This window comes from Talpa europaea (genome assembly GCF_964194135.1).
Source record: "Talpa europaea genome assembly, chromosome: 9".
Lineage (NCBI taxonomy): Eukaryota > Metazoa > Chordata > Mammalia > Eulipotyphla > Talpidae > Talpa > Talpa europaea.
Window position 1 is genome coordinate 17,656,481 of NC_140076.1, and position 70,955 is coordinate 17,727,435.

Below are 70,955 nucleotides of genomic sequence, written 5' to 3' on the forward strand. Positions count from 1 at the left end.
AAAGAGCCCTGATTGGGGAGGCAGAGATTGCAGGGTGCAAATCACAGTCCCACCATGACTGGTTATGTGATATTTTGTATCTGGCAGCCTCAGTTTCCCCATTTGTGAAGCAAACCTATAAGCACCACTGAGAAATTCTAGTTAGCGGTTGTGTATCTCCTTGCACCTATTGATTAATCAAAAAATGACAGCTCAACAGATGAGCTAAATCTGATTCTGACCCCGAATACTCAAAGTTTGCTGTGTGCCCATGAGCAGAACGTTCCCCTCCCATGTCAGCAAGATACCTGATGCCAAGTGAGCCCCAGGGCGAACCTTGTGGCCACCAGACAGCTCTGAGAGGCAGCGGACACATCTGGGGAAACAGGACACCTGGAGCAGCTCCTGGCTCCCCCGTACTAAATGCATTTGCATCTGGAATAGATGGGGGGCTGCAGGACAGGGCTGTGAGATATTCCAGGGACAGCTGTTAGCCCCTCAGCTCTCACCCCCCACCCTGGGGCAGGGCCTGGACCCTAAGCCTGCTGCTTGGTGTCTCCATCTGATTTGACTTCATAAAAGACACATGGACACGTTTCCATCTTTGAGCACATACCACGTGCCTGTCTTCAGACTTCTGGTCTATGCCTGTTTCTGGATCATCACCCCACTTAATAGATGAGGAAGTCAGGCCCTTGGAAATGAGATGGCTCACACAGCCAGAAATAAAGTTAAGGCTGGTGTGTCAGCCCATGAACATGGGGAATTTGGCCTGGTTTTGCTCTCTGCTCTATCCCTCATACCTAGAAGAGGGCCTAGCATGGGCACAGCACAAACATTTGTTGCATGACTGAATGCTGAAGGCAGCCAGAGGTTTGCAGGCACACCCCACCAGCCACACCCCATCATCCACACCTTGCCTCCCTGAGCCCAGGCACACTCAAGCTGGTGCTGCTGAGGCAGAGGCGAGGCTGTGCTATCTTTGCTTGTGGTGGAGCCGGAGGGTGGTGCCACATCCCGGCTGAGCGCCATGGTATACACTTGGGGGTCATCTCCCAGCAGGTAACAGGTGTCCCAGGTGGCTCAGCCACAGAGGCCAGGTGGCCACAGTAGCTCGGGGGACACCAGCACCAGAGGGGAGCAAGGAAGATACTGAGAAACTGACAGGTGTGGATATGTCCAGGAGACCAGGACACCCCCCTCAAGATGGCGGCGGGGCTGCCAACTCCACTCTGAATACAAAGCGTGGGTGGCCCCTATGCAGTGCTCCTCATTTATTTCCTCATTTGCACCCTGCAGCCCCCGGGCAGGGGTGGGTGCTGTATTGCTTTTCCATGCACGGGGACTGTGGGACACACGGGTGCTGGGGGATGATGCTGGAACCCAGGATGGTCAGGTCACTTCCCAGAACTGAAGGAACAGAACCGAGACACAGAGGCCGCCACGTGGGCAGAAAGGAATGGAGGAGAGCTATGTGAGGCGCTCACCTCCCTTGAGAACAGAAACTCCAGGGTCAAGTTGACCCTGCTCAGTTTCCTGAGCACCATAAATACCCATCACCCGCCACCCTCAACAGAACCCTCCTGCTCCCCAAGGAGCCACGCAGCCACCACCCCCTTCAGCACTTAAGTTAAATCATATTTAATTGTTTTTCAAAAGGGAATTCGGGACATCAGAAAAGAGATTCACAGTACTTGCAGTCAAGAAAGGGTTAACTAAAAAAAACAGGAATATATTAAGCTTTTGATAAAAAAATGCAAACACAGTCCCTCTCACACTCACCTCTGCGTTCCCACTCACCACACGCATTCCTACACCCAGACACCCCCTCAGGCACACACATGTGCTCCAAATGCACACACACGTGCACACACACAGGCACACATGTGCACACGCACACAGGCTCACGGGGCAGAGGTAGGGGGTGGCCTGGTGGCTTCCAGGACCCCTCCCCGCCCCCTCATTAAATGGCAACATTACACTACACGGAGCTCAGGGGACACACGAGGATGCTGACTGCACTGGGGAAGGGACAGGGAGGCTGCAGCGGGGCAGGTGACGTCAGACGATCGTGTTCTCCAGGACGGCCAGCCGCTTGCTCACAGCTTCCAGTGGACGCAGAGTTAAGGAGTGAGGCGGCGGAGCAGAGCGGGGCAGTGGCGGGTGCTGCACCCTAACTCAGGAGCCCACTTCCTGTTCCCCCAGCATGGCCCACTTCCAGGGCTTTCTCACTTCCCTGTGTGTCTTCTCCCCAGTGTCAAGACTTACCCATCTACCCTCTCAATGGTGCCTTCTCCCAAAATAATCCGTTACTGTGGGCCCTGCATGCCCTGCCCTACCCAGTGGCAGGCCTAGGCCTGCTGGGACCCACCCTCCTGCTCCTGACTGAGTCAGGGGAGGTCTTCGGGGTCTAGCCTCATCTGAGTGATGGCTGGTGGGGTTCATGTTGCCAAGGGCCTGAGAAACCCGGAGTCCACTGGGCCGCATGTTTTCTTGAACACGACTAGGATTCTGTGTGCGTCCAGTCTCTACAGCTTGGGTTATGCCTCAGTTTCTGTTTTCCCTCTAGGAGCCTCTGCTTGTGCAAAGTTGGTGCCAGCCTACCTGGCCAGAACCCAGTCCAGGCAGGGGGAGCCTGCATGACCCACCACAAGAGGGGGTATAGCCCTCCCCCACCCATCTCTCCTCACACTGCCCAGCCCCCTGCATCCTGCCCAGCAGTGGCCTCTGGGAAAGGATATGCTTCCTGGTCAGGGCGTGCAGCAGCCCCTCCACTTTGGCCTGGAATTTCACGATGGACTCACAGGCACACGGGTCTTCCTCTGCAGCGGACGGGAAGTAGGGAGAGAAAAGGGGATGGTGAGAGTCCGCCTGGCAGGGAGGTGGGGGAGTCACTGCGCATGGCCAGGGCTCAGGTGTCGGGGAAGTGTGGAGCCTAGGAGATCTGAGAGGGCAGAGAGACCAGGAGTTCTCGAGAGAGAGGCCCCAGGAGTAATGGAGGGGTCACCCCAAATATCATCCCTGTTCCCCAGATCCCTGATAAAGAACTGTGATGACAGCATCCTGGGCCGAGCACTCACAGAGCACAGGACACTGTTTTAGGGGCCTCCATGTCACTTTGGTGGCTGCTCACCCCAATTCTAAGTCATTAGTCCCATTTTACAAATGAGGAAGTAAAACTACTTGTCCACAGCCAGCAGCTAGTTAGCTTCAGAGCAAAGAGGCAAACCCAGGCAAGTCTGATGCTGCTGTCCACACTCTTCACATGGGAACAAGAGAAGATCAGGACGAGCTGCAAGGTTCAAATCCTGGCACCCCAGGTGTCAACAATTGCTCTCCCTTTATGACCTTGGCTTTCCTGTCTGTAAAATGGGGATGATAATATTCCTACCAAATAGGATTGAGTGATTTAAAACCTGGACAGCACCCGGTTCTGTGCTAGTCACATAATGAACATCGAATATATGTCAGTTAGCACTAAGTCATGCTGCCCAGCCTACCTCCTGCTCCTGCCAACTCTGGGTGCCACCCAACTCCTGCTTTTCCCCACCCATGTCCAGCTCCAGGATGGCTCCGCCCCCTTCCCAACCCTCCCATCCAACCTCATGCCAAGTCCATGCCAACTCCAACCTCACTCACCCACACAGATCTTCTTCTGCAACTTCTTGCCAATCTGGTTGATGGTCCTGAAGTCAGCTGTGTAGAAGTAGTGCTCTGCCACAGGCTCTGAGGCAATTTCCCTCAGCTCATCCTCCACAGCATTGCCCACACCCACAGCAAACATCTTAAAGCCTGACAAGGGGAACAAGACGAGTACAGTGACCATGGGGACAGGCGATCATTCAGAGCCTCCAGAAGAAATGCCCAGGCAATCAACACCAGACACCCCCTGGTGGGAGATGCTGGAATTGCAGGCACAGTGCCTGGGACAAAGTCATGGAAGACATCAACTTTCATTGAGGTTCTACTATACATCAGACCTGTACTGATTTCTAGTATGGGAGCTTGAGAATATCATTTAACCATCCATCTGGGGGTTACCTTCCAAAAGTTAGTAGCTTCTTGGGAACACTCAACTGGAAAAGTTCCAAGGCCCACCTACAAAAGGACCATCAAAGCAAGTCACTTACTTTTCTGAGTCTTCAGTATCAGAAAGAGTTGGACACACCAACCCCTCCTCATTCAAGTTGTACCTGGATGGAGGGCACTAACAGGCTAAAATAACCTGCAGTTGGGCCATGCTGTGTGTGGCCATGCAGGCAGCACCTACCAAGGTCCTTGGCCTTCTTGGCAGCATCATTAATGTAGTCCTGGCTCCGGCCATCAGTGAAGACAATGCCCACCTTCTGGGCACCAGGTCTTGCCCCGCTGGACACAGTGAAGGAATTGTCAATGAGGTACTTGAGGGCAGCCCCAGTCATGGTGCCCTTCTCCATGTAGGACATGCTCCGCACAGCGGCCTTGATGTCCTTCTTGGTGTGGAAGCGGCCCAGTGGGAACTCCTGGCGCACTGAGCTGGAGTACTGCACCAGCCCCACCTGGGCCAGCTTGTCTGACACATCCAGTGTGTCCACAATCTGGTTGATGAACTTCTTCACCAACTCAAAGTTCTCGGGTCTCACACTCTTGGATCCATCGATGAGGAAGACCAGGTCAGTGGCCGAACTGCCACCACCGCCGCTGCAGACTGGGCAGGTGGGAAAATGAGGAGGTGACATTTAAGGACGCAGAAATCCACCAGCTGGGTGCCCACCTTGCACCAAGCTCCATGCTGGGTCTCATCTCATTTTGTCCTCAAAATTCCCTCTATTAAGTCAAAGTTACTAGACCTATTTTATAGCATTAAAAACTGAAGCTCCAAAAGCTGCCAAATCACAGGACTTAGAAGTGGGGACATCAAGATGTGGCCTCCTTCTCCCACCTTAAACACACCAACCGTTGTGACAAAAGAGGGACAGAAGTCAGAGAAAAACCTTCTGCAGACAGGGAAATCTCCAGGGCACCTATCAACTTTGCAGGGAGTTCCAGAGGCAAAGTGCAAAGAGGCTGGGATGGGCTTCCTGGGAAGAAGTCCAGGCCCACCCCTCTCTTCCCTGCCCTCCCCAGGTCCCACCTGTGTCCAGCCCACTGACCATTGCAGGTCTTGTCATCACTGTTCAAGGTGAAGCCTTCTCGGCAGGCGCAGGTGTAGGAGCCAGGAGAACTGATGCACACCTGCTCGCAGTCGTGGTCCCCCGTGGCACACAGGTCTGACACCACTGTGGGGACAAGAGGACACTGCACCTCACAGCCATAGGGCCTTGGACAGCCCAGCCAGGCTGGTCTCCCGCATACTCAGGGAAACTGAGGTCCCCAACAGGGTGGGGTTCCGAGCCCAGGTCCTCAGCTGAATCACTGCAAGAGGGTTGACCCTCACGGTGATGATATAATAGAACTAAAACTTCTCCACTGCTGCATCCCAAGCATCTAGAATCAGACACGCAGCAGTGGGCACAGCCCAAGAATAAATACTCGACACTGAGCATTATTTTGTTGAATCCTCACAGTGAGGTACATGCTCTTTTCAGACTCGTTTTGCAGACAGAAGTCCTGCTCTGGCCCCACCTCTGCCCTGCTGGAGACCCCGCCCCTTCTGACTGGTCCCACCAAAGACGCAGCCCCACACACAGGTCCACCTCCCTTCCGTGAAGGACCCTGAAACTTTTCCTGTCCAATGCCCTTCAACCCTGCCCACATCACGGAAGACTTTGGCATGCAAATTCCCCAACAAACAAATACCACTAGGTCTTTTAGGCCCTTCTTGGTGCCTGCCAGGAGCCTGCCAGGTAAAAGTGACCTTAGCATCACCTCTTTCCAAGCTCCTTAGCCCCATGCCAGGAACCGGCACGATCACACCCAGCTCCTGCCCTGATCCCACCTCCATCTGACCCTGGTTCCACCTCAAATCTGCCCCAATATGCTCAGGGCCCATGCCACCCTGGCCCTTCCCGGCGCACCGCAGAAGGCCTCCTGGAACTTCTTGGACAGCTTCTCGATGACACTGTAGCTCTCCACATAGTCCACATGCTCGTCCTGCGGCTCGCTGGCGATCTGCCTCAGGGTGGCCTTGTCCACACGGCCCACACCGATGGCGAACAGCTCCACGCCACTGGCCTGGGCCCGGGCAGACACGTCCCGTACGCTGTCCTGGGGCCTCCCGTCAGTCACCACTATGACCACCTGCAACATGCAGGGGCGCGTGTGACCACCAAGTCCCTCCCCACACTGGGCTAGGTCGCTTGGCCCTGCAGGAAGCCCCTGGATCTCCTTGGCAGGTAGGGGGACAACCCAGGAAACAGTGGCTGGCGAGGTCACACAGCTACTCGGTTTCAGGTGGATCCGATTCACCTGCCAGGGCTCTGTGCCAGGAGAGAGCGCCTGGCTTGCAGAAGAGGTTTCCTAGGGTGATGTCCTTTGACTAGGGCCTCGGGATGTCCATGCAGTTCTGACTTTTGACCACCAGGGGGAGGCAGAGGCTAACGATCGTTGGGCTGCCTGGGCTCTGGCGGTCTGAGCGCCCTGGCATGGAGCCACACCCACCATGCCCCTCCCGTGGAAGGAAGAAGCAGCCCTTTCTCCCTCTGTTCCCCGGGCTCTACATGCCCTTTCCATAAAGAAAAAGACTATCTGCCTCCCTTTCTCCCCTACAAGGCTTCTATGTTCTGTACCCTGGGAAGGGTGAGTAGCCACCCGGCGCTGAACCTGGCCGTCATGCGCCCCTGCCCCAGCCTGGCCCAGCCTGCCCTGAAACAACACCCCACGACTTTGCTGCTCCTTTGGCTGCTCCCGGCCTCTGGACCTAGCCTGCCTCGAGGCCCTGAGCCCCAGCCTCGGCTGTGCTGCCAGACCCCCGTCTTAGGGAACTGGACGACAGGGTGAGCCGGCCTGGGTAAGAAATGAAGCTCAAGTTATACCCACCCCACTCAGCCTCCATCTCTTTATCTGAAAATGGGGTTGTAGGGGCTCCCTGGGAGATGACTATGTTCAGAAGCCAGGCAGGGACGCTGTTGTTTTAGTACCTTTGCCCTGGTCTCTGGGAGAGTGATGCCCCACAGTCCCTCCTCTCCAGAGACCCCCTCCTGGCAGAAAGCCCAGCTGTGCCTCAGTGTGCCCTTGAGTCCCCAATGTCCCCCTCCAACCTTTGGGACTTTCCATTCACCTTGGAGAACCTCTCCCCACTCACTACCTCAGCCCCCCCCCCCACAGTGGATCCACGGCGAAATGTCCAGTGTCCACAGCTGCAGATGTCACCACCATCCTCTTCTCCCCCTCTCCACATTAGGATCACCGGGGGCCACCATGACCATCAACCTCACGTCAGAACTTGTAAGTGACCCCCACGAAATAACGCCAATGGGCTGCCTGCTGTGCTATTGTTTGAGGACTGTAATAGCTGGGCCTGTCTGAGCACAACCACCACTTACTAGCTGGCTGAGTTGCTTAAGCTCCCCATGCCTCAGTTTCCTCATCTGCAAAGGTGGGGACAGCTCCTGGGGGCAGAGCGGTATTCCTTGAGCTCTCGTGTGTCAGGGCCCGCTGTGGCCTGGAGTGAAGAGCTGCACGGGGCGTCAGGAGCCTCCTGCAGGAGGACCCCAGAGGGCGAGGACGCCGGCCGGCCTCACAGAGCAGTCACGGCACAGGGACAAGCTCTGAAACACTCAGCCCCCCCAGCAGGAGCCCTTGCTGGTGCTGAGACTTGGGGGATGTCCTTTCATTTTTCTGAGTCCCTACCCTCAAAAGTTTATTAAAAATAAAATGACCACCGCTTCCGTGGGGCTGACCGGTGCCAGGCGCTATTCCAAGCACGGCATGCACATGAACTCATTCGCTCTGCTCCCTCCTGCCTGCCCTTTGAGACAGTGTTCTGCCCCTCCCATTCATAGGGAGGGACACAGGGAAACTGAGGCACAGTGACATAAGCAGGGAAACTGAGGCACAGTGAGAGGAAGTAGCTGCTCAGGGTCCCTTGTGGTGGAGTGGGGGGCTTGAGCCCAGACAGCAGGAGGCAGTGTCCACTCCCTTTCCCACCACCACGAAAGCATGTGACCCATCTCCCTGCCTGCAAGAGCTCAGACTGTCTGGGAGGCGAGGTCTGCTAGGCCCGGATCATCAACAGCTTCTAGGGCTCAGATGGTGGGGAAAGATGGGCTCCAATCCCAGCTCTGCCACTTAAGGGGGTCTGCTCCCCAACAGAAATGACCACCTCTTAGGAATGTTTCAGTAATCGCCGCGAATGCAGAGGTGAGCTCTCATCACACAGGGGGCCAGCAGGGGCTGGGCCACGCACCTTGCTGATGTCAGGGGACCTGGCACGACCGCCCTCGGCATCGCTGAAGGCCCTGGTGATGGCGAACTGGATGGCCAGGCCCGTCATGGTGCCAGTGGACAGCGGCTGGATGCGGCGCACGGCCTGCAGCAGCGCGGCCTTGGAGCCGTGGGCCCGCAGCGGGAACTCCTGCTTCACCGTGCTGGCGTAGTTGACCACGCCCACCCGTGTGGCATTGGGCCCCACATCCAGCGACTCGATGACCTGGGACAGGAACACCTTCACCTTCTCGAACTCCACAGGCCGCACGCTGCGCGAACTGTCCACCACAAACACCAGGTCCGTGGGCCGGGTCCGGCAGAGGTGCCCTGGGAGGGGGCAAAGGTCAGGACCGAAGACACAGGAGGACAAGAGGCAGCCTCCAGGCCTCAGCAGAGTAACAGACAATGGTCCAGGTGGCTGGGCCTGCGAGTGGACTCTCAGACAAGCAACTCGACTCCCTGAGCCTCGGTCTCCTCATCTGGTGACCCCTTCCTCACAGCATCCTTCCAGGACCTGCAGCTCCTGGGGACTGGGCAGCAGGGGTGCAGGTCTCAGCCCAGAGTGGCTGCTATAAACAGGGAGCCACTGTTTCTCCCAGGGACCCAGCCAGGGGCAGACATGGTCTCCAGGGCTGATGCGGTGCCCACCAACATGGTCACTTTCATGCGAGCATCAAAGCGAAGGCCCTGGGTAGACCATTTCCCTCAGCTGGTGTCCACAGGCAGAGAAAGGGGAGCAATTTCTGGTGGCCACCTTGGCAGTCTGACCAGTGGGCCCTCAGCACACCCCCCACCCCCAAGGAGTGATGTCTTTCCAGACATCACTGCACCTGGGAGGCAGTTCCATGTGCCAAGATGTACGTACAGTTGGAGACAGACCAGGGTTCAAATCCCAGCTTGGCCATTTTAGCCCACCTGTGGAAGCTTGTTTGTCTCATCTGTCCAGTAAGGAGAATAAGCCCCCCAGAGCACAGTGCCTTAGACCCAGGCATCAGAATTCCTAAGGAGACCTTAGAAGCATCTTGCTGCCAGCTCCCCCCGGCCCACTAGCCGAGACTGCAAGTGGATACAATGAGCTGCAGAGGAGAGAGGGGATCAGCCTCACCACAGACCAGCAGATCAAGAGCCAGCAGGCCCGGGGCTGTCTCACTGTGTGGTCTGAGGTCCCCTCCACCCCCCCACCCAGCCTCGATTTCCCCATCTATATAAGAAGTGTTGGGCATTCTAGGATTCAGTGCCCAAGACTGACACTGGGGCTGGTAGAACCCACAGAAACCCAATCCGGTATATGCTGGAGGGCATAAGGATGAAGGGGGGCCTCTTGGCACCCCAATCTACATTCCTCAGAGAACCATAGCTTGGTGCAGTTACAGACAGCAGCCGGCTCTCTGGGAATCTGCCCTCTGACCCAAAGTCTGAGATCCCTGCAGCAGTCTTGGGCTCCTCCTCAGACCCAGGAAAGGCTCTGGGGCCCCAGAGAGAGGCCCACTTTTGTCCCCCAACAGGGAAGATCACAAGACACCCCACCCAGCCCTCATGCAGGTCACCACCTCTGACAGCTCCCAAGCCAGCCTGCTGGCCACTCATGCTCCTGCTCCTCTCCCATCCTGACCCCTTTAAGCCTCTGCCCATTCTGTGCCCAGCCTCCCAGGTTACTGGTCAGGGGCCACTCGCCCAGAGTCCCCCATCTCATGTGGACCCCCTCACCTCTGGATTGGGGAGTGAGGCCACGGGTGTGTGGGGCCTGGAGCAGCAGCAGCAGCAGGCCACAGAGCACGAGGCCGGTGCCAGAGGTGACCCTCATGGTTCTGGCAGCAAAGGCAGCAGCGGCACAGTTGTGGGGGCCTGCAGGGTCCAGGTCTTATCAACCTTGCTGCCTGCCCAGCCTCCAGGCCCGGCAGCCCCCCACTGACAGGGGGACAACCCGCTCTGGCCCCCAGCCCCCCAGGGGCGGGGCCCAGGCTTGAATGGAGGTGTGTGTGCTGGAGAGGGAGGGAGCCGCCTGGCCTGTGCTCAAGAGGCCCCTCCAACCACAAGGGCTCCTTTGCCTGCAGAAGCAACCAGAGCTGCAGCTGGAATTCAGGAAATCTCAGGTGGGTGGGGGTGCCTCCACCAGGGCGGGAGCCTGCACTGACTCGCAGCTGCCACTCCAAGCCAGGGAAACCTGAGTCCCACGGCCTCACACCCACCCTGCCCTGCACACTGACCCCTGCCCCAATCCTCTCCCACCTGCAATTCCAACCCCTATTTCCTCCTTGAACACAGTTCCCCTTCTCCAGTCTCAGCTGTCCCCTGCCTCTCCATGTGCACCCCATTCTCCAGCTGCACCTGAATTCTGCGGGGTGCTCCTCCAGACTTCTCCAGGCTCCCCAGGCTCCTGCAGAGCCACCTGCCAAAAATGCAGGTCCCCTGCTAACTCTCTGCTAACAGAATCTCTCAAGATTGTAATTGGGGCAACGTGTACATTAGCACTTGGCATGTGCGAGGCAGTAGGGACGATGGTTAAGAGCATAGGCTTGGAAGCCACATAACCTGGTTTGCTCTATCCTGCCTGTGTGCCCACAGGCAAATACTTCACTTCTCTGTGCCTTGGAAACTGGGAGTGCCAACAGGGTCTACCTCCGAGGGTAGATTGGAGGAGCAGAGTTATATGAGCTGACTCATTTAATACTCTTGATGCCGTTGTGAGCAGCCACTATTATCACTCCCTTTTTCCACACAAGAAGCTGAAAAACAGAATGGTGAAGTGACTTGTCTAAAGCCACATAGCTAAGAATGATCACTGCCAAGGAAAGGCCCCCGACAGGTGCTCAGAGGAGGCAGGAATAAAAGCTTATAGGTAAAAGAATAGAACCAGGAGTGGTCCCGACGTTGCCTCTGGCCCAGTAGTCAATGGGGTAGAGTGGAAAGAGGATGGGCTTGGCCACCTGAGACCAGGGTTCAAATCCACTTCCACTGCTGACCCGCTGTGTGACCTGGAGCTGGTGATTTGACCTCTCTGAGCCTCTGCTTATCCTCATGCACTGGGAATGGCAGCACGTGGCTACCCAGCTCAGCGAGAACATGAGAGGAGGCAATGATAGGGCCAAGTGGAGGTGGGGATCACAGGATTACCATCTTTCCAGTGGGCAGAATTGTTCATTCTTAGGACATGCACACTTCACTCTATGTAAATTTTACCTCCATACAAGGAAATGGACAGACATATTTTAAAACGCGGTGGCTGGGCACAGCTGCAACCTACGTTCTCCCAGTTTCAACAATAATGATATTGCAGTGCCTTCTCCACCTGACATGGCAGCCAACCCGCTCCTCTGTCTCCTTCGTTCACCCGACAAACCTGTGAGGTCAGCAGATCTCAGTACATGAGCCCATTTGTCAGATGAGATCACAGCCCAGAGAGGTTCGTGCTGGAGCCACCCAGCTGGGGTAGGAACAAGAGCCTGGGAGCTGGAACCAGACCTTCCCCTTCGCCCCAGTTCTGGAGAACAAGGAAGTTAAAAGCGTTGCCCCCAACTTTTCACACGTTGGTTTCATTTCCCCCTAATTCATCACCTTCCCAATTCCAAAAGCCAATCGAAGCTGCTAGTTTCTCTGCTCTTGACAACCTTCAAGTCTGACTCCGGTCTCCAGAGAAGACCCTCCGCAGGACATGGTCACGGCAGTGCCCAGCGTTGTGAACGCGTTACCTGCCTCCCCCGGAGGAGGTCAGCTCCCTCCCGGCAAGGGTCTTGCCTGGGTTAGTCACCCCAGGACCCAGGCGGTGCCTGGCCCGGGGCATCTGATGAGCAAGTGAAGAAATGAAATCAGAGAAGGAATTAATGGGGAACCGGTTGGATCCATGTAAACCAACAAAAGTCAGAGAAGCCAGACTGGGGTCAGCACTGGGGTCCGAGCCGCGGGGCCCCACAGAGGTGGACGAGGAGAACGTGAGGGGCGTCTCCTGGCCCCACCGCCGCCCTCACACCGGTGGACAGGGCTGTGTCCGGAGCTCAGCACAAAGCCCTCTTGGCCAGGCTGCAGCTGGCCCATGAAGCGGCTCTTTCAGCTCCGTCTCTGAATGGCAGTTCTATGGGCTCTGCAGAGAAACACAGCCGCCTTCTCTGTCACCTCTGCTCATTAGCAGGGCCACAGAAATATGCCACAGGTAAGTTTTCAAGAAGAGAGACGGTTTCCCCCAAAGAGGCAGCTTTGGCATTCCTTAGCAGGAGCAAGGGGCTGGGGCGGGGGGAGGCCTGGAGTTGAGCATATACATTGAGGAAAGAAAATAATATTTGTGTTTCTAAAATGTGAAGCATTTCCCCCCAGGAATCAAAATCAGGAACAGCGTGTCCGGTATTGGCCAGAGGGAAAAAATGCATGGAGGGGCCTTCCAGGCTGCTCCCAAGTCAGACAGGCGGCCGTGAAGGGCTCCTGCTGTTCCCTCTCCTTGTTTTCACACACCTCAGGTTTCCAGAAACTTAAAGCCTTTAGTGTTTTATCCAAGAGAGAGCGTTCATGATCAAGTGAGAGGCCCTGGGCAGAATGTGGGTTCAGAGAGAAGTGCAGGGCACCCCCCCCCTCCCTAGCCCCATGCTGCCCTTTACCAAAAGCACAAACGCATGACCTTGACCAAGGGCAAGTCCCCTTCATCTGATTCTGATTCACCTGCCAGCCGTGGAGCTTCTGGTGAATCCCTTCATCCTAGTTTCGCTGTCTCCCTGTGTACCTTAACTGTGATTTATTTAATCTTTCTTTTTCATTAACCCTAAACCAACTCATTTTCAGAAAAAAATTCTCCTCCTCCTATGAAATAATAGCCATGAAATCACTGGTTTGGCGCACAGTTTAAATATTTATTCAAATATACATTCCAATTAATTCAAAACTAATTAAATTTCACTTTTTCATCCACACATCCCTGAAAGTTCTCTTGTGTTTTGCTGGTAGCCAGCAGGCCAGACTTTGAGGAGTCACGTGAAGTGAAGAAATCTGGACATCAGACAGAACTGAGCTGGACGCCTCAGATTTGATTTACCTGCCAGCTGTGGAGACTTCCAGGGAATCCTTCCCTTTTCTGCAATTCTGGTTTGTGTCTGTAAATTTGGGCTCTTGTTGCCAGTGTCACCAGGTGGTGAGACACCACATATTTGTTGTTTTTCTAACGCTGTCTTGTATTACTCAGGATAGGTTAGGCAAGTTGCAGTAACAAGCAAGTCATCAGGGTCTCCCCTGGTGGCGCAGCGGTTGAGCGCTGGGCTTCAAAGCTGCCCGCAGCCTCTGCAGTGCCCATTCGATCCCCTCCTGCCGCGCCCCCTGCTCCCCTCGGCAGTGTATTTCGTCAGTCTGCCTGTTCTGCTCCCCGCTCTAGCTCTGGTGAATTCTCTCACCCTCCCACACTTCTGACTATACCCAGTGCTTCTATAAATAAATAAACAAATCTTTAAAAACAAAAACAAAACAAGCAAGTCATCAAACCACCAGGGTTATTCATATCTGGTGAAACAGCCCCACGCAAGACAGGCCACCCCTGTCCTGCTTCCTCCCTCTTGTTTCCCCACCATATGCAAGTCCTTTGTCTCCAGCCACATGGAGAGGAGCAGGAGGAGAGAGAGAGAGAGAGAAAGACTCTCTTCACAGCTCAGAGAAGGATCACACATCACCTGACCTTACCATCACCCTACAGTTAGGACACAGGTATTCAGTGAGCAGTGACCCTCGGTCACCCCCCTCCCAACCAAAAGAAAGCTTCTGTTGGTCCTATGTCACCTCTGGTTGAAAATTCAAACTAAGCTGGGCATTTCTGGCTCTTTGTCATCTGTTTCTTGCCACCTTTTCCACACCGCTGCCCATCCCTCCAACACATCCCTCCCTCCTCCATCTTCTCCTAAGATATATTTTCCTTCACTGCAGGAGGTTCTATTTAGGACCGTACTCAGCAGTTTTCATGACTTTTGCTCCATGAGACCATGCCAGGCTGGAGGGCAGAGACTCTGGCTTGTGCACTGGCACGAATCAGAGCCTGTGCTCACTAAAAGGTGACTCACTTAATCTGGGGGGAAATACACAGCCTTGACTCTCAGGCTGTGAAGGTAACCCCAAGGTCATTGAGAGCAGCCTCTCCAGCCTGGCTACCCAACACATGCACCCCAAGGGTCTGTCCATATTGGTTGCCTTCCTGGAGCCAGAGGATCAACTTGCAGCTGTCAGAGGCTTCCGTGGGGAATGCCAGCAGTCAGCCATGGAAGAGGAGGAAGAAATGGGCTGGGAGAAGAAATGAGTCCTTGGAGCCCCTGCAGGAGAGGACTTATCATACAGCAGAGCGAGCTGATGCTCCCCACGGTCCTTTAGCCCACCTATGGACTCACAAACTGGGGTTCCCACAAACACATAAGTGAGCAAGATGGCATGGGGGTGGGGGTTAACATCCTGGGACAACCCCCAACCAAGAGGGATAGAAGCGGTGGATAAATAACCCAGCCCCCTACCCCCCATGCTCAGTTCTGACTGCTTCACAGTTCCTCAGAGGATTCCCTACAGGATTGAGCCCCAATTGCCCACAGAAGTGACCTGCATATTCATGCCCATTATTAGTGGTTTTTTTTTTTTTTCACTTCTCTGCCACACACTGTATTTTCTGGAATCACCTCCTAAGTAAGCTACCTGTGTCTAAGTCCTTGCTTTAGTATTTAATTTGGGGAGAACCCAAAAGAAGCTAAGACAAATCCTTCTCTGTGGGAGTCCAAGACAAGGACGTGTTTGGTGCCCACCTGAGGGTGGGGAGAACCTCCCTGATGAGTGAGCAGGTGAGGGGAAGGATAGGATGCCTATACAGAGACATGAGGGACTTCAAGCAGGATCCTCATTTCAATGAATTTACAAGTGATTCTTTGTTTTATACTTCCTTCTGTTACCCAACTGTCGATAAGGTTTTTCCAAAGAAAAATACAAACTCCCAGGCACTATCCCAAACTTAGTGAATCTGTTTTTTCTAAGCCCTCCAGATGGTTCTGAGGGAGCTAAAGCACCGATCTTATCCAAACTCCCACATGAAACATAAATTCTCTGCCTCTGGAAAGCTTTTGTCCAGCTTATGAAGGAATACCTCCTGCAGTGGGAGCTCATGGTCTCCCCAAGTTTTCCATCCAGCTCTGAAAGTGAGCTAACCTGGTGTACCATGTTCAGTGACATGAAGACCATGGTCATGCCCCCACTGAGTTGATTCTTCTCTCGTGAAAACATCCTTGTTTGCCACAATTATCCTCTACAACATGTGGATTCACCCCCTTCCTCAACCTGGTGCCAGCTCCCAGTGACACTTCAATTTGTCTCTTTCCCTTATAAGCTCTGTTTCCCCCTCAGCCTCTGAGGGAAACAAAACCTCTGAGGTCATGAGGAGAGCACATGAAGATATGGAAAGAGTGGTCAGCTGGTATTTCATCTTTCAGTTCCAAAACTCAGGGGATACACTAAGACCTGACATGTTGTTGCCACATAGCAGTTTAAGGGAGGAAAAATAAAAACTTCCTCCGAATTGGAAAGGGGTCATGTATTCATTTTCAGTTGCTATGTGACAAATTATCACAAACTTAGTGGCTTAAAATAGTGCAACTGTATAACCTCAGAGTTTCTGTAAGTCAGAAGTCTGGGCACCACTAACCCAGGTTCTCTGGTCAGTGAAATTGAGGCTGAAACTGAGGCAGCAGCTGAACTGTGTTCCTTCCTGGAACTCAGAATCCTCTTTCAGGCTTACTTGGTGGTGGGCAGAATTCAGTTGCTTGTGGTTGTTGTACACAAACTCCCCACCCAACCACCATCCTCTTGCTGGCTTCAGCCAAGAGCCACTCTCAGCTCCTAGAGGCAGACCCTTGTCACGTGGCCCCCTCTCAGGCCCTCTCTGCTTCAAATCTCTTTCAGGCCAAGTGCCCCTTCTCAGGAAATCCCAGAGACCATCTGATTAGGTCAGGCTAATCTGAGACAATTTCCTTTTCTTAAAATCAACTGCATTGTGTAATATAACCCAACCACAGTGGGGACTATCCCATCAGATTCACAGACTCCACCCACTCCTAAGGGTGGAGAATTATACAAGGTTGGAGGTCATTGGAGGTCATCTTGAATGCCACCTCCCTCAGGGGCTTATGTGAGTATAGGACATCACAAGGAGAGAGGCAGGTGGTTAACAAGGAAATGCCTTATTTTCAGGGTCATCATGGGAAGGACTAGATACTAAACCCAAACCTGGGAACTAACCTTGACATTCCCCCTTCCTCATACCTACATCCAAACCCTGAGGGTCCTGTTCCCCACCTGCCTCTCCACTTTCTATACCATCACTGCTGCCCCTTCTATTCTATCTCCAGGCTCCTTCAGGCCTCCCACCCTCCTCCCTGGAATTCCAAGCGCTTCTCCTCCTTCATCCACTTACTCCCATTCAACTCAGGAATCTCCTCTTCCAGGATATCTGCCCTGCCTCTGCAGCTGGGATGCAACAGCATCCCCACCTGGACTCCCGTCCCTCCACTCTCCCAACTCCCCCATCTGGCTGTGATCACTTTCTTTCTGGATTGCTATTGCTCCTGTCTCTTTCCTTTGCCAGACTGGAGTCCCAAGATGACAGGTACAGACAAAGCCGTGTTCATCCTCATGTCCTGGCATGCCCAGACCCAGGAGGCTGCTCAGGGTGGGCCTCTGGGAATATTCTGCAATAAGTGAATGGACATATGAATATATGAAGACCCTGATGCAGTTCCTAAAATCTCACATCACTAAAAACTGAAGACATTGGGGGCACAAGTAGGACAGAGAGGGTGTTCTGTGTAGGAGCATGCTCAGGCTTAGGATGCCACATTCTCACCCTCAGGAGGCTTCCATGGGGCCCAGGGGTAGGTGTTCCCTTTGGACCCTTTAGAAGTCAGGAGTTAAGACCAGAAGGCAAGAGCCTATTTTTTTTTTAAAGACCTCGGTTCAACAAGGGGAGTACAGGTAAATGCTGGAGATATCCAAGGCCAGAAGATATCTTTGACTTTGAAAGGGAGGTGATCCCTGGCGGGGGGGGGGGGGGGGGCAGTGCGCAAAACCAACAGGAGGCTGCACTTGGAATAATGGGGTCTAGCGGGTGCCACCTCTGACCAGCTCCAGTGGCCCGTAACACCCAGAAGCTTCCCCCTGTCCCCAGAGCCTCCAGAGAGAGCTCAGAGACTGATCTCAAGTAAACTGAGGGGCTCATGGGGGGATAAGGTGGGCCAGACAGGGCCAGCAGACACACTCAGGCTCAGTCAGGCCCACTGAAGCCGAACCCCAGCTCTTCCCCTCAACCAAGGTGTAACTGGGAGGCCCTTCCCTGGACCTCAGGAATCATCACCACCCAGCACCTGCCACATGGGTGGGTGGGGAGCCACAGAGAAAAAGCACTAAAAAGCCCACGCAGGCCCATGGACCACTCCTGCCTCCATCCCAGCCTGAGACACTGAGGCCCTCCCGGGGCACCCTTCTGCCTATTCTCCTTCTCTCCAGGAGACGCCCAGCCCAAGGCCCTCACCTGCCCACCCTGTGACAGCCCCCTCTTTCCTGGGGCCAGCTCCTTTCCAGGCATCTAGGTAAACAGCCCTCTCAGTGGGTCCAAACCGCCCAGCCCTGTCAAAAGACCCCTGTATGAGCCTCAAACGGGGCATTGATAGGGCCCTGGTGACAGCTGCCCACCGATCTCGAGCTGGCTTGGCTGACCCCGGCCATGCGACTTCCCCAAACCCAGCTATTTCCTGTTCCTCGCGCTGGCCCTCCCAGACGCCTGGCCACAGGGCACAATCCCACTATACAGCTCAGCCTGTTCTCGATGAGCCGAGCTGGGGTGGGGGAGGGTGGTCCTCAGGATGTACAGCATGGCTCTTTGGTCCCCTCTTGGCAAGGAGGCAAGGCTGGAGACAGCCAATCTGCTCCTCTCTTGCCTGCTGCCTCCAGTCCCCACCTGGTGGGGGCTTTGGGGGACCACCTCTCATGGATGCTTATAAGAAGCAAACACTCAGGGGCCTCCCTGAGGGGTTAAGCACAGCACTATGAAGTGTCCGCAGCCTCTGCAGCACAAGTTCAATCCCGGGCCGGCCAGGGAGCAACCCACATGGCGCTGCAGACCTCTCCCGTCTCGCCCACTGCTCCCCTCAGCAGTGTATTTCAGTCAGTCTGCCTGTTCTGTTCCCTGCTATGTCTCTGGTGAATCCTCTCACCCCCCTGCATCTCTGGCCTGTACCCCAGCTCTTGCATAAATAAATAAATCTTAAAAAAAAATAAAAAGAAGAAGAAGCAAACACTCACACAGACTGGGGTCCCAGTTCCCTCAACAGCCTCTACTTGGAGAAGAAGAAAACACACTTGGGTCAATCCCTGACCCCTGTGTGACCTCAGGAGAGCTACTTGATGTCTCTGGGCCTCTGTTCCCTCACATGTGAGTGAGAGCTTGCCGTCAGTCTCTAGACAGCCTCATTTTACCAGCTTCCTGATAAAGGGCAGACAGAATCCATGACAAAATCTACTCTCCCCCCAAAAAAGTGGCAACCCCAGAAAGTTGAGAGCACCCCTTATATCTAGCCCATCTCTGCTTCCCCACAGGACAACTTCACCTGCCTTCTTGTGAGGCCCTGCTTTTGTTCCCTCCCTTCCCAAAACCCCAAGCTAATCTGTAACACCCCTGCCCAGTCTCCTCACACACTCCGCCCCCGCCCCCGGGCAGTCATGCTTCTCGCCCCCGGGGCAGTCATGCTTCTCCACCAGACACTTGAGGCCCTGACAGTTCCCCATGGACAGAAGCCCTCCAGTTGCCAGGCTTTCTGTTGACTTTGCTCTGGCGCACCCCTGGGTGGCTCAGCAACCACAGGGGGAACAGGCGAGAGAGGGAGAAAAAGAGAAAGTTACTGAGGACTTCAATTCCTAGGCCAAGGCTGGAGCCAGAAACACCTCAACTTATCATTTATGTCAGTCAAGAACATCATGATGACCGTTTGTTTTTTATTTGAATAAACATGGTTTACTAAGGTTTCTGTTACTTGCAACCATTTCCTTCCTGTAAATGCCCAAAACAAGGCATGTAAGACTCACCACGATCCACGCCCAAACCTGGCCAGCCTCACCAAGTCACCCACTCCAGCAACTCTCCCTGACCTCCAGGAGGCCTCCCTCTGCTGCTGCATTGCCTAGAACTGCAGTGCCCTGTGGCTTACCGCTACCCACCCATCTTTCAGCCTCGACCCAGTGTCCTTCCTCCAGGAAGTCTTCCGAGCCTGCCCGAGGTCCTGCAGACTGTCCCCGTGTCACCCCAGGCCCTGGGTGACTAGAGGCAAGTCTGACCCGATGCCATCTCCCCAGTGCCCAGCGCTGGACCTGGCTCCAGGTGGGTGGAGTTCACTCCTTCTCTGCGGACCCTCAGGGGGCTTAGGTGCCATGATTCACTATCAGAACACTCAGGTCATGACACCCACAGCTGGATGTGGCTCCTGTGAGTTCCTGGACTCAACATATGGTGCATATGTGTGTGATGTATGTGTGTGATGTATGGGGGGGATATATTCTTGGGGTGTGTGTGGCATGTGTATGTATGTGGTGCAAGGTATATGGTGTGTGTGGTTTGTGTGTGTGGTGTGTGTATATGGGGTACATGTGGTATGTGAATGTGAAGTGGGGGTGTATGTGGTATAATTGGGTTGTAGAGGGGGAGGACAGTGTGTGTGTGATGTATGATGTGTGTGTGTGGTTTGTGTGTGGTGCGTGGTATGTGTGTATATGGTGTGTGTGTGTGGTATGTGCGCGGGGGGGTATGTGTATGTGGGGTGGGGGTGTATGTGTTGTGGGGGGGCAATGTGTGTGTGTGTGCAGCACTGCGAGGTGATGGAGATAGGATGGTGCTCAGCACTACCTACACCGTATTTTAAGAACCACACCAGCTGGAGAGAAGCGTGTTGCTGCTTTATTAAAATGTCTTTCCCATCACGCACAAAGCAAGTACAGAAGGGGGTGTTGGCAGGGACCCTCTAGTCCAGCCCTCTCCCCCATCTCCCTTCACAGACCCTAAAGAACCTGCCCCCCCCCCACCTCGGCCCTGTCTCTGCCACTGGGTCATTCCCTCGGGAGCCCAGCCGCAGGGAAGTGCATAAAAAAGGAGGTGACGGAGCCTTCCCTTCTCCACCTCCAACCTGAGCCCAGACGCAGGGTCTGCACCCATTAGAGGCTGGCCTGTCGTGGCTGAACTAAGCTGTGGATTAGCCCAATGAAGGGATCTGTCTGATCTCAGGGCTGAACTTCTCCTTGAACATAAGCCTCGGGCAGACAGAGTTGCCTAAGAACAAATTGGAGATGGACTCAGAGACCCTGCTTCCAGGCCCCCCGCTGAATGACTGCAGGGCCCACGGGAGTCGATGGCGGCAGCGCTTCAGCAGCACAGTGCATGTTGGAAGGGACTATTGGATCATGGAAGCCCCCGATGGGAACCAGCCAGTGAGTGGTGGCTTGGCAACTGTCTGACATTTTCTTTTAAATTAACAATTATTCAGCCTCTCAGAAGGACCGAGCTGATCAGAGGAGCAGTCGGTTATTGGATTAGATTGAATTGGAGGGTTTGGAAGCTGATTTGATTTTTTCTATGATTGAATTTTATCACTATCTAAATTGACCTCGGGTTGGCCATCTTGGTTGTTGTTGGAGCAAGCTCTGCGAGGAAATCAGACGGATGGGCTGCCGGGGCGGAGCCATGGCGATCGCTGGCCAAATGGTTGTGTTAAATGACTATTTGCAAACCAGTGTGAGGGGCTGCTCTTCGTTGGCCAAATTGAACTGACAAGTTCATTTTTGATTTGTCTGTCACTTGGTTAAACTGGTCAACTAGACTCATCAAATTTAGAAGGACCGATTGTCTCAACAAATGTTAGAGCTGATCAAAACAAGATAAGTGTTTTTGATAAATTTAGGGGAGACCCAAGGAGTCATTCAGCCTACAGGGTTGACCCAGTTATGAGCATCTCCCAGACCCCGCAGGAGAAGCAGGCCAGCGAGGGGCACAGCAGATTGTCCTGAAGTCAGCTGGGTGGTCCATCCAGGCCAGAGGGGCCCCCAAAGCAAAGAAGCGGACTGGGAGGTGCCTCCACCCCTCCCCTCCCAGCACCAGAGCTGGTGCCTGGAGCGTCACACTTCTGAGTATGGGGGCGGTGCCAGGCCCCCCTCTGGAGTCTTGTATGGCAGAGACAGGGCTTCCTCATAGGATGGCAGGAGCACCTGGGAGGGACAGAGAAAGGAGGGCTGAGGATTACCAAAAAAGATGATCCCAACCTAGGGTCAAGGGGCTCCGACCCTCACCTCTGGCAGAAAGATGTCGTGAGGCTAACACACTGGGTACCTGCTCTGTGCTACCTCAGACAGCTGTGATTTCTGTCCCCGCAATGGACAGGCTGGCCTCTGCCGGTTCAGTGTCAACCCTGTTTTGATAACTGTGATGACTGTGCAGGGCAATTTCCCCTGGGAGAACATTCTCAGTCCTCACTTTTGGAAGAATTAGTTCTGTCCCTCAGATCCAGGAAGTGGACCTGTGACTTGGGTGTGGCCATTCCAAGCAGAATTCCACCACCTGGCCAAGGCCACTGGCTTCAGAATAGACTTAAGATGCAAGCTGGTCCAATCAGATATGTTCCTGGGACTTTGTTTTGCTGGGATTGCTGAACGGGTGGGATGTCGATTAGGGATTTTGGCAGCTGTTTTGCTGACAATGAGGGAAGAGCTGCCTGGAAACGGTGCCAACACTGAGGGAGGATGCAGAGGATGAGACTGGGTCCTGATGTCAGGACTCCGCCAGGCCTGAGCCAGACCTACCCTGGACTTTGAGTTATGTGAGCTGATAAATTCCCTTTTCACTTATCAGATCGAGTTGGGTTCTGCCATGTGCAACCCAAAAAATCTTGACTCATTTGACAGATGAGGTAAATGATTTAAACCAGCTACATTTCTCCCATCACTTTTCCAATCAGCTGCTTTTAAGAGTACCTCATCCCTCAGCATAGAAGGCCCCTTGCCTTTTTCCCAGTTAACTTGTACCAATTGACAGTCTAAGGCTTGGTCAAGTGTCACCTCCTCCAGGAAGCCTTCCTTGAAAGCATGAATGAATAAATGAACGCATGAACAGAATCCTAAAGTAGCTGAAACAAATCTTCACGTTTCTTTTGGTCCAACCATCATCTTACAAGTGGAGAAACTGAGGGCCAGCAAGAGAGAGAGACTTGCTCAAACAACACTGTGAGTGTCAGCCAAGCTCACCTTCTGGAGCATCTTGGGGGTGCCCCTCTCCTCAGCTGCGTTCATGTACTTGATGAGTCTGTAGCATCTCCACACACACTTGAACATGTAGACCTGGAAAAAAGACCCAGGTCAGCTGCATTGCCTGTTCCCAATGCCCCTGAGGCTTGGGACTGATGCCAGGTACTTCCTGGGTCACCCCAGTTCATGCAGAAGACACCATTTAAGTGCTACTGTTCAGACCCTTATTCTAATTAGGGGTGCCTCACCTGCCAGGCCCAGGTATTCCATGCACTGCCCTTTTCAGTACCAAAAGACTCAGGGGCTTTCCAGGGTTCCTGGCCACTCCCCTGTGCTCCCTGCCAATAGGCCTGTGGATCCTGCCCTCAAGAACTGGGACCTTCCTGAGATGACCCCTCCCATCTTCAAACAGAGCTGACAGTGGAAAAGATCTCTTTCAAAATTGCCTGTGACAGGTTGTTTTTAAAAGCAGATTACAAAACAGTGTGCTTGGTATTACCCCATGTTTATAAACATGGAAAAATTACATATACAGATATATGTTGATGTAGCAGTTGCTTTGTCTTCATAGTTGACGTAAGAATTGGGGAGATTCCCAGAGCAGGCAGTGCAGTCCCCAGGGCACATTCAAGGGACGTTAGCCAGAGGTTTTCTCTCTCTGGCCCCAAATGGCCTCCTAAGGAAGGAGAGCAGTACCTCTCATTGGAAGAGCTCTTGCTTTATGGAATCCCAAGATGGAACTCAGTTGGGGCAGAAACAATGAATAATAAAAGCGTGAAGTATAAAGTAAAAGAGTGAAGGCCCACGGAAATCAAATAGGTGGAGAGTGTCCAGGGAAGCAGTGAAGGGTAGAGAGCGATACCCCCAACCCAAGGAAGATAGGAAATAGGAAGAGGCCTAGGGAGGCAGAGTTGTGTGTTGGGGTTCAGGAAGTTGTTCTCTAGAAGAGTATGTGATGGAAAACCCCTCATTGGCTTCCCCCAAGGCTTCAAGAATGTTCTTTTTGCACATCACAAATGCACTGACACTAGGTCAGTTTCTTGTGGGAGATTCAAAGGAGTGAAGCTGTTCCCAGGTTGGCATTAGGTGAGAGCAGGGACTCCTCAGGGCCTCTGACAGAAAGAGGTCTGGTCCCACCCACCAGCATAAAAAGACTAAAGGGTAAAACACCCGACATCACAGGGCAGGTCTCTGAGTGGTAGTGGCTGGTGGGCTGGTTGACTTCTTTCTGCTCATCTGTAGTTTCTAAACATCGACAATGATGAGACCTTACTTCCACAATCAGAAAAGAATGCTTTTCAAGAGGCTTTGCTGCTGTTGAGTCAACATCAGCCTCCTATGGTTGTAGGTCACAAGCCACAGTATGGCCTCTAAAATCTCACAAAATTTCCTGTGAAAGTCCTTTGGCTACTAGGAGACAGTGACTGTATTCCCTTGAATCATCTCTTTTCTAAGCTGAATACCCTTAGTTGCCTTGACTCCCTCAGACAGCAAAGTTTTCTTGCCTCATCACCCTCCTTGTTGTGTTATTATCAGCACACTCCAGCCTGTTACCCTCTGTCTAAGAATTGGGACCTAAAATCAGACTCTATCCTCTGGATCAGAGAAGAATAAAACCATTCCCCTCCCTCCTTCCTAACACCAAACCTCTGGTAATATGACCTTAGGCCCCATCAAAATTTTGGTGCCTAAATCACATGAACCTGTGACATGGGCAAAATGGGATTTATCATATCCCTTTCACAAAAGAGTCCCGAGATCCAGAGAGAAATGACTTGAAGACCAGTCACACAGTCAATGAAAGAAAGCTGGGGTTCAAGCCCAGATCCTTCTGGATCTACTTCCACCCAGAGTGGCCCCTGCCCCTGGATTTCTGGGTTATATAGTAAGTCCCAGACACCTGAATACAGGTGGTCTTTGCAGATCCATTCCCTCTAAATGGGGTGTCCCCAAGGATACCAAATGTAGTCAGAGAAGCCAGTGTGGGTGGATAATGAGCTAAAAGGAGACACTGACCTGACTGTCTGGCCTGGGTGGGCCTGGGGTAGCACACTTCCCATATCCCAGAGCCACGGGATGGGGCTTCTTACCTTCAGGATGAGGACCATGAAGAAGGCGATGGAGAAGATGATCATCATCTTAATGAACTGGCTTTGACTCAAGCCCTCCTGGCTAGGGAAGTAATTCTGCAACAGATTTGGGGCTCACATCAGTGCTCTAGCATAAAGAATTCTAACAGCACCCACACATTGACAAGCCAGCTCTCCACACCAGGCAGGAGCACCACGCGGCCATCCTCACACCGAGTGGCCTGGTCACTCTTGACTGATGGCTGTAAGAGCCATAACAGGCAAGGGCTGCCATCAGCCAGGAAACGGGAACAAACCCAGGGAGGCCGATGTGGTATAGGTCACACTTACCTGGACGTCACCCAACCCCCAGCTGATGGTGGACACTATCTGCACCTGTCTCCAGAATACGGTGTGAGCTGATAGGAACCACCTAACCCTGAAATACCTGGGAGGAGGTATAACCCCTCCCTTACACGCCACTACAAGCAGCAGCTGACTGATGGGAGGTTGCTGCTCCAGTGGGACAATTCTGTGCTACTTGCAAATACGTGCACTCATTCTTTGACAGTCCTCCCTTCAAAATGTGGTGCCCATGCCTCCCCCCTCAAATGTGGGCAGACAGGGATTCAGTTCTCACAAATAATAGAATATGGCAGAGACAAGTTTTAAAAGACACAGTAGTTGCTCTCGCTCTCTCTCTCAATCTCTCTGGGTTCCTCACTGGAGGAATCCATCAGCCATGACAGGAGAAAGCTCAAGCAGCCTTATTATTGACCCACACAGGAGGAATTGAAGCAAAGCGCTGGCAACCATGCGAGAGGGCCCCTTAGAAGTGGATCTCCAGACCCACGAAGCCCTCCAAGCTGGCAGCCCCAACCCCAACCTCAAAGGAGCCCCAGCTGGGTTCCTGATTATAGGGTAAGGTAAAAAGTATCTGGCTTTTCTGCCCTCCCGCCATTAGGATAGATGACGGAACCCTGTGGTCCCGAATGCATGCCTGATGGCGGGCACCTGGAGTAGGGTTTGGGTGTATGTAGATGGGATTCACCTGGGCTGAGACTGGGCTTTTAGGGGCAGCATCGCGGGGACGCCAGCAGAAGCTGAGAAAGAAGCAGAGGAGCAGAAAAGCCAAGAGAGAAGCAGAGCCATGAGAAGAGCAGAGAGAACGTGAGAGAAGGCCGGAGAGCCCAGAGTGAAGACTTGCTGGGGGCTGGGAGGCCTGCCAGCCACCCAGCGCCCCCCACCCCTACCTGCCATGTACCCGGTAAATCCCAATAAAAGCCTGCAAAGCCACCAAGGGCTCCAGCACTCTCCTCTACTCCTTTACCCCGGTCTGCTGGATTAGAAATCCTGCACTGTGGCCATTCCTGCCACTACACTGATCTTCAGAAGCTGTGCAAGATAACAAATGCTATTGTTTTAAGTCACTGTGTTTGGGGATAATTGGTTAAATAGCAATAAAACCCTAGTAGTATTTCTGCAGTGCTATTCACACGCCGGGCTCCCGCTGGGATCAGGCAACTCGGCTCCTGGAGTCTGACTTCCTCCTTCGTCTAACCTGCTTCCCTCACTCCTTCCAAACTTCCAACCTGGGAGCTCTCTTGTCCTTTGCACACTTCTAGGGAATCCAGCCTAAAGCACTGAGGCACAGCGAGCGGAACCTACTCAAGGCTACACATCCAGGGGCAGGGGCAGACCCTTGGCCCAGACTCACCATGTGGTTCATAGACTTGAAGCTGAGATAGGTGGGCACTTCCATGTAGGAGCTGCAGAGGGTCAAGATGCTCAGGCAGAAGTCCAACAGCTGCAGGGTCATCAGTGGGACCTTGGAGGGGCCCTTAGGACCAGGAAGACAGACAGAAATTAAGGCCCAACGGAGAAGCCCCATTACAGTGAGGCACACAGTGGGCCCTCAGTTTAAGAGACCGTCTCAGTCACAGATGCCAGCAGCTCCCTAGTCCACTGTGCCCAGGGAGAAGCAGTCACCCTATGTTCACACCAAGGGGAAGTGGCAGGCCGGGGACCAGAGCCAGGTCTGCTGACTCCCAGCCCGGAGCCCTTCAGCAATTTATCTCCTCCATCTTTCTAGAGCAGAGGTCAGAGAAGCAACATCTGGGGAAGCACAGCCGCATGGCCTTCCCACTGGGGGTGCTCCCCTCCACCTATATCATCCTCACGCCCCTCTCTTCAAGTTGGTTACAAAGGAGGAACAAAGCAGGGGCAGGGACTGAAACTGGGCCTGTGCCCTCCCGGAGCTGCTGTTTACCAGGCCCCTGCTGAGACCCTACGTGTGTTCTCGCAAGACAGTGAGACGTGGCCACAGACATAGAAGGAAGAATCTCGGCATGATTTGAAGGCAATGGAATTTGAAGGGACTTTCTTAAACCCACCCAGCTAAGAAAGGCTTTGGGGGCTCCCACTCTTCCCAGTCTGAGCCCTGCCCACCCCCCAGGCTGGGCAGGCAGACTCACAGGTCGGCTGCTCCGGGAGGCGAATTTGAAGTAGGCAGGCAGCTCGATGTAGGCGCCCAGCAGGGTGAGCAGGCACAGGAGGTAGTCCATGATTTGCAGGGACAGGAAGGGCAGCAGGTACTTCTCCTTGTTCTGAAAGGCAGGCGCATCCCTCTCAGGGGTCCCTTGCACGCATCTGAAGTTCCCCCATGCCGTCTGGTGTCTCCAGGCACCCCCTCACCAGCCCCTCTCTTCCCTTCCAAATCCTCCCTGCCTGGCTGGGCTGAGGTCACCCATGTGGATCCACATGCCTTCCTCGAAGGCTGCTCTGGGGGCGGAAGAAAGTAAGACTCAGGCTCTGGGAGCCAGGAGTCTTGGTACCAAGGAGACACAGGCAAGAGAGCTAGGTGGAGAAAAGTGCTCCAGGGGCTCCAGGAGCAGGACCTGAAAGCTTTGTATCCATTGTACAGAGAAAAGGAAATCGGGGGGACTTCCTGGAGGGGGGGAGCACCAGGGTAGATCTGCAAAGAAGCAGGAGGGAAAGGGAGAGGGTACTGGAGGTAGAAGGGCTGGCACCATCAAAGGCCCAGGGTGAGGAAAGCCCTGCTCTTCTGAGATTCCTCCATGTGGGCACCTCGGGGTGTTCAGTCTTGGTCAGAGGCCCTAGGACACTAGGGCTGAAGTCTCCCTCTTTCAATGAGAGCAAGTGACCACTAGGACCAGTATCAACGTATGAGCCCCCCGGTGGGGACAAAATTACAGAAAGGGTAGTTTCGTGGTTTCTCATGTGGTTGTCTAAAATCACTCAGGAGGTCATGGGAACCACCCAAACTGACTCAGAGCCCTCGGGGATGACCCAGCCAGACTACCAGCTGGGCCGCTTTTGTCTCTGTACAAGCACAGGGCACAGCGGCACAAGAGGAAATCACTCCCGGCTTGCGGGAGGGTGGTGTCTCCGGCACTGCAGACACACCAAGCCAGCACCCACCGTGGTCCTACTCTGCTAGCCCTGTGAGTGCCAGGCCCCATCTGCCCAGAGGACCAAATTTCTGGGTCCTGCTCCTGTGGCGGTGTGGTGAGGCCCTGACTACCTGCCCCCCAGGGGGGCCAAGGCACAGTTTCTTCTTTGCAAGAAGCTGAGCTGCTCCCTGTCTCCTCTCTCATCTGCTCACTGGAGGGAGGTGAGCTGGCATTGTCTGCGCTCACCCCCTATTTGGGCACCTCTTGCCCATCACAAACCTGCTGCTTTCTCCTCTCCCCATGCCTCAAAACTACTCTTCCTCTTCTATCTGTCAAAATTCCTGCTTTCTCTTGCAGGTCACCAGCTCATCTCAGCGGTGACCAGCAGACATCTGGCTGTGCTCGCCCTGGCAGGGTGTAGTGTATAAAGGAACAAAGATGCCAGCCAGAGAAGGTGGGTGCAGTATCTACCTCTAAATCACATGCAATGTTGTAAACTAATGTTAAAAAATATAAAAAATATATAGAATAAAACAATATAATAAAATATATATAATATATACAAAATAAATATATACAAAATATATATACAAAATAAATATACACAATAAATATATATACAAAAAATATATTCAATAAAAAAATATATAGAAGTTGGGAACAGAAACAAGCCTTCCAAAGAACACATGTAAAGATCTCTACAGATCCCCCAAAATACCTCCCCAGTGAGGAGGTATTTTGGACAGGCTGGCAGCTGGGGCTCCTGCCCACCCCCAGGTCCAGGCTCTCCATCCCACGCCCAGCAGGCCCTTACCTTGACCACCCCAACCAGCAGGCTCAAGCTGATGACAAAGAGCATGGTGATGAGCAGGAAGCTGGAGAGCAGGTCAGCTGAAAGGCAAAGGAGAGAGAGGGTGAAGACCCCAGGGCTATTCCTGGAGACCCCCACTGGGGCTCTGAGGACCACACTTTGGGAGTCACTAGTGCAGGGGTAATGATGGTGAACAAAATACCCAGCCCCTGCCCTCCTGCTGTTCTCAGTCTTGAAGGGCTACAAAGACAACAGACAGGACATTTCAGGTAACAGAGGAAGGTATATTGGGGGCATGGGGGCAGGGCACTTTGGCCAGGGTGAGGTACAGGAAGGCCTCTGAGGGGTGGCTAGGATGAGTGACCAGAAGTCCTGGCAGGGCCCCTGAGATAGGCTAAGCTTAGTGTGGGCAGAGCCACTGGGGCAGCCAGGGGAAGCAGGGATGTGGCCGGAGAGGTCAGCAGGGGCAGTTTCCATGGTGAGGAGTGTGATTTAACCCAGTGTGGTGGGCAGCCATGATGGTGTGAGCAGGGGAGTCCAGCCGTCACCCATCTACGCTGGTTGGGTCGACAAAGCACCATCCCTCTGCTCCCAGCCCCTCAGTGGGAGCCTCAGGTGAAGACAGGTAGAATCTCCTCATGCATGGATGAAAGATCTGAGGCTCAAAGAGGGAACTTAATGAAGACTCAAAACCCAACTGTCTGCCCCCTGGCCAGCGCCCTCTCCTCCCCAGCCCACTCTGGTGTCCCCTGGACCTACCAATCCTGAGGTAGCCTGTCTTGGAGAACCTGCAGGAAGTCTTGCCGTGGGCCACCTCCACCGAGTGCTCGATGAGCAGCAGCACACTCATGATCTGGGGAAGAGCAGAGGGTCAGTCAGCGGGGCTGCGCCATCCACCACCGGCCCCTCCCTGCCGCCATCGGGCCCCGGATGTAAGTTGGCCCACACGGACGGACAGCCCAAGCTCATCGTCCTCCTTCCTCTGCCCAGCTGCATGAGCTTGAGCAAGCTCCTGACCTCTCTGTGCCTCCGTTTCTCTGCCTGTACATGAGGATAGTACTGACCATTACCTTAGGGGGCCATGGTGAGGAGGAGCTCTGGGAACCACACCAAGGTCTTGCTAAAGCCTAACGTTAAAGGTCAGGCTTGAGGAGGAGGGAGGAAGTCCTCAGCGCTCTCACTGGTGACTGGGCCCCTCCCCTGCACCACCTTTTATAACGACAGGCTCTGGGCAATTATGTCACCACTGCTAAGTGTCCTGGGGCTTGGAGTTCAACACAGGCCCAGAGATACCTGACCAATGACTCCTCAGGGTGACCTGTCCACCCTGTTCCCCACAGACCCTCCATTTGTCCATCAGCAAAATGGAGATAATAATAATATTGGACTCATAGGGTTGTTCACTTAAAGAATGATTCACTTAAAGTACCTGACGGACAGTCAGTGCTCAAGCTCTGCTCACTGTCACTGCTACTATCATCTCCACTGGACTGGAAGTTCCAGGCTCGGAAGGTTTATCTCTCTCTCAGTCCCTGTGCTAGTGCTGTACATGATGGATGGATGGATGGATGGATGGATGGATGGATGGATGGATGGATGGATGGATGGACGGGTGGGTGGGTGGGTGGATGGATGGATGGATGGATGGATGGATGGATGGATGGGTGGGTGGGTGGGTGGATGGATGGATGGATGGATGGATGGATGGATGGATGGATGGGTGGATGGATGGATGGACGGATGGGTGGGTGGATGGATGGGTGGATGGATGGGCAGATGGATGACGAATGAATGAACCCCATCTCCTAGAGGAACACTTACTAAGAATGATAGAAAAGGGGCAAATCTGATGGGCCTGAATGTCAGGGTGGTGCTAAAAACAGCTGCAATACAACCATAAAACTGCGCTTTGAAAGGACCGTAGTGGTCACCTTGCCCAAGCCCTCTACCATCCAACATAGGAATTATATGCCGAGCAGCCTCTGTGGAATGCTTTCAGCCACAGGGATTCAGTCTTCTGTGTGTCCATATCCTTGCAGCAGGACTTATACCCTTTCCCCAGTCATACACACACACCATCTCCAGGTACCATCTGCTCACACTGAGATCAAGACAACAACCTTCTCCCTTGTAGTGGATGCCCTACTTCTATTAATATGATCTAAGTTTACATTGGTTCTCTAGGTGGTCCTGCACTGGTAACTCATGCTCAGCTGACAGCAAGCAGACATCCACCATCTGTTTCCCCCTTGCTGACTGTGTTGGTCTCAATCTGTCTTCCTGCCATTTTACATCCTGTTCAAAGTAGAGGAAATGGGTAGCACATACAACTGGTGAAGAGCTGGGCTCCAGAATCAGACAGAGATGGACTTTAATCCAGGTCAATGTGTGACCTTTGACCAATTATTTAAACTCTCTGAGTTTTCTCATCTGAAAAATGGCAGTAACTGGACTTAGTAAGGAATAGATTGCAGAGTATTTGCAAAAACTTGGGGTCTGGCAGCAGGCCAGCAAACATAATTTGCTTTGGGCTAGAGTGAGCTTACATCGGGTATTTGAGCTGTACCAAGAAAAGGGTTCCAGAGAGCTGACAGTGAGCTTGCTTGAGCTATCTCCCAGGTGCAGGGTGAAACAACAAAGTTTTGTCTCAGCAGGGTGGTTGAGAATAGCCCAGAACAGAAGACAGATGCTGTGGGGCTGTGGCTGACACCCACAGGAAACAGCCCTGCAAAGAGAAGCTGCTTCCTTGGCCCCTAAAGTCTAGACCCTCAGCCCCTCCCTCTCAGCTCCACCTTTAATGAGAGAAAGAGAAAGGGAGGCAGATGACAATTCAGTCTGGGATGGAACAGGGCACCCTGTAAGGAAGTGAGAGCCCCTATCCTGGGGGTGTGCAAACAGCCCAGATGAGTATCTACCAGGTGTGCCACAGGAACTTTCGAAGCCCAAGAATCCAAGATTGTCTGAGACCCCAACTTGCAATTACTGGGGAAAACCTCTGTGCACATATTTTATAAACTCCCTCTGCTTGTTTTATAAACTCAGAGAAGCTAAGCAACTTACCCAGTGATACACAGCCAGTTCGGGACAGAGTGGAGACACCCTCCAAAACACCCCAGGGCCCCTGCTAGCCTTGGCCTAGAAGGCTCAGATGTTCTAATCTCACACCTATGTCAGCAAAACCTTTTGAACACACTGCTCTGTATTTCTTTATTGCTGAGTGTTCTGCATCTGCTACTGTCCTGGTTTGACATGAACACCATAACACACACATACAAGCCCAGAGATTAATAAAGAATATGGTTAAAAATTTTAGAAATTCTAATACTGTCATCCTGTGGCACCAGTAGTCACCTTGGACACCACCCCACTTTGAAGATCACACCCCCAACTTCTCTCAGGGCCCACCACCACACCCCAATCCCACCATTAGTGTCCCAATCACCACTTCCCAACTGCCCCTCCAGAATGGCTGGTGGCCCGGGCAGAGGAGGGACGCCTGGACACCCTAGGGCATCACCCACACCTCTCGATGGCTGGGATTTGAGTCCTGCTGCCCTTGTGTCCAGGGCACAGGCTTCCACTCAAGGAGAATGTTCTGGGGCCCAGCCCTTGTTCTCCCCAACCCTCTACCCCCCACTCACCAGCCCTGATCACTCAGAGTTCAAGAGCCAACAGCTGGGGCATGGGGAGCCACCCCCACCTCCTCACTTCTGTGTGACCCTGGCCAGGTTGCGGCTCCTCTCTGGCCTGTTTCCCCGCTCCAGTCAGTGAAAAAAGTCACACCCATTTGCACCCAGAGCCATTGCAATGATTGACCTCTTACAAACGGTGGCATGTCACACCCAGGATGCCTGGATCTCCCACCTTACTTCAGTGCCCTGCTTATCAGAGACCCTTCTGCTCCCCCAAAGTCCCCAGCCAAGAGCTGCTTGCAGCTCCTGGAAAGTACTCAGATCACCTCCAGCATATTCCAGGAGAGCCCAGAATTCTAGGCCTCCTGACCCTCGCCTTGCCTTCCTGGCCCCTGGTTTCCACCTGGACAAAGCCCCATTCCCTCCCTGAGCTCTGAGGCCCTGACTGCACTGGGACAGGAGCAAGACTTCCCTCCTCCCCTAGAGCCCAGGCAGCCAGCTCCCAACAGCACTGCATCTTCTCCTTCACTCTCTCTAATTCCACGCTGCTGAGATCCTGCAGGTAAGAGTTGGGGTGCTGGAATCAGATACCCTGGGCCCAACCGAAGCCTGTGCTCTGGAGCCAGCCACTACCCTCTCTGGGCCTCAGTCTCCTCCTCTGGAAATGGGGTGACTACCTTGCAAGGTTGCTGTGAATCAGGTGGCGTGCGGGCACAGAGCTGGGCACATGCCATATGCTACACAGATGAGCAGTGCCCCATCATCCATGCAACTTCCATTGGCTCCCTTGCTTTATCCAGAATGCTCTCCAAGCACCTAGCACCTCCAGACCCTGTGGGTAAGCCACGATCACCACTGTTTGGAAGACTCAGAGAGGGTTTCACCACTAGGGAAAATTTGAGCCTACCTTTGAGGATAAGCAGGAGTTGTTCAATCCACAAGAGAGAAAAGTATTCCAGGAAGAGGAATATTCTTCCTGTCATGTGCGAGGGCACAGAGGCTGGCTGCACAGGTCCAGGGAAACTCAGAGGACAAGAATGCCAAGTTGGGCCTCCCCAGTGGCGCAGTGGTTGAGCGCTGGGCTGCGAAGCTGCCCGGAGCCTCTGCAGCGCCGGTTCGATCCCCGGCCACCAGCGAGGGTCCCACATGGCGCGCAGACCTCTCCTGCCGCCCGCTGTTCCCCTCAGCAGTGTACTTCATCGCTCTGCCTGTTCTGCTCTGTTCTGCTGTTCTGAATTCTCTCACCCTCCAGCACTTCTGACTGTACCCAGTGCTTGTATAAATAAATAAATAAATCTTTTTTAAAAAAATCTCCCAAAGGGTACCTACATGCCTATGTTTATAGCAGCACTGTTTACAATAGCTAAGCTTTGGAAACAACCCCAATGCCCAAAAATAGATGACTGGATCAAGAAGATGTGGTACATAGACACCATGGAATATTACTCAGCAATCAAAAAAGATAAACTCATGCCATTTGCAGCAACATGGATGGCGCTGGAAGGGATCATGCTCAGCGAAATAAGCCAGAAAGAAAAAGAAAAATACCGGATGGTCTCACTCATAGCAGGAATTTGGAAAACCTAAATAGGGGACCAGGAAAAAGACTAATCAATACAAAGTAATAATCAAAATCAACAAGAAACTATAAACCAGAGACACACTACGGGGGGGGGAGGGGATTAGAAAGGGGTGGGGAGAGGAAGAACTAGAGTCAAAATAAGGGGGGGTGTAGATGTATGGGGAATATAGCCAAAATGAAAATATATACATTGTACAAAGATGAAAAATGATGTAAGAATTATATAAAATAAAATATTTTTTTTAAATCTTTTAAAAAAATAATAAAAATTAAAAAAAAAATTTTAGAAAAGAATGCCAAGCCCCAGAGAGAGGTGATGTTACCAGCAGGAAATGAGGCCCAGAGAGAGGAGGTGACTAGCCCAAGGTCACACAGCAAGCCGGTTGCGGAGCCACAGCTAACCTCCGTTCTCCTGATGCCAAGTCAGAGTTGGGGCTGGGTAGCAAGGGCAGCCCATCCCCCCACCACCACCGCTCTCCTTACCCACTTAGCACCTGTTCCCGCTGCTTCTCCCTGGTTTCTGTTCCCTTTCCCATGCTCCCCCTTCTTTCTCAACATAAAGCACAACTTCCCTCAGCTGAGCAGTGGGGGAGGGTAGCCAGGAGGCCAGGAAAATATCTCTTTGTTTTACTGGTGGCTCTCAGGAGCCCCCTACAACTTGAGCCAAAAAGAAGGGGCCAGCAGACACGGGAGAAGAGGGAAAATCAGGGAGGTTGGAGGGAGCTGTTGATCCCCTCCGGCCACGGCAGTGATGGCGGTGCTGCCAGGGCTGAAGGTCCTGGAGGAAGCGCTATTCAGGTGGGTGAATAGTGGTGACCGTGGTGGGGGGTGGGCACTGATAACAGAGCTCACAGGTGACACCAGCGGGCATGCTGGCAAGTGATAATTAACTGCGATGACTGTGTAACGAAAGGACAGTGTAACATCACAACATGATGGCGGTGATGAAGATGGCGACAACACTGGATCCCCCGATTCTGGGGTACAAACACCAGTTCCCTGTCCAGGAAGATGGGCCCACTCTCAGCCTCCCTCGAAGCCCTGACCACCCTGTTGAAGCAAGCGGAGACGTCCCTCGGAGACCACAAGGAGAAAGGACCCAGCCCCCAGGGAGCACCTCGGGGCATGGTGCTTTCATTTACACCCCCCAGCAAGTCTGCCAGGCCCAGCGTGTTCCCCTTTCCATGTGAGAGTGGGGCCTTGTGTGTGGCTTGGCGGAGGCTACGCAGGAAGACAGGCCCGGGCTTGTCCTCAGCTCTTCCCCAACAGACATGCCATTTGCAAACTGGGTCCCGAGGACACAGCCCTTCCTGCCCCCTCCCCCTTCAGCGTTGCCCCACTCCACCCTGTCCTCCTACTCCTCTGAGGCCTAGGACACAAGGGCCCCTGCAGGCTTTGTGCTTCGGCCATTATTGTGATCATGATGATCACCCTCGGCCGCCCCCCTGTTTCATGGCTCCTTCCCCCACTGGGGTTTTTGGATAGGAGGATGGGAGAAGAGAAGCAGATGCATCAGAGACAAGAGGAAGCTCCCCTCCCTCACCCCTGCCCCACGCTTCCTGTCTCTGCTTATCAGGGGGTGGCTGGGTGGGAACCATCCCCCCTACGCACGACACTATATCCCCAACCACCTCCCCAGCCAGCCCAGATACCGTCGAGGCGTCCACTCCCAGCACCACACTCAGCTCTGCCAGGCCGGTCCCTATCCCTTCCAGGAGCCCGCTTCTCCTGAGTCTGCTGCTCTGCGGTCCCTCTCCCCTGCCCCACCTTCTCCAGACCTTTCTCCTTCCCTGTGCCTCAGTTTCCTCATGTGTAGAAGAGAGAGATTTCACCCACTAGGAGAGCGACTGTGAGCAGGTGCAGTGCAAATGCTGCCAGCTAAGATGGTGACTCAGAAAGGCGGTCTATCCACAGAGGTGCCGGTGCATGGACACCACACCACAGCACACCCCAGTGCCCCGCGGCCACGGCCGCTCTGTAACAGCCCCGACCCAGACACACCCCAGTGTCCTTCGAAGCAGAGCAGGCAAATAAGTTGTGATGTATTCAAACAAGGAAACACCGTACAACAAAAGAACAGTGAGCCAGCTCCATGCAGCAACACAGAAGGCCTTCACAAACAAAACATGGAGAAAAAGGAGCGCATGCTGGGTAGTCTCCTTTCTCTCTAGAACCTTCTAGAACTACCTACATTGGCCGGAGTGGGCAGGATGGGCCATACTGAGGAGGGGCCACTAGGTCTGGGTCTGGTCCTGTCCTAGTCCTTGGTCTGGATGGAGATCCACGGCTATGTCCACTTTGTAAAAGTTGATCGAGATTGTGCATCAGTGAAAGGTTTACAGAGTAAAATGAAACATAGAGACTGGTTGGCATTTACTCTGTGGAGCCCTGAATGAGTCTCCAGGCCTCCAGGTCAGAGGATACCACTCACAAGGCCCCAGCAGTTGGGGCTGGGGAGTTGCCCTGGGATGGGGCAGAGGCTGGGACCTCAATATCCAGGAATAGGGGTTTCTGAGAGGTGTATGTAGTTTCTAGAAGATTCTATGGAGACATGCGATTACACAGCATGGAAGAAATGGGAGAAACAGCTCATGCAAAGGCCAGGAGAGCACAGAGAACACAGTCTAGGTATCACCCTTCACCTTAGCACCCTACAGCACAGGAAGTACAGGAGGGCACGGTGCCAGAGCAGCTGGCCCAGGTGTGCCCCTCAGAGCCCCTCCCTGCCTGTGCTTTGCACGGAGCACCCAGCAGGCCCTCTGCCCTCAGCCCTTCCAAATATGCCCTGATGAAAGGAGACAGGATAGCAGCCCCCTCCCAAAAGAACAGCTCTAAGGGTGAATTTCCTGGCGTTGTGGGTCCTCTGCCATTCGTGGGGAGACAGCCATCAAATTCCCCTTTATGGGCAGTCATTTGGCAACTCAGACCCAGCCTCCAGGCTTGGCATAAGCCCTCATGTTCCTCCCCTTCCCACGTAACTGGGAAAGCACCGTGAACCCCTCAAACTATCCCCGGAAACCATCATTCCCTATTTACCTCCCGGGCAGAGGCCCCTGCGTGAGCACAAGTATCGCTATTACTACTGAGCATTCGCGAGCGGCCAGGTTCTCCTCTGAACACCGACACACACTCATTTCACCCTGCCTCAGCCTCGTGAGGCAGCGTCTGCTCTCGTTCCCATCTTTTCCCCCATTTTGCAGGTGAAATCAAGACAGCATCTTTACATACGGGCCCCATGTTTCTAAGAACAGGCTCCCAGATATTCTGGTTGACCCCCGCCTGTCACTGCCAAGAATACTCCCCTCCCCGGACCCGCCCCGAGCCAAGGGGAACTGAGGAGACCTAGCAGCCAGAAGCACACCTGGCTATTGTTCTCTTTCTACCCCAGGCTGCAGAGTGACTTAGCCTCTCCCAGCCTCAGTTTCCTTTTCTGTCAGTTGGGAGCTCCAGTGGCACCTGCCATTTGTGGGGAGCTCGCTGGGTGCCAGGTATGTTTCACACCTAGTTTCCATCAAGTCTCCAAATGATCCTTCAAGTCAGTGTCATGGACTTCCATTTGACCAAAGAGGAAACTGAGGCAGGTGGGGAGCTGGTGGGGGTGCATTGGGCCAATAGTAGGGGAGGGAACCCACAACCTCACCCTGCACAGCTCCTTGCTCGATTTCATGCCTCATCAGAAGTCTGAGCCCCCCCCCCTCCCCTCAGTGGAGTAGGGTCTCTTGGGAGACCAACACAGACCTTACACAGAACTCAGAGCAAAGTTCTGGTTCCACACCACTGCCCTGGGCTCAAAATAAAAGCCTCACTTCCTGAGGGACTCAGAGCCAAGGTGGTGACAAAGCAGCTTCGTCCAGAGACACTGCCCTCCATCCCCAGTCTGAGTGGAGCCCTAGCCTGTCCACCAGGGTGAACCCCAGCCCCAGGATGATGCCTATGGGCCCTCCAACCCACGTGGCCCTCCGTGACTGGAAACATCACCCACCTCCCATTCCCAGAAGCCCCTTCCCTTCCCTTGAGCCTAAGGACCAGAAAGTAGGGGACAGGCAAGGCCAGTCCTGTGTGACCTCACACAGCTAACTGACCACTGTCACTCAGGTCTGGTGGAGCAGGAAGAGCCCAGCCTTGCCCTCAGCGGCCCAGTGGGTCCAGCAGCCCCCTCTCAGGGCTGTGTGAGCTTCCAGAGTTTCATAAGCTAGAGGGTGGGGCACACAGCCCAGAAATGAGGAACTCCATTCATTTCCAGCTAGGGTCCTTTGGCTAAGGTGCTGATGCGGGGTCACCACTCCTACTCTACACCCTCGAGAAAGGGCCCAGAGTGGAAGTAGCATTGGGCATGAAGGTGAAGACTCTCACAGACTCATCAGGGACTTTCCCCACCTGGCAGTTGGGGCCTTTTTTAGGCCCCAAACTCATAAGTTTTCAAAAGGAAAATGATCTTTGTGATCCACCCACAGCCCACCCTGGGCACTCAACTGCCAGCCCCCCACTCCAATAGGGCCACATCAGTTCAATACCTTGAAACAGTCATCCTGGAGGCAGAAACCCCTGGCTCCAGTTAACAGATGAGGAAACAATGACCCAGACAGGAAAGGCACCTGCCTACTCAAGGTCACACAGCGAGAAAGTGGTGGGGACAGTGGCCATCTTTCAAGCCCTCAGATCCCAATTGGAAGAGAGTGAGGAGCCCAGGGCATTCTGAGGAGGATGAATTAGGACGCTCTTCCTGGAGAAAGAAGTTTCCTATAAGCAACCTGGTCCACTCACCACCACTCCCTGACCCCTGCTGACCTCTCCGACACTGCACCACACCCCACAGTCATCCTGCCCTAAACCCCCTGATGAATTTCTGTGATTCTAAATAGTACATGGCCTGTCCCAACTCCAAGTCTTTGCTCACACTTCCTCCTCCACTTGGCAAACCCTTTCCCCCCCCAATTCCTGCTCATGCTAGCACTCCAGCCTCCTCCTCAGCCACTCCTGAACCCCCCACCCAGAACCGGACTAAGGCCTCTTATCTATGCCCTCATCACGGCCTGCTCCATCAAAGCCATTTTCACAACTTATCCTTGGCCGACCAGCAGCCCTGGCAAGCAGAAGCCATGCAGGGGCCTGACCTGGCCTGGCCTGGGGCTGGGCACCTAAAATACAGACAGTTCCAGAACATATCTGGAGGTGTCTTTAAATAATAAAGGTCGTTTTACTTTTTTTTTTTTTTTCCAATTTAAAAGTAGTGCTCTTGAGCCACCAAATAAATAAGGAAGCTTTGGATTGTGACCCAGACCATAAAGTAAATATCCGTGAGGCTCTGCTGATATAAATAAGTCGGTCATTTATGTAAACAAGAAACGAGACCCGACAACTCCCATGAGGAATCCCAAATACTATATTGACCTACACCCTCTACGAGGAGGGGGAGCAGAACCCCTTGCTGCCTGTGTATCCCTGTACACACTGACTTTCTTCCAGAGAGGACCGTGTGGGAGGCAGGGACCCCCGACACACCTCAGCCAGGTGCCGCAGGCTCACGTAGCCGTGAGGTGATGCCAAGAATCGTGCATCGCCTCTGACAACAACTCCCAAAAACCCACCCACGTCTAATGTGAAAACCATCCTGCAAGTCCCCCCAAGAAGTGGTCCACAGCAGCATGATCAGAATTCCCAAGAGTCAAGGTCATCAGAAGCAGAGGCCATCTGAGCATGTGTCCCCCAAGAGGGGGGGCTTGGCGACGAAGTGCCACGTAGGATCCTGCCCGGGGACCTGGAAGTGGGCAGGATGGCTGGGGAGAGCTGGGGAGAGCTGGGCCACATCAAGCCTTCGTGGGGCCATCCTGGCTCGAGTGGTGAGTGACGGGCCGAGCTAACATCTGACATACAACAGTGAGGCTGGGCGGGGGTGGCAATTTTTCTGTAAATCCAAACTGTTTTAAAATTAAATTTGTTTTAAAAAGCAGTACCTGTGCACTGTACCAAATATGGAAACAAGAGAGAAATAGAACTAAAAAAATCAGAACTTTCACAGTCCTCCAGCCCAGACGCAGCCGCTGAGAACCAGCGCCATCCTCCTGGCCGTGGTATGGCATGTTCTGTTCCTAGAGTAGAAATCACAGTGGGGTAAACTATTTACCCACAGTTTATTTCTCAAGGAATTCAGGCACCGTGGGGAGGAGAGGTCGGGGAGCTATTTCTGGCCTTCTGTGGGGGTGGATCCCCCCACCTCCCCTGCCTCTGACTTAGGTTGTGCTTTGGGTTGACACACAAATGGGACCAAAGAGACCATCTTAAGGATGTTCCCTGCCTGCGTATGGCCAGGGAAATCCTGAGGAGGGTCCCCCAGCAGAAGCCCAGGCCCCGTTCCCAGGCTGGACAGGAGAGGTTCGTTCTGTTGTAACACCCCGATGACTCGATAAAGCGTGGCGCTGTCTCAGGATGCCAAGGGCCCGATTTAACCCTCCCCAGAGAGGCCAAGTTCACAAATAACTCTCAATGTAAAGGGTGGCTGCCCATGACTGGCTCCAGATGATCAGTCTGCGCCATTGACACATCTGGATGGCGGCTTCTCTTTTTCCACCCAGATGTTCAAAGCCCTGACAGCACACCTGCCACCGACCGCTAGGCCACAGGAAAGCCCCCAAGCCCTCTCTTTCTGGGAAGAGGCTGGGGTCTCTCACAAAGGGCCAAGAGGACGATCACCCCCTGGAATCAAACATGGGACCCATGCAGAGACGACTGCCTGCGCCAGCCATCCAGCCTCCGGTCTCTCCTCTGTTCTCATGCCCCCTCCTGCCCTAGAACACCCCATGGCTCCCCATGGCTTCCGTTATAGGCAGTGGTTCTCGACTGGGAGTGAATTTTGTCCCCCAGGAGACATTAGGCAATGTCTAGAGATAGTTTTGTTTGACACAGCAGGGAGGTGCTACTGGCATCTTGGAGCAGAGACAGGCATGCTGCCTGCATCTAAAGTCCCCAAAGGAAAAATGCTGCAGCCCAAGGTATCAGCGATGCACTACAGCAAGGTCCAGTCTCCAGCTTGCCGCTCTAAGCCCCACCCCCTGCTCCCCAACCTGAAGCCTCCAGACAGTGTCCCCAGCACAAGCCACATCCTGCAGCCTCCACACTTTGCACACATCCTCCCCACGACTAAACTCTATGCTTCTTTCAAGGGCACCGCCTCCAAGAAGTCTTCCCCGATCATATGTCCAGGTGGATTGCAGTCCCGCAAGTGGGCACTGATGTCACTTCACCAACCTCAGACAGAAACCTCAACAGTCAAAAGGCTCAGGGTTTGCAGGGCAGCCTCTGGGCCCGGGCAGCCTGTAAGTGAGCTCAGCTTAAGCTGCACGGGATTTCTTTTGTACCCTGGCCCAGTCACCATCATGGGAACATCAGATGTGACATAAAATCCCTCATTTTCCTTCTCTAAATCCTCATTTCCTTCTTCTCTAAATGGCAAAGGAGAAACCGCAATGCCCACATTCCGTCTTCCCAGAAGTCACGGGAACATCCCCAGCGTGGCTCTCTGGGGGGGGCGCAGTACCCTGTCCCCCTCTTCTCACTCACATTCATGTCTGACCCTGGGGGCACTGGAATTTGAGACCTCCCACCCAGTCCATGCCCCCGACCCTTCAGTTTATAAAGGGGAAACTGAGGCCCAAGACACAAGATTATCCAAAGTCATATAGTCAGTGGCAGGGCCAGGGTAAAGACCCAGGAGCATCCTAAGGATGACACTTTCCCCCTGAGAGTGCTGCACAATCTCAGAGTGGAAGAGGCCTGGAGGACCTGCGTGGGGGTCTCAGGGTCACCCCCTTGTTGACAGCAGCTGACAGGGCAATCTCTAAGCTCCTCCTGCAACCAGCCTTCTGGGGTCTGCAGCCTGACCCCAGCACTGCAGGCTACGTGTCTACTAAAGCACCCAGCCCTGTCACTCACCCAGCCCTGTCAGAAGCTTTGTACGCATCAGCACCCTTTGTCCTCACAACAACCTTAGCAGGAGGGATGATTATTTTCGTACCCATTTTTCAGTGAGGAAACAGAGGTTCTGAGAGGTTAAGGAAGCACCTAGGCGAAGTGGAGAGGCCAGGGTTTGCACACAGGGGTCTGCATCCAGAGGCGATGAGCTGACCACGGGGCCCTTCTGTCACCGGGCACTTGCCAGATCCTGCCTGCCCTGCCTGCACAGGAAGCAGAAGCAGCGGGACCAGCAGCCTCTGCAGCCCACCACAGCAGGCCGCATTTACGCTGATTTTGAGGAAGCCCTTCCAGGCTCATGAGAGAACTGTCAACCACAGGCTCTGAGTCACCCTAAGAGGAAGGAGCCTGAGTCTGGGGGAGCTGAGTGGTGGCTCTGAGCTATGGGATGAGGGGGATGGGCCTGGACAGAACCGAACAAAGACCCTGACCTTCAGCCACCGAGACAGAGGGTGAGCCACAGGACTGGGGGTCAGGGATGGGCGGGGTGCAGAGGACCATGACTCACTCCGAGTCACTCTGTGAGTAAACAGGAGGCAAAAGCTCAAAGCCCAGGCTGTGCACACCGGCCTCCACAGGAGAACCTCTGCTGGGCCCTGACCCCTGGGTTGCCCCACAAGAGCTGGGACCCCGTAAGTCCCCCTGGGCCTCCTGCTATGAGCACAAGGTCTGTTCTCTCTGAGGAGGAGAAGCCAGTGGCTTGCCAAGCCCTGAGCTAGGAGGACTCAGCCCCATCCTCTCCCCCTGGAAGCACAAATGGGAGAGCCCTTCTCATCCCCCACAGCCCAGGAAGCTATGCTGTGTCCCCACAAACTGGCAGCAGTCCCAGCCCTGTTCCTCCCAGGATTCCTGGCTTCCAAGCACTTTCACATCTGCTGCTCCCTTCGCTCCTGGTGACCTCGCCCTGCTACTTTGCCCCTTTAACAGAGACAGAAACAGCCACGGCGACTGTGCCTGGAAGGAAGACTCCGATTCTCACCACGGTTCGGCTCCCCATTTGACAGAGGGGGAGACTGAGACCCAGGGTAGGGAAGGGGTTCGTCTAGAGGGCAGTGAGCCTCGGTTCTCCCGCTGCAGGGGGTGCAGGAGAACAGAGCCCCACCACACCACACCCGTCTCCCTGGGCCTCCACACTCACCACATGGTACACAGCCAGGGCAATGGTGGCGATGCGGACATTGAAGCAGCAGCAGGTACTGCGGACAGCAGAGGCGCCGAGGGCCATGGTGTGGCTGCTGTCCTCTCCTCTAGGCACTGAGGGGGAAGGAGCCGGGGCCAGAAAAGGGGAAGCTGCTGGCTGCCCTTCTCACTTCCTTCCTGCCCTTCAGGCAGGCAGGGGCAAGAACGTCACCACTGGGCGGGGCCGCTGGGAAGGGCCCAGGGGCCTCAGAGTTAACACCCCCCCACACACACCCACACGATCCTGGAGGGGTTTCCCTGGCGAGAGGCCCAGGGAACACCTATATCGGCAGGGCCAGGTTTGGGCAATTTCACACACCCTGTCTACAGGAGGCTCGCCACCCCCTGGGACGCAGGGACTGTTTCCAAACCCATTTCCAGATAAAGAAACAGAGGTCCAGAGAGGCCTTGGCACACACAGCAGTCAGTCGGGTGGCAGGTTTCAAAGGCAGATGGAGCTATAGAGGGAACTATTGTCTAGTATTTCTTCCATGCTCTAAACATACTCCTGAATTAACCCTTGAATCTTCACCTGAACCCTCTGAGGGAGGTAGTAGTAGCAGTAGTAGTAGTAGTAGTAACATTTTATGAATGAAGAAACTGGTCCAAAGAGGGGGAAATCACTTGTCCAAGGTCACACAGCTAGTCCATGGAGGAACAGAGACTTGGACTGAGAATGAGTGGTTTTTGCTCTGTCCAGAGGCTGAGCTCACTCGAAACCTAAAACTTCCAGTGGAGAACACAGCTGGACCTGGAAGCTCATATTCTCTTCCCTCTAGAGAGAAGTGGGTTCTGCCTGAGCTCTGAAGAGATGCACAGGGTTCCAAAGAGAAGAATGACATTCTTCCAGAGAAGAATGACAGAGCAAACCCATCAACCACACATCAGCCCCCCGCTGAGGTCTCCCCCACCCCCGCCCCGCCCTTAGGGAACCCCTTCTGTGGGCCTCAAGGCCCTCTGATGATCACCTGCAATCAGGAATCTTTTCCCCCTCACTCTTGGGAAAAGCTGGAATTAACAAACCGTGACTATTAAGCACGCTACACTGGAGCTGTAGCCCTCCTCAGAGGATAAGTTATCTGTATTGCAACAGAGAAAAGAACTATGAGACACTTGCAAAATTCCGTTCTTACAAAAATCAGCTCTGCCCAGATGCTGAGCTCACTTGAAACCTAAAACTTCCGGTGGCGAACACAGTGGGACCCGCCATGAATCCCACCTTCACACAAAACCGTGGGGCTAGGACTGGCCATTATGCCCGCCCTTCATTTCTGTCCCCAGAGAGGTTATAAAGGGTCTCTAAGCTCCACCCCTTGGCAGGAATTGCTCTCTTGGACCCCCGAAACTTGGCTGGTGCATTTGATCAAACCTTTCTCTGTTTGACAATGAGACGAAGGGGCCTCTCTGCAAGCCCGGGGCTCCTGGGTGACTCAGCCAGTCCTTCCTCTACTTCATTTTCAAGCCTGCTTATTTTTCACCATAGGCCTTGCTGAGATCGATATCGTTGGAAGGTGGTGCAGTTGGAAAGGTTAGGAGTTCAGGCTCCACGGCTATGGCCTGGGTTCAAATCCTGACACCTCTGACTGGGTGGCCAGCAGTAAGAGAAACCCAGCCATGTCTGAGAACAGAGGGCAAGAGTAGCCAGAGCAGAGGCGGGGAAGGCCCTGAGGCATGCTGGGGAGTCTGGATTCAACTGCACTGGGAAGACATTTGAAAATTTGATACCGTAGTAAACAGTAGCCATTCATGACATTCCAATTTGGTAAAATCAGACCAACTGTGGATTCAACCCCAAAGAAAGGCTGAATCCACTGAGGCTATGTGAGATCATTGTACAAGGTCTACAGATGAATACTTTTCATGTTTATAGTGATAAATTCATTGTAAAGTACATTATACAGTTATACATGACTAGCCCATGAATTTTGATTTTCCACTTATGGGAATCATATAAAGTCTCATTTTAAAACGGATGCATTCAAATTTTAAAAAACAAGAGGCTGAATTCAAGAAAAAGATTAAGGACGCCACGCCCAGGAGACAAAGAGATGTGGCAAAGAGCCACAGAGGTGAGTGTCACGGCTTGTGGACCCTGGTGCGTGAGAAATCCCAGCTCCCGCTTAGTAGCTGTGTGGCCTCAGACCAGGTGCTTGAACTCTCTGAGCTATTGTTTCCACATCTGCAAAGCGGAGGCAGATGATCCACTGCACTGCGGTGAGGATGAAATAGGTCACGTGCAAACACGTTTGTTTGTTTCCTCCCTTCTCATCCAGCCTGTTCCCCCACCACATCCACCCTCAGGCTGCTGGGAGGAAGCAGAGCTGGGATTTAAACCCTGCTCTGTGTGAGGCTAAGTCCTGGACCACACCTTCAGGAGAGGTCAGTGACCTGAGGGGTAGCCCTTCATGGGCCAGTGGCACCTCCCAGGCACTGTCTCCCACGCATGTCCCAGAAGCACCCTCCTTCTGACCCGCCATTTGTTCTTCCAGGGGTCACCAGCCTCAAGCTTCCTGGGTGCTGGAAGCTTGATCCTCTTCCCCACCCCCCAACCCTCCCGCAGAAGGGAGGGCTGTCATCCCAAATGGCCAGCTCCTCGGCCAAGTGCGTCTGCTAGGCAGAAAATCCTAACTCCTGGAGCCTGTGCCTATGTGTTCCCCACAAAGGGACTCTACCGCTGTGAAAAGTTCACTGTTTTGAGATTACCTCAGGCTATCTGGGAATGCCCAGCGTAACCCAAAGGGCCTTGTAAGTGAGGGAAGGAGCCGAGGATATGTCAGCCAGAGCTTGGAAGACTCTGCTCTGCTGGATCCAAAGTTGGGGGAAGGGCCATGGGCCAGATCTTGGGCAGAGCCCCCTGTTCCAAAGGAACCTGGCCCTGCAGCCCCCTTGTTGTTAGCCCAGTGAAACCCATTCTGGATTCCTAACCTCCAGAACTGTACAATAATAATTCTGAGCTGTTTTACGCCTTTGAGATCATGGTAACTTGTTATGCTCCACTCACCAGAGTCCATCATGGAGCCAGGGTCTCTGACGCTGAGCCCACACAAGCTCCCTAGTGTGTTCCTTGACCTTGCTGTGTGACCTTGGGTAAGCCCTGGCCCTCTCTGAGACTCGGCTTCCTCTGGCATAAGGCAGAGTGAATGACAGCACCCCCCCCCCCGTATTTGTGAAGAATACATAAGAAAATGCACCTGCAAATGACAACACTCCAGTGTCACTCACTCCCAGCCACCCTCTTCCATCACAAAAATGACATGTTTGCAATTGAGCTCTCTGTGTTCACCAGTGGAACCCTGCCGTCAAGGTCAGACAGAATCATTCCACATTTCCACGCCCCCAGCAAGGTGGAGGCAGGTCCGCTTGGGCAGCTGCCTCCGAACTGCTGTTTCTGACCCAGGCCGCTTCTGAGACTTCCTCAACTTCGAGCTGATTCCCATTTCCTGGAAAGTCATCTTTATTCCCAAAAAATGTCTCTAGTTCTGCTAGAGTGTCTTGCTCAATAATTTGCTACTGAGGTATATTCTCCTTTAAACAGATGTCTCTGTTTCCTCAAAGGCAGAGTTACTGGTGAGTTTTCTTTGTGAAAGCCAGAACACCATCAGAACTTCCTTGTTCACCCACATGCCTAGAGGCAAAAATAAAACCTGCAACTCTGCCAGGTCTCATGTTTAAAACAAAGGATTTAGGAGTTGCCAGTCCTTTCTGTTAGTCCAGATAAAGCCTGGCTCGGCCTGGCTCGTTGTAACAACTCAACAATGGGGGCTGTTTTGATTAAGATTGTTCTATAATTATTTCTGTCCTTAATAAAGTTGTTTCCAGGTTTGCAATTCAGCTGCGCCTCCCCAACCCAAAACCAGAGAAGAAAATAGTGAAGAGGTGTGGATCTGTTCCTGGAAGCCCACAGGCCGGGACTACTGCCGGACACACAGACCGGAACACAGTCCTCCTTGGGACAGCTGCTGTGCATGTTCAGCAGAGGGTGAACCCCAGGTTTCTTCCCTGGGGGAGGTGGGGAGCACTCCTGGGTGCCCTCTGCACCTCACATAGGCCAAAGATCAAGCTCCCTGCCAAACCACTGGCCTAGAATTCCTTCCTGACTGCCCTCACTACACATGAGATCTGGAGGTGGAACCTGTAAGGTCAAAGCCAACATTCTGGAAAGATGCAAAACTACACAGAACTCCCTCAGCCTGCCCACCAGGGACTGGAGTTGAGGGTGCACATGCAGCACCGGGTCCGTCTTCTACTCCCCTGTCCTGTTAAAGGGAGCCAGACCTTGTTCTCAAAGGGTCAGCTGGCAGGGATGGGCCCACAGGCCCCCACACATGGAGCACAGGCCCGCCTGTGACATGTTGGTCAGTCCTATGTGCAGGCAGAGGCCCCTGAGGCTGTCTGGGTAACACCCCCCTCCTCAAGGAGGCTGCCCCTCAGCCAGTAAATCAAGGAGTCACTGAAGGCACCTGGGGCACAATCATGCCATATACTGGTCTGTCCCTGTTGCCATTGGCTCCTCAGGCAGAAGGCCCTGGCAGGAGGCCAGGCTGAGGTCGCCACAGTCAGAAGGGGCACTGACTGTAGACCACCTGGGAAGCCATACAGGTGCTCTCTGCCTGAATATTAACTCCAGGCATTCCCCAGGGTCCTCCATCTTGGTCTGTGAGTGCACCCGGGGCTGTTCACAGGGAGTGGAGCACTCACTCCAGAGCTGGGAACTCCACTCCCCTCCCAGTGCTGTCTCCACCCAGCCTCTGCCCCTCTCTGAAGATTTAGAGCTGGAATCATCACGCATGTCCCAGCTGCTGTAAGCACTGGGGGGCCATCAATCGCTGTGAGGCATCAACCTCCAGCAGTGCCTCCCGCCTCCTAGCTGTTAGCCCCACCTGCCCGGGGAAGAACTTCGTGGCCCCAGATCCCAGGTCCCTGAGAGTTGGCAACTAAAGGGCACACCTGCGTTAACAGTAACAATGACCTCAGTAGGGCATTTCCCCCAGATAGGGAGTTTCTATTTACTCAAATAATAATAACAACAACAAGTAAACAACGAAAGTGATTGGCCCTCCTAAGGGTCAAGTTCCTGGAAGGGAATTTTTTTAAAAGAGAGGCAGAGAATTACTATCTATGGTTCTGGCCACTACACTATTAAAAGACTCCTGGGAAATCTATGGTTCTCCTGATTAAAAAGGGGTAGCTGCTATAAGTGCATGCCTTCAACCCTTTTCCTTAACTCTCTTATTTCTGCCAGGGGATGCAGGTGAAATGTCCAGAGGAGCAGCAGCCATTTTGCAAGCAAGAGGACAAAGGCTATAACCTAAGGATACTGGAGGAGAAAGAGAGAAAGCTTTCAGGGGCCTGATGGCGTCATGAAGCCTCTGTGCAGCCTTGAACCCTTCCTCTGAACATCTTGTGATATAAGGAAAAGAAACTCCACTCAGGTCTTCTGATTTCATTCATCTATTCAACAAGAAACTTGTTTTAGGTGCTTGACATAGTAGTGCACAGGACAGACACAATCCTTGCTCTCATGGGACAAATATTCTAGAGGGGGAGACAGTGAACAGGACAATAAACAAGGTCATTTCAGCAACTGAGAATTCTCAACCACTTTGCTCTGCTACCTCCCCTAGCCTGGCTCCTGGGCGTGACTGGAGAATAGACTTACTGTAGGACTTTGGAATAGTCACTTCCCTGCTAAAGTTTCTGAACCCCTCTCTGCAACATCAGGGAGCGGTCCAAAGCTGTACTCTCCCTGAGGCTGGGCCCTGGGGCCAGGCAGGTTAATTACTTGGAGCAGCTGCACCCAGGGCCTGGATCCCCTCCAGCCTGGCTGAGCTGTTGCTGCCTCACATTCCTCAGTGCTGGGTAAACAGCTGGCAGGCCCCATGCAGCCAGCCCAGGCCTCCTAACTGCAACCCTTCCAGTGCCACCAATAAATCTCAAGCAACTGCTGAAAAATCTGTCCCTAGCTGACTGTGGCCTGAAGCGCCTGATTGTGGCCAAGGCTTCTCCCTGCCAGCACTGGCCCCAGCCCTAGGCAGGTTGGGAGGTCAGGCCACGAAGCAGCCAGGCTGTGCACTGCTGCTGTCCCAGGGTCACTGTCCCTGTTCAGAGTTCCCCAGCTGCTGCTAGCCTCATACCCAGGTCAGCCACTGAGCCTCAGCAGACCGCACCCCTACATACGAGTGCGCTTGCACACTTCGCACTCAGTACATCGCAAGCCTAACCCTCTGAGGGTGGACCCCTCCAGCCTCCCCTTTTCTCCCCCTCACCTCTACTTCTTCCCTCTGCATCCTCCTCACTTCTCAATTCCTTCTCCATCCCCACCTCTGGAATCCAGCCACAGCCACCTCCCGTGACCCAAGCTGTGGGAGGTGTTTCCTTTGCCCAGCAGTTTGGAAGGCTGGATTGGCTGTCAGACCTGGGCCCTGGGGCCCACGCTCTTCCTCCATGTGTCTGAAGAGCAGGTGGCCTGGACCACCAATTCAGAATCATGAATATATATCCATACATACATGTATACATGCGTATACCTGTATATCCACACATGTGTATGTGCATAAATACCCACTATATATCAATATATATACATGCCTATATCTACGAATGTGAATATATTCAAACACCTGACTAGAAGGCCACAGCCCCTCCCGTGGACTGTCCTGGTATCTGAAGGTCAATGCTGGTGCTTGAGAAGAAGGTATAGTTAAGTCACCCCTGTCCATACCCTGCGGCGCATCCACACTGGCCTTGTGGTTGAGGGAACCTGGGTCTGTTTCATGGCCTCCTCCTGGTGAGGACATGCTAATTTCACAAGGGACAGCATCGTCCAGTTGTTCACTTAACAAGCGTTTATTACATGCCAAATCTGTGCCTGAGGACACAGCAGGGAACAAGACAAAGGGTCTGCTTGCCAGGGTCTGCCAGATCCCAGCCCCCACTCACAAAAGTCGTTAGGGCCACAGGTGGTGACTCCAACCAAAACCTAACTGGGGAAGCAGAGGCCAGTAATAGTCACAGCATTAGTAATAGCATCACAGACCCGGGAACGATACCACCTCTTAGTAAAAGGCATAATCGAAATGATGTTCATGATCTAATAATAGCCAGGTCCCCAAATAGAGAGGCATTCAGATGTAGAGGAAGCCCCAAGACCCTGAGGGCGACAAACCTGGGCACACCCCACTTTCGCCCCTCCAGCTGTGTGCCCAGTGGTCAGTCTCATGGCCTCTCTTGGGGTAATAATAGGTTGTCAGCCTTTCTAGAAGAATTCCTCTGCAGGTTAAGATAACGATGAGGATGTTGGATGAACAGGTGGCCTCCAGGGCATCTATCCCTCCCCTATTCATCACCGTCCCCAGCCAATCATCCTTCCTAACAACTGACTCTGAACAAGTCCTGTCTGGCTCAAGAACTTCAGTGACTCCCTATGTCCTGCCGGACCCATTCCCTGGCAGCTACTCGTCAGGTGCTGCCACTCTGTCTGCAGCTCCCAAGTGAAGCAGAGCTCAGACCCAGCCCCTCTTCAGATCCCACACAGTGGGGCAGCCACTAGGCCCACTACATGCATTCTCCAACCCAAGCACCTCAGGCTAGCAGGCACAAGACCTGAAGATGTCACTGGTATCACCAGCCTCAACTCCACCTCATTTCCCCAAAACCCCCAGGCGGCGGAGGGAAATGTGGGGGCGTTTGTGGTTGGAGAAGTGTGCTGTTTCCCTTGGGGCTAATCTGATGTTGACATTTTCCACCCCACCCCTCAGCTGCTTTGCTAAGCACAGAGGCCGGGTGCTCCTGCCTGGGGAGCGAAGGGGGCTGGGCCTGCCAGGGTGCCCAGGATTGATGGGTGGCAGGGAGACAAAGGAGCAACCTGACAGGCCACCTAGGGAGCACGCCAGTGTGTGCTCAAAAGACACACATTGTTTCATTTTAACCCCATAAAGATGCTGTGTTTGTCCCCACTTTACAGACAGAGAAACAGAGAGCCCCAGTGGGGAACTGGTTTGCTTGGAGTCTGCATAGAATCAGAGTTCAGGTTTGACGTCTTCACTCTTCCCTCTAGACCACAGGATCTCCTGACGCTGCTCGGGACTGAAAGACCTGTTGAGCTATGTACTGGGTGCAGACCTCTGCTTTCTCTACCTTTTCATTTCTGGATCAATGATGCCTGAATTATCCCATGTCCCTCTCCCTGCAGCTAAACAAAAATTTTCATCATCCCCTGTTAAACTTGAGTTTTGTCTATGAGTGAAAAATAAGTGTCTATCCCATCCCAGCCCATAACTACTTATTCCCCTCCCCAGGGAAACACTATTTCCTAGTTTCTGGCATTTTCCTCTAGAAATTCAGTGCACAGGCAAGCAACCCCAACTATAAACCATCATCAACAATGGCAGCCTTTATGTATTCTGCACCATGTGCTCTTCACAGAACAATACGTTTAGAGTTTGTTGCACTTAAGTACATAGTGTTCCCCCTTCTTTATTATGGCTGCATAGTATTCCTTTGAGTGGCTGTCTCATAACCAAATAAAATTTTACCAATAGATATTAGAATTTCTCTAATCTTTTCCAATTACAAACACTACAATAGTGTATGTGTATCCATCTCATGTTTGAATACATGTGTAAAATAAATTCCCAGAAGTTGAATTTATTACACTAAAGCATATATGGGCATGTCAGTTTTGACCATTACGAATGATCTTTACCAATATGATAGATAAAAATTTGCTTTTCTAACAGCTCAACTCATTTTATAAATAAGGTTAAACATATTTTCATGTTCGAGTCATTTAAATTTCCTTCTCTATAAACTGTCCAGCTCCTTCATCCTTTGTTTGGTTGACCATTTATTTCTTATTGATTTGAAGGTACTAAGTTAATCATTGATCAGTAATATAAGTTGTAAGTACTTTTACATAGTTCACCTTGTGATTGGTTGATGGAGTTTTTTGCCTTTTTTTTTTTTAATTTACTGATACTTTAAGTTAGAGTAGCTGTTAAAGTATCTGATCATAAAAAATACTCCTCTGTGTTTTTTTCTCATAACTGTAGGCTGCTGTTTCTGTATCACTCCCTCTTCTGAGTTACTTGTGTGGCCTGGTTTCTACCATTCTCTAGGCCCTGATTTTGCTATCTCTTCATTCCGTGTATTGTGTGTTGGTCTGGAGTGGAGACTGGGCAGAGCAAGTGTCCATAAATGATCACCCGTGCCTACCGGGGTCACTGGAGGGAAAGGGTGTGAGCCCAGGTCAGGTGTTGTGCTGGGAAGAGCAACTGGAAGCCTCTGCTGTTTTACTTATATGGTGTGCCGGGGTTTACTCAGTCACCAGATGAGGCTTTCCCTCACAGGTGTTTAGTGGTTATATCACTTGGGAAGACCTTAAACAGGGAGAGCGGAGAGATTGCAGGCCAACTTGGCCAAGTCCTTTCTCCAAGTCCTCTCTCCACCCTGAGCTTCAGAACCACCATCAGCAGTAGGTGGTTCTGACTCTCCTTTGAGGCAGGGAGCAGGTAAGGGAAGCTGCTAGAGCTGGGGATTAGGAGGCCAAGGGCCCAGTTAGTCAGGAGGAGGGTGGGAGACCCACATAACTGCCGCTAGGATTAGGTGAGGCCTCAGCAGGAATAGGGGCTGGCATGTCCCAGGGCCATCCAGGCCCACTCCCTGCTTCTCAGGGGGCCACACCTCACACCCTATCCACAGGACTGCTTCCCTGCTCCCCAGCCAGGCCTCCCTCTCTACCTGGGTCATGTGTGGGTGCGAGCATGACATGGGGAGAAGGCAGATGGTGTGCCACTCCCCCTCGGCCGGCTACCCACGGAAGCCTTCAGCTGGCCTGCAAACTCCCGGCACTCCTCGCCCCTCCCCATCAGCTCACGAGGCTCTGCTCCTCTGCATTGCCTCCTCCACCTGACCCCAAAAGGCTTGGAGCTTGAGGACCTGAATTAGCAGGGCAGAGGCACTCAAGTCAGAGTCTACAGCTGGCAGGGAGAAGGGAGCTTTGAGACAAAGGGGAACGGAGGCTGTGACATCCTGCTGTCCCCTGTAGAAACGGGCAGAACCAGAGCTGGAAGCCAAGATCACAGACTCCCATCTACCCAACGCTGGCTGCCCTGGCTCCAGCGCTTCATGGGAGACAGTGGGGAAGCAGAAACAGAAGGGGAGTGGAGGGCACAAGTGTTCCATGGCTGGCCCGCCACTCACAAACCGACTCAGGCAAGTCCTGTACCTCCAGCCTCGGTTTCCCCATCTGCCCTGACCGAGGTTGGAGCAATGACATAAGGGCCCCTGTGAGCTCCTGAATCTTCCCTTCTGCCCCAGAGGCTTGTTCGGCACGAGCTAATATTGACACAGGGCTGCTGCCTTTGGCCGTGTGCAGGTGCTGTGCTTGCTCTGGCAGAGCCCCAGCCTCACCCGCACCCCTCTGGGCTCCAGCTCTGTTGGCCATGGCAGGAGGGGCAGAGTCGAGGAAGGGCATCTCACAGACTAGGGGACGAGGTTGAAACCACCAAGAAGCCCAGGGCACAATCTCATGACCACCACCCCCAACTTTTAAAGCTTCCAGTGTATTTTTTTTAATGTCTGGCTTATAAAATGTCTGGGTTATTTTTTAATGCTGTGTTTCATAAATAAACTCTTTTCACACGCATCTAACACAGAGAGACACATATGATACAGTCACTCTGTGTTCTCTCTCACCTGGGAATCACCCAAAAAGCTGAAAATCGGGCCTTTCCTTGAAGATATGTCCAATTCCAAGGTTGGAGCAGATAAGCCCAGAACATTTTTTGTGTCAGAAAGTGCAGAAATACTCAAAGGATGATAAAGACATCCTTGGAAACGTAAATGCCAGTGTGACGGGGCTCCCCCCATTACCTCCTGAACATCACAATAAAGAGCAAAGGTGATGCCACCGCATACCAAATAAAGACGATGACATGATCAAACACTAATGGGGTAAAGCCTCCGTGATGAACGAGCGATTTATGTCATCTCAAAGTGCCCCCCAGTACTCTGTGAAGGGAGAGACAACTTGAGCCGACCCCAAGCGAGGACCGAGTGGACAGAAGCACGTGCCCCTGGTAGGAGGAGCGAGAAGACCCTTCCGTTGGGGCCAGTCCAGCGGAGGATGCCCGACTGGGAATGGGGTGCAGAATCGTCAACAGCGTCATGGGAGTGAAGGGGAGAGTAGAACAGGCAGAGGGGGCTGGACAGTCAGGACAGCTGAAGGCAAGGACACTCCCTGGCCGACAGGGGCTGGAGGGGAGCGTCCAGTATAGAGGCCGAGTGTGACCTCACGTGGTGTCTGGTAATCCTTGTTGGTGGGCACAGACACCAGAGTACTCAGGGGACCCCAAGGCAGCAACCTGCTCTCAGGTGGTCCAGGGGAAGGAATGTTGTGTGTTCTCCTTGCACCTCCCCTACACGTATTTGAGATGGTTGGAAAATGGGAAGGGAGAGACTTCATGAATCTGAGGCCAGAGAAAAGGGGGGCAGCTGGGCAGGATGCTGTCCTGAGGAATAACAACTGCAGATATCAGGAGGTCAAGTTCACTGACTTTGAGTTTCAAAGTCCAGGCTCCTCCATCACTAAAAATGTGGAAGCCCAAGTGATGAGCGAGAGAAGTCCCCAGCCTGAGAGTAGGGAGATGCCAGGGCACAGGAGAAGGGATACAGGAGCAGAGGGGTGCTAGCCTGCTGGGGGACCCTGAGCCCCTGCAGGAGTAAGAGTCCTCCAAAGGGCACTTGAGACCCAAGACAGAGGGAGAGATGGGGCTGGAGTGGCACAGGAATGGGGGCACAGGGACACTGCCCTTCCTGAGCCCCACCCCAGGAGGTGACCAGAGAGCTCATCCCTCGGGGAAGTGACCCCCAGGCACAAGGGCACAGCATCAACATAGGGCACCAGGAAGCTGGTAGCTCTGAAGGGAGATTGCAAGTCTTGGGTCTAATGTGACCCCCCAGGATCTGCCTAAACCCCCAAACCTTACATGACCCAGGGCAGGGGCCAAGAGACAGCAAGTATGACTAAGGGATGGTGTTTCCATGCCCCACTGGGGTACAGGCATCAATTAGGAATTAAATCCAGTTCAGAAAACAGGAAGAAAACTGTTTCCCTCCTACATCTGAGTCTGCACATAGGCATTGCTCCCCCGCACATGTTAAAAGGACGAGAGGAGCGTGGGGTACTGGGAGCAGCTCCCACTGACCCATGGGGCCACCCTGCACACGGTTCCCTGGCTCTGCCTTCAGTGACCTCCCCATCCACAATAGCAGTGTTTACACCAGGGCAATGGGCAGGCACCACATCAGTCAGCACTAACAGCTGTGTTTTGCTTTAGTATCAGCACACTAAACAGGGTTGCCTTGGGCTTTAAATAAATGATGGTACCGTGTACTTGGCACCATGTCTGGCACACAGTAGGTTCTCAACAAATGGTGGCTGCTGGCAATGCTGTTACCCTAAGAGAGGCACGGAGGACTGTTCCCCACTCCAAGCTTGTCCTTTCCCTGTCTCACTGCTCAGGTTGGGGTGGAATTAGGAGTCTCTTTTAGTCCTGTGAGTCTGCAAAGCTGTCCTATGTGAGGGACTCCCTCCCCAAGTCCCCACTGTCTTGAGGACACTGCGCTACAAGATCTGGAAGGACCCAGGAGAAAGTGGGGCTGCTCTGGTCTCCCATGTGCACTGGGAATGCCAGGGTGTGGGCCAAACCTCACAGACAATAGCAGCAGGCACAAGACCCCGGTTGGGATGACAGCAGTGAGACAGAGGGACCCTGCAGCCCTGGACACTCAGCCAACCATAGCCAGCGTGGTAAGCCTGGCTGACTTTGTCACACCGCAGTGGAAAAATTGCAGAGTTGTTTTGCCCTGTCCTGTGGGCTATGTGTGCCTAAGACCAGCTGACAGGAAAATGGTTTCCTTCCCGGTGTCTCAGGCTAGATCTCATGCCCCATCACACACCGCAGAGGCGTCCCAGAGCAGTGACAGTGGGATTGTTTGTGTTTGTGTTATTTTTATTTTTATTTGGTTCAGGATGCTCTTGTGTGCCCAGAGACCACATCGCCACTAATAGATTGGGACGTGCTGAGATCCTGGCCTGCTCCACCCAGCCCAGGTGAGGGAATCCAGGGCAGACGCCAGATGCCAGCCATCAACCAGTGTGGAGCCTGGCGGGGCCCATCAAGGTGGGGAGGAGATGGTCAGGCCTTACTCACCCGTTTCTTTGGACAAGGGCAGAGAACCCTGGTCAGCATGTCCCAAAATAACTCAGTCTGGCCAGGGCTGGAGCCAGTCCCTCCGTGGAAAATTTAAATTAATTCTTCATGGCTGTGAGGTCCGGGCCTCAGCTGAGCCACCTGATCACTGTGCTCTGACAGTTCCAGAAGCGCAAGGAAGACAGGCCTGCCCCTAGGCTCCTCACACGCCCAAGAGCACGAGGTGCTGGGACCAGGATGAGCCTCTGCCACCCCACAGTCCCTCAGGACGTCATCCCTAGTGGCGCTGTACAGATTGGGAAGCTGAGGCAGAGAAGGAAAACCAAGGCCTGAGGCAGACATGAGTGCCAGGCCCGTGCTGAGTGCAAAGGAACATGGTGAGACAGACTGAATGAAGGGAGAACTGAATGAAGCAGACAAGGGCAGCAGCAGGAGGTGCCAGAGAAGGAATCTCAACATAGGAGGAGCAGAGGGGGCTTGACCAAGGGGACGGGCCTCGAGCCCCCGAGGATGCAGTGTGTGCCTCGCAAAAGGCACTTTTGGAGCCAGAAACAGCACAGGCCCAGAGACACCACTTTGTAGCCCAAGCCCTGGACATACCCACCTTATTTCACAGCAAAGGCCACCCTCAGCCACACGTGGGAAGGGGGAGAGGGTGGAACCTAAGACCCTCATCCTCGATTGTGAGCCCTTTCCATGCCTGGAGGCTGCCCACCCAGGGGCCCAGGGGAGCCAAGGGGCCCCCACCCCTGTGCTGGGGTGGGCCTTTACCACAAGTGGGGGCCTTGAGACTGTTCTTGTCCCCAGATTCCTCAGGGAGGAGAGAACTGGGGTGTCTGGAGAACTCAGGCTTCAGAGTCAGCCGAGGGAGACCTCCCAGATGGTCAAGGACAGTACCTCAGCATCTCATTTAATCCCCAACACCCTGAAGGGGGCACTCGGGTTCCCCCATTTTCCCCCTGAGGTGCGGAGGTTACACAATTGCTCAGGGTCCCACTGTATTCAGTGGCCACCTCAGGGCCCCTGGCCCCTGTTGCCTGACATTGGGTTGTCCCACAGCTTCCATTCCCAGGCAAACTAAATCCCTGCGGCCGCCATACCCTCACCTTCAAGTGACTCCACCGGGGTGGGGAGAGGAGTCCCCGCATTCAGTACCTTGCAGGCATTTCCCAGCCGCAGCCTCCTGACCCCACAGCCCCCGTCCCCGGGACCTTGCCTAGGGTCCCTGATGCCCAGGTCCCTCTGGCCCAGCGCGCAGAGGGTCGGAGGAACTGGGGCTGTTTGGGTGGGGCCCAGGTACAGGCAGGGCTGCGGGAGAGGGAAACACAGGTCCACTTCATTCTCCCCTCCACCAGCTGGACTCTCCCTGTCCCCCTGGACCCACTGGGGACTTGGGGTTTTCATGCATCTGATTAGCATAAATTAGCAGCTGCCAGCAGGGGTGAGGAATGCAGGATTCCAAAGGCCAGTCTTGTTTTTGGAAACCTTATCGAGTTCTGCTGAGGGCTCGCCTTGTTCACCGGCACTGGAAGGTGGACTGGTGTTTGTGTACCCAGCAGAGGCCCACTGGGCCCCTGTGAGCCCACGGCCATGGGCTCCAAGGACAACACAGGGAAGGAGCACAATGCCCCAGGAGCCAGCACCCTCCCACCCCAGGGGTCTCCCCACCAACCCTCACCCAGAGCTTTCTCCACCCTGAGAGAGAAGCAGCGAGGGGAGGGGAGGGGCGGAGTGGCCTCCAGTCTCCCCAGCAGGGAACAGCGGTCCTCAGGAGCTCCCCAGCCTGGGGTCCATCCACAGGGACCGTGTAGGGTGGTGCTGGTCTGCCTTGACTGTCCAAAGAAAGGGAAGGGCAATTTCCATCCCCAACGACCTAGTGTGTACCAGGCCCAAGGCTGGGCCATCTTTATCTCTACAGAAGGGACGTGGACAGCCTCTGTGGACAGAACAGCCCTTCCCTCTCTGCCTGCGATAATACCTTTAACCTTTCCAGTTGTTCTTCGGGTGGACTGAGCATGTGAGCCCTGGAGCCAGACTAGGTGCAGAGCCCAGCTCCGTGCCCTCCACCGCACACCTCCCCACCCGCCTCCTGTGTCTGGGAAACAGAGCGTGGTTGTGAAAACCAGCTGAATCCCTGCATGAAGGGACTGGAAAAGCGCAGCCACCTGCTGAATGTGACGGGTCAGCTGTTACGGTGGCCCTGACCCCGCAGGCTGAGGGTCTGGGGAGGCTGTTGACCGCAGGCTGCCTCGCCCCAGCCACACGCTGACTGACCAACTAGAGCGCCACCTGCAATAGGCTGCGGTGACTGCTCAGAACAGAGAAGCCCGGCCAACCAGACTCGTCACCTGGGAATTTATATCCAATGTTGCAAGAGAATTCTCTCCCCCTAAGCTACGAGGACACAAGTCCGGTGTGGCTCAGGGCCCGCTCTCCTGTCCGCCCCAGCCTGGAAGGCCTGTCTGCACCAGGAGGAAGTGAGGAGACACCCCTGGGGCAAGCAGAGCCCAGTCCAGAGGCAGACTGGACAACCAAGAGACATACAGAGGCTGACGGAGGAGGCCACCCCATTATCTCCATCCCTGAGATGGCAGAACCCCTGCCCTTCCCAGGCTGTGAGCCCATTAAAAGCCAGAATAACCCAAGGTTTGCTGTCTCTATTGTACAAATGAGAATGAGGCTCGAAGACGTAGAGTGTCTTAGTCCGTTTGGGGGTCGCTATAACAAAATACCATGTAAATATCAGAAATGTATTTTTCACAGTCTGGAGACAGATTTTGGGGTCCAACATCAAGACCCTAGCAAGTTCAGCATCTGCCGAGACCATCTTCTCACTTTTCCTCACAGAGTGTAAAGGGCAAGGGACCTGGGGGTGGGGGGTGTCTTTATAACAACACAAGGACTCCATCTTCATGACCTAATCTCCTCCCAAAGGCCCCACTTCCTAACACTATCACCTTGGGGGTTCAGTTTCAGCATATGGATCTAAGGGGACACGTTTGGTCTAGAGCAGGGAACAATCTTCTCTCGGGGAAGAGCTAGTAGGATATGGCATCAAAGGCTGGCAGCCCAGAGTCCAAGGGGAGGGGAGGGGAGGGGGGCCAGGCCTCCCAGCAGCTCCTTAGCCCTTCATGTGGATGGCCGCATGGAAGAAGAGAGAAAACCTGGGTTTGAACCCCAGCACCGCCACTGTCTGGCTGTGAAAGTTCTGAGAAACTCCCTTCTCTTCTCTGAGCCCAGCTTTCTCATCTTTAAAGTGGGGATAATAGTGTGTATTTCACCACATGGCATAAAATACATCACCTGGAGGGCACGTGAAACCAGACGTGTAACCCCCAGTTAACATTCACCTTTTCACTATCCCAAGGAAGGTGTCATTCATCTCAACCCTTCAGGAAGCCAAAATGCTTTAGACTTGAAGGGCCTTTCATGGTCTCAGGGGATCCTCAAGGCAATGGCAACCCTCATTTTAGAAATGGGGAGACTGGGGCATGGGATATTCAGCAACACGTTCAAAGTCACACAGCTTATAAAGTATGGCTCCTCTCAAACTTCCACCAAGTTGTCCCAAGTCCCTGCCCAGGGTTCTTGGCAACCAGGGGCTGAGACCCTGAGTCAGAGATCAGAGTTGAGCAAGTTCTGTGTGACTGATGGCAAGTGAACCCTGGAAGGCCAGCCCAGCTTCCAGGGGCTGCAGAGTTGGCTCCCATTCCCTGCAAGCCAGGCGCTGGGTCTGTGCCAATGGCTCCCCCTGCTGGTCATTTCAGGAAAGCGTCCCAGGCTTACTGGTAAACCCCAAGGAAGGCACCCCTAGGCTGGCTAGGAGCTTAGTGTTTACACCCCTGTTTCCTGGGCAAAGGACTCCCCTCTCTGAGCCTTGGTTTTCTCATCTGCCAAATGCGAATAACAATAGTGTAATAAATGAAATAATGCTGCAAAGTGACCGGCACAACACCCACACCAGTGGTGCTCAAATTTGTGTGTGTATGAGAATCACGCCAAGTGTTAGTTAAAACCCAGATTGCTGGGCCCCAGGCCCCCAGTTCCCAATTCAATAGGTCTTTCCTTGGGTCTGAAGATTGCATTTCTAGCAAGGTCTTGGTGATACTCAAGTTACTGAGAGTGGAGAAATACATGTTAGTCTAAAAAAATAAAGACCAGTATATATATATATATATAAAGATGCTCCACATCACTAATCATTAGAGAAAAATAAATCAAAACCACAATGAGATAGCACTTCACACCCATTAGGATTTTTTAATGCAAAAAAAATAACAAGAGTTGATGAGGATATGGAGAAATTAGAACCCTGTGCATTGCTGATGGAAATGGAAAATGGTATGGTAATTACCAAAAAAAAAAAATCAAATACAGAATTATTATATGGTCCAGCAACTCCACTGCTAGATCTATAACCTAAAGAAAGAGAAGGAGCTGACCAGACATGTGACAGTCACGTTCACGGCAGCAGTATCACAATAGCCAAAGGGGGAAGCAACCCAAGGGTCCAACAATAGATGAACATGGCTGGTGCACACAATGGAATGTCACTGGCCCTTAAAAAGGGAGGAAATTCCAACACATCCTACAACGCAGCTGAGTCGCAAAGACATCGCCTGGTGAAATCAGGAGGATAAATGTTGTGTGCCTGCACTGATGTGAGGTCCCTGGAGTAGTGAGATTCAGAGACAGGAGGTAGAAGGGTGATGCAGGCCTGGGGGAGAAAAGAGGAGCCTGGGGATTTCCGTTCTTGTGGGTGCAGAGTTGGGAAGATGAAGAAGTGTGATGGCTGCACGGCATCATGAATATGCTTGCTTCCATGTCGCTGAATTGTCCTTAAAATGGTTTAAGTCATAAGTTATACAATAGTATATTTTACCATTAAAAAATAAATAAGTAAGGGCCTCCCTGGTGGTGCAAGGGGTTAAGACGCAGCACTATGAAGCTATCTGAAGCCATTGCAGCACGAGTTTGATCCCCGGCCAGGGAGGTGACCCACATGGAGCAGCAGACCTCTCCTGTCTCACCCGCTGCTCCCCTCAGCAGTGTATTTCAGTCAGTCTGCCTGTTCTGTTCCCCGCTCTGTCTCTGGTGAATCCTCTTACCCCCGCACCTCTGGCCTGTACCCCAGTTCTTGTATGCATAAATAAATAAAATAAAGTTTTACAAATAAAAATAAATAAATAAAAGAGTCACCGGTGAGACGAAAGGATGGGCATTGCTCAAAAAAAGCGGGGAGTACTTGAGCTGCAGGAACTATGTGTGTTCAGCCTGGGAGGCCAATGCGGGGATTGGGGGAGCAAGAGGTGCCTGGGGGACAGGAACATTGAGGCTTGAGAAGTCAGCTTTGAAAAAATCACCTAGGCCCCCGAGACTCAACATTCTCCTTCTCATCCACAACATGGGGGTACTTCACTTCCCTCATGGTAGCCACATCAATTCCCCAGGAACAAGAGGAAAATTCCAAACCTGGACCTCAGTTTCTGAAGTAGGAGGGTGGGGGAGAATCACTGCTAGGAGCAGTGATAAATTTGGGGAGCAAAAAATTTCCCAGGAACTATAAAACCCCACTGTCCTCCAACCCTTAAAAGGAGAGAAACTGCTTTCCCTAGAGCCCAGGCCCTGCCTGCCCAGAGCGCCTGGGGCCTGGGTCCAGGACAGAGCAGTGCTCCAGAGCAGCCACCAGGGGGAACCCTGCACCCCTCAAGCCTAGGTGTCAGCTCCTCTGAACAGAAGGGAAGATGACTATCTTGGGGTACCTTCCTGAGCAGGGGGCTGCAAGGTCATCCTGAAAGCTTCCCCTGGGTGGCAGGTACTCTCAGTCAGGGACTCACAGCCATGGGGGTGTCCAAGATAGAAGGGCTTGGAAAGGGCCCTGTGCACAGAGGTGATGAGACTGGAGAGCAGAAGGCCCACGGTCGCGAGGCAGCGCCCGGCAGAACAGGACTAGAACACGGTGACGTGCATCCCCAGCACACACACACACACACAGGCCCTGCAGAGCTCAGCCCCGGCACCAAGACAGGGTGGAATTCTGGAGCCGGCAGCATTCCCGCCATCCCAGGAGGCCACATCATGGGAAACTAAGACGTGAGGCAGGGGTAGTCTGCATTCTCTCTGAGCAGGTGCCAGGAGGCCCCTGTGCTCCTCCAGAAGACATATTTGGGGGCAGAGCAATGACTGCCCAGCCAGCCGCCGCGGTCGCTGGCTCAAAGCCCCCAGACAGCCACTGACTGGGGCTGCGGTGGGACGACCGTCTCTGGCACGCAGGTGTCGCTGCTTTGATTCCCCCCTCAGTCACTCTGGGTGATGAGACCCCAGACAGTTTCCTCGGAGGGGGTGAGGCAGGAAGCGGGGTTCAGGATGGCCCAGAGGGAAAGCTGAGCGATGGCATGAGGGAGGAGAGCATTCTCCAACCAGTAACAACAATGATGACATAATGGTAACAGTGAGAGCCCAGGGCTTGGGGCTTTGGTCCACAGATGGTCCCCCAAATCCCAGGCGGGTAAATCCCAGCTCCTTGCTTCCTGGCCTCTCAAAGAGGCTTTTGTCTGGTGGGTGTCTGAGGCCAATTCCAGCTCCACAAGGGCCTGATCAAACCGCAGCCTGCTGACCCGGACAAAGGGCCTTCACAGGGCCTGGCGGCTCCGGCCAGGCCCAGAACACGCACACTATACCCCAACTTCCGCCGCCGGGATGGCCGAGCAGGGCCCAGGCACGCAGCCTGGTGGAGATCAAGGGAGCTGGAGACAGAAGCAGGGAGGGCAGGAAGGAGCCTAGATAAGGGGGAGCAGCAAGGGGCTCACAGGGGTGCTCAGCATCAAACGCTGCTAACTTGTCCCTCCTTTGGGAGCCTGGGAGTTTTGTTTTGTTTTTTTTTTTTTAATAATTAATGAAGCACCCAAAGTCCTGTCAGCTTCCCATCACCCTCCAGACTGAACGCCCTCTGGATCCTATTCCTTGGCCCAGCTGCTCTCGCCAAGCTCACCGCGACCTGCCTGTGGCTGGGCCCAAGGCCAAGTCTCAGCCAGTGGCCCGCGGACCCGCCAGTAGCAGGGATGCAGGGAACATGTCTCACCGGTCTTCCTCCTGCTTGCCAGAAGCTCCTCGAATGTCAGAGCTCATCTCCTCCACCCCACTCCCTCCCCACTAGACCATCCCATGCGGTCTCGACCTTGACCACCCTCTTTCTCTCCAGACTCACCCCCTCAGCCCCAACCTTCCTCTAGAGCACTGGATTTCTATGTCTACCCTCACTCCCAGGACCCCTAAGTCTGAGCAGGCGGCATCTCAAATTCAGCATGGCCAACTCCAAAGCCAGGCCACCGGCCGCCGGCCCCCGCAGCCCCCCAGCTCCGGCATGCCCACCCCTTGACTCTGTCCTCTGTTCACCCTCACCTCCGTCTCTGGCACCAGATATGGGCAGATACTGCCCTTTCCACCCTCAAAACAGATCCAGAATCTGGCTCAGGGGAGAACTGAGCGATGGGATGGAGGAGGCAAGCACTCTCCAGCCAATAATAATACTGATGACATAATTACTGTTATGTGTCTCACAGGTCTGTGAGAGCCCAGGCCTCAGCACAAACCCCTGGTGGGTACATCTCAGCGCCTCTCCTCCTGCCTCTCCTCCCACTCCCGATGCTGTTATCCTGGATTGTTCCCGCAAACTTCCAACCAGCTGCCTGTCTCCTTCTCACGCAGGGTGAAAGACCAGGGTGACCTGCGGGACCCTGCACAGCTGCCCTCCCCTCCCTCCACTGTTACTGCCCCTGCCCCTCAGCCCTCACTCCAGCACAGGGGTCTCCTCCCCATTTCTAGAACATTCCAAGCTCACTGCCCATTCAGGGCTTTTGCATTTGCTGTTCCTTCCACTTGGACACCTCCACCCCCCAGGTGGATCTGCACAGCTGTCTCTTACTTCTTTCAGTTCTCAGAGTAACCTGAGGATCAGAGCAACCTCCCTGGCCGCCCTCTATTAGAAACACCCCACCATGCCCCATCAGCACTGCCTGTCTCCCCGCTGCTGAATTTTCTCTACAACATTTATTATTCTCTGGCATTCTCTGCATCTATTGTCCCCCTAAAGCCATAGGTAAGAGCAGAGTCTGCATCTGTTTGGGTCACTACCAGCAACTAAAATCCTGCCAGCACACAGTAGGGCTCCAGCAGACCTTGCTGAATCAGTGTATGAGCTGTGCTGAGTGTCGGAGGAGAAGGGTGAGTTTGCTGGGCGGTGGCTGGAGGGGACGCCAGTCACTTCCTGGCCTCTCAAAGACGCCTTTGTCTGGTGGTGTCACAGGGAACAGCATGTACGAGACTCGGCACAGAGAGCACGGCAGGCTCAGGAGGCGTGCAGAGCACATGGCGGAGGCCTGCGTTCGGGCTGCCGAGTCTGGCAAGAGCCTGGTCAGGAAGGGCTCTCTCTCACTCACTCCTTCAGTATTTATTAAGCCATTGAAGACTGTGGCGCCTGGGCTTCCACCCTCTAAGGGGGTGGGACTTAGTCACTTCTGAAGGGAGGTGGGAGCCACTGTGAGGCAAGCGCAGGGCAGCACACGTGGTCAGTGGTGGTCGCAGAGCTCACACTGAGGAGTCCTACAATGCCCTCCAGGGGCAACTGCTCTGCCAGTGCCTTCACAGCAGGGCTCCTTGGGGGTCTGGGGGGAGCATGCCCACCGAGGCTCCACCGCAAGCCTGCACAGCCTCATGTGAGCCAGCCCCACCATCTGTGGGGGTGCAGGGCAGGGGTGACTTGAACCTGCTGGGCTGGAAGAACCTCAGAGAATTTAACTCTTTCATTCTCCAGAGGAGACAGCTGTGGCTGCCAAAGAGAAAGGACTTGTATCAGTCACAGCTCTTGTTTACAAGTAACAAGCATCCAATTCAGACTGATTTTTAAAAGAGCGGGGGGGCTCACCTAACTAGGGTGCTGAACGGTCCAGATGAATCCACACCTCAAACACAGGTGGGCTCAGCTTGACACCACTGCCCCTCGAGCCAGGTGCTGGGCCCGGGGTCTGCAGAATGCCAGGACACAAGCCCAGGTCTGGTATGTGCCCCTGGAGCGGGAAGGAGGTGGCGGTAGTGTCAGCAGCACACGACACCCTAGGACTGAGAACAGGGCAGAATAGAACCCAGAGCGCTGATTCAAAAAAGGGGGGACCAGAAGCCTATGTCCAGGACACCAGGTCTCTCTGATATAATCAGACCAGAATGTCAGCAGCCTAGTTCCAAGCCCACCACCCATCACTTCCCCAAACCATGCAAGCAAGGTTAACTCAACATCGGCACAGGGGCGGGACGGGGCCGGGTGGTGCTGTGGGAGCGAGAGGCAGGGGGCCAGTAAGGAGGTCACCAGGCAAGCGGTAATGAGCCCCTTGACAGGAATTAATCAATCTCCCGACTCCCTAACCCACTTTCCCACTTCAACATTTTGCTGAGGGAAACATCTGTCACTTCTTCAAGATGAATAATACACCAACACCATTATTAATGTATTTTTAAGTGGTGTTTAGAATCCACTTCATTTTAAATAAAAGAAAATGGCATAGATCTTTCCTGACTTGTCTGGACCCCAGAGGCACCACTACGGCACAGTTTCTGCCTGAATGGGGGAACATCGGGCATCACCCAGGGTCACTCCCACAGCCAGGTCTGCAGCGCCCGATAAATGGCAGGAGAGCGCTAGCCCGAGTGAAGAGGGCAAGATAAACGGCCTTCCTCTGCCGTGGGCAGGAGCGTGGGAGCTGTTTTTCCAGAAAGTCAGTTAGCAGGGCTTTTTTATTGCTGCAAGGGCTCCTGGCCCTTTGACCCCCTCATCCCACTTCTGGGGAGACCTCCTGAGGGTGTGGCTGGAGATGTGACAAAGCTCTGAGAGTCAAGTATTCATCGTGGCGATGCTCCCATCGAGAGGCATCAGGGGGACCTTGATGTCCAGGCAGAGAACGGTGTGTGCACCCCAAGACCAGAGCCTCCATAGGTTGGTGGGCGTCTGGTCAAGACTGTTGCTCAGAAAGGGGACTGACTTAGGATGATTCAACTGGGAAAAAACAGAACCCTAAGGGTGAGCCAATCAAAAGGATTATCTGGAGCATCTGAGGGCTTTCCCAGAATTCAGCTGGCAGCAGCGCCACTGAGGCATACCAAGCCCCCGGGCCCAGGCCAGGCAGCACATGGGTCCTCCCACCCTTTCCTCCCTGCTTCTCTGCCTGAGACTCAGCCTGGGGACTGGCCCCCTGAGTTTCCTACTGCTCCAGCTCAATCATACGGTTCTTTGACTCAGTCTTCTCCCGTTGAAAGAAAAAGACAAGGGGAAGGAGGGAGAAGGAGAGGTAGGAAGAAGGAGAAACAAGAAAAGAGAAAGAGGGCCTCCCTGGTGGCACAAGGGGTTAAGACGCAACCTAGGAAGCTAACCGCAGCCACTGCAGCACAAGTTCCATACCCGGCCAGGGAGCTACCCACATGGGGCAGCAGACCTCTCCTGACTCGCCCGCTGCTCCCCTCAGCAGTGTATTTCAGTCAATCTGCCTGTTCTGCTCCCCACTCTGTCTCTGGAGGATCCTCTCACCCCCCACATCTCTGGCCTGTACCCCAGCTCTTGTATGCATAAAAATAAATAAATCTTTTTAAAAAGAGAGAGAGAGAAAGAATAACATACAAGAATTTCTAGAAGACCAGGTGCTCCCCTGGTCTCACCCACTGTGCTGAACCAGGAGGGGAAACTCACACTGGCTTCCCTCTCCTTGTCTGGGTGCAATGAGGCAGGGGAAGCGCCACCTCAAACCCCAGCACAGCCCTTCACAATGGGGCTGTGTTCTGAGAAGTGCATCCTTCGGGGGCTATCTTTGCTGTGTGGACACCACAGAGCAATTACACAGCCCCTGGATGGGGGCTCACCAGGCTGCCCAGCATGGACCACTGGGACTCCATGTACCAGCAACATCAAACCCCACAGGGTGCATTTGTTACTTTTGCTGCATAACGAGCATTCCCCCAGCAGTTAGTGGTTTAGAGCAGCATTTAGCTCACCGTTTCAGATACTCAGCCCCCGATTATCCGCGAGCAACTAGCAACGCCCAGGTCACCAGATAGTGGCGGGTCCAAGAAAGCCTCGATTCTTCAGAAGGGTGGAGCCCCCCAGAGTGGCTCTATGTATGCGGATGCTGCTCGTGAGGTTCTCATCACTTCTGGGACCACAGGGCTCAGGAAGCCATCAGAAATCTAGCCCCACCCCCCTGAAACTGGAACCCCTTGTCCACCCTGCTCCAGCAGACACAGGTTTGAGCACTCCCAGGAAAAGGGAGGGGTCCCTGCTCCATCAGGAAACGCTTCCCATCATTGCACAGCTCAGACACAGAAAATTCTGCTCCGCGGCTCTTTCTGCCTCCCTGTGACTCTGCAGGTGTTTCTTCTCACAATCCTTTTCCCTTTGCAAAGCCGCAGCAGTGATCCTGCTGCCCCCTGTGTCTATGCAGGTGCCTCTCTTTTTCTTCTTCCTTTTCCTAATAAACCTGTCCTTTTAAAATGTAAAAAAAAAAAAGTCTGTCTCCCTGTGAGTCCCTCTGGTTAGCCCTAGTTCTGTGCTCAGTACCTCATAAAGCAAAGCCCCTGTAGCCCATGGTCGTCCTCTTAAAGGCTCAGGTGGGCACGGCCAGCACCCAGGCCATCCGAAACCATTCATTCTTCCAACAGCATGAGGCGACCATCCCAGGGCAGGGAGGTGCAAGCGGCCGGCCAGCGCCCTCATCCTGCCGGGTGAAGGTGAATGCACAGCCACCCTGGACAGTCTGACCTGAGGCCCCTCCCCTGCCAGCTCCATTCCCGGGGAAAACAAAGACACACGTCCCCACAAAACTCACACATAGGGCCTCCCTGGTGGTGCAAGAGGTTAAGCTGCAGGATTATGAAGCTCTCTGCAGCCACTGCAGCACCAGTTCTATTCCCGGCCAGGGAGCTACCCACATGGCGCTGCAGACCTCTCCTGTCTCACCTGCTGCTCCCCTCAGCAGTGGATTTCAGTCAGTCTGCCTGTTCTGCTCCCCACTCTATCTCTGGTGAATCCTCTCACCCCCTCACACCTCTTGCCTGTACCCCAGTTCTTGTATGCATAAATAAATATTTAAGGGCCTCCCTGATGGTGCAGCAGGTTGAGCACCTTGTTGTGAAGCTGTCCGCAGCCTCTGCAGCGTGGGTTCCATTTCCGGTCAGCCAGGGAGAAACCTATATGGTATGGCAGACCTCTCCTGCCTCGCCCACTGCTCCCCTCAGCAGTGTCTTTGGTTTGTCTGCCTGTTCTGCTCCCCACTCTGTAGTGGATCCTCTCACCCTCCCGCTCCTCTGACCTGTACCCCAGTTCTTGAATAAATAAATAAATAATCTTTTTTAAAAATACAATAAAATAAATAAATAGTTTTTAAAAACTCTCACATAAATGTTCCTGGCAGCTCTATTTATAACACACTGGAAACAGCCCAGATGCCCACGCAAAGGCTAATGGGAAACAACTATGGTAAATCCATACAATAAAATACTACTCAGCTATCAAGAGGAAGACGTGACAATGTGGATGAGCCCTGACAAGGTGGCGCTGAGTGAAGAAGCAAGACCCAGCCTGCGTGATGCTCTATACAAACGCCTGGGAAAGCCATGGTGTGGGCTGTGGCAGGAGACAGATTAGCGGAGGGTGTGTGGGGGCCCTGGGGAAGGAGAAGACACTCGGTATCGCCCGCGGCGGTGTTTTCGCCTTGCACGCCTCTATCCAAACTCACCAGATTGAATGCTTTAAATATGATCAGTGGCACAGGCTAAATATGGACACTGTATTTTAAGTTGTTTCTTAAAAACTCGAGCAGCAAACCCTTCAGTGAATGACATGACAAGCTGTGGCCAAGATCAGGCCTCCTGGGTCAGCTTCCACCAGCCCTCTGTGACCAGGGCCTGGCCCACAGCACGGAAGCCCATCTCCTGAGCATCTGCCCCTGTTCGTGATGGCCCTAGAAGCTTTCTTCCCACACTCAGCAGAGGTCACTCAGCAAGTTCGCGGCAGAGCCAGGCGTGAAGGCTGGTCTCCTCTTTCAAGGGCCAGGTCTCCTTCCCACCCCCACCCCCGTGGCCTAAGAAGACACAGAAACCAGGGCCCGGGCTGCTTCGGGGTTCTCTAAATGGCTTGACATCTGTAATCTCATTTCCTGGATTAATCCCATTGAACCACAGTTGAGTGTGTAATGGCTAAGACGGAGCTGGGAGAACATACAGCTGGGTATCTGTGGCAGGCGTCCTGATGGCACGGGGCCCAGGCCAGGTCAATTGTTAAATATCTTGAATAATCTTCCTGGGTTAAGCATTCTGGGCCTTGGATTCAGACAGACCTGGGCTGGGTTGCAGGCACGGCCGCTGGCTAGAGGGAGAACTTGAACAAACCAGTTAACCCCTCAGCCCCAGTTTCCCCCTCTGTAAAATAGATTAGTACAGTAACTGCCTCATGACACTGCTGGGGGGATGAGAGGGGATAACAGCCCCAGCGCACAGACACACTCAGAGTCTGGCAGCTGCCCTTGGTGTCGCCATTACAGTTAATCCTCACACAGCCTTTATGAAATAGATTCCCTTATTACCCTGTCTTACAAATAAAGAGACTGAGGCTCAGAAAGGCAAAGGGATTTGCCCAGGATGGTGTAGTAAGTAGATATGTGAGAGCCAGGATTTGAACTCAAGTGCCCTGCATGGCCCCCAGGTTAGCACGCACTGTGGCAACACCTCACCTTCTTGGGATTCAAAGATGGGACATTGTGATCCAAGCCCCTCAAAGCCCACTGGCTACAGTTAGACCTACAGGAAGCCGAGACCTGGGCAGGCAACTGTGGCCAAGGCCAAACCCTGGGCTCCACCATTGTGAAAACAAGGAGAGCAGACACAATAGAGACCAGGGGGCAGGACCAATGCCCCCGCTCCGATGCATTCCTGAGAGCCAGAGGCTTGCTTTCTACCAACCAGCAAAGGCTGGAGGCTGTGCTGAGAGCTGCAACAGGGCTGAGGAGGGTTCCTGGCCCCACTGCAAGGTGTGAATGCAGTTCTCAGGTGCCAGCAGGTGTCAGAGAACCCTGACTCCTCCTACCCAACACAGCAGTAGATCCCACAGGCTGAGGGGTCCATGTCCTGAGACCAGCCGGCTGCAAGCCCAGGCTGTTACCTGCAAGCCCAGGCTGTTACCTCCTAACCCACTGGCTGTAAATGAGGGGTTTCCATGACTCCCCTCCTCATGTTTGAGACCAATTTGCTAAAGCAGCTCAGACTCAGAAAACTGGCTCACTCACCAGGTCACTGATTCGTTACCAAGTCTGTGATGCTGGGAAGAGGCACAGGGCAAGACATGGAGTAAGGGCAGAGCTTCTACCTCCTCTGGGGCACCCCACTCTCCCAGTACCTCCTGGGAGGCTCCTCAACCCCTTTCTCTGTGGTTGTTATGGAGCCTTCATTACCTAGGCCTGAC

The 70,955-nt window shown here is 53.6% G+C and overlaps 2 protein-coding genes across 2 annotated transcripts; both read right to left on the minus strand.

Moving 5' to 3' along the window:
- Positions 1-2,040: 2,040 nt before the first annotated feature.
- On the minus strand, positions 2,041-10,129 carry MATN1 (matrilin 1; the record flags this gene model as incomplete). The annotated part of the gene is made up of 8 exons (XM_084243721.1): positions 2,041-2,090; positions 2,721-2,801; positions 3,619-3,771; positions 4,250-4,666; positions 5,112-5,237; positions 5,976-6,198; positions 8,306-8,652; positions 10,033-10,129. The coding sequence occupies 8 exons, from the start codon at positions 10,127-10,129 to the stop codon at positions 2,041-2,043; spliced, it is 1,494 nt and encodes a 497-aa protein (XP_084099847.1).
- Positions 10,130-21,471: 11,342 nt separating this feature from the next.
- Positions 21,472-43,293, minus strand: LAPTM5 (lysosomal protein transmembrane 5; the record flags this gene model as incomplete). Its single annotated transcript, XM_084242017.1, has 8 exons — positions 21,472-21,561; positions 22,594-22,686; positions 24,684-24,779; positions 26,380-26,502; positions 27,137-27,268; positions 28,890-28,966; positions 29,646-29,739; positions 43,207-43,293. 8 exons carry the CDS (start codon positions 43,291-43,293, stop codon positions 21,472-21,474), a joined length of 792 nt encoding a protein of 263 aa, XP_084098143.1.
- Positions 43,294-70,955: the final 27,662 nt, after the last annotated feature.